Source organism: Copadichromis virginalis, linkage group LG12 (genome assembly GCF_057382275.1).
Source record: "Copadichromis virginalis isolate Kocher_CV1m ecotype Utaka linkage group LG12, C_Virginalis_male_GT1.1, whole genome shotgun sequence".
In the NCBI taxonomy this organism is placed as follows: Eukaryota; Metazoa; Chordata; class Actinopteri; order Cichliformes; family Cichlidae; genus Copadichromis; species Copadichromis virginalis.
The window spans coordinates 2681185-2752706 of NC_140629.1; the positions used below are offsets into that span (position 1 = coordinate 2681185).

General features: G+C 43.1%; 2 protein-coding genes and 5 long non-coding RNA genes across 7 annotated transcripts in view; 4 read left to right on the forward strand and 3 right to left on the reverse strand.

Annotated features, from left to right (window-relative positions):
* The first annotated feature begins 2212 nt into the window (after window positions 1-2212).
* On the forward strand, window positions 2213-4221 carry LOC146696260 (fatty acid synthase-like). Its single transcript, XM_085474353.1, has 4 exons — window positions 2213-2434; window positions 2565-2663; window positions 3104-3355; window positions 3483-4221. Exons 1-4 carry the CDS (start codon window positions 2345-2347, stop codon window positions 3618-3620), a joined length of 579 nt encoding a protein of 192 aa, XP_085330479.1. The 5' UTR covers window positions 2213-2344; the 3' UTR covers window positions 3621-4221.
* Window positions 4222-5763: 1542 nt separating this feature from the next.
* LOC146696261 (uncharacterized) lies at window positions 5764-11569 on the reverse strand. Its single transcript, XR_014923207.1, has 2 exons — window positions 9360-11569; window positions 5764-6089 (listed from the first exon to the last, which is right to left on the reverse strand). It is a non-coding gene; the product is annotated as an uncharacterized LOC146696261 (long non-coding RNA).
* Window positions 11570-19741: 8172 nt separating this feature from the next.
* Window positions 19742-21558, forward strand: LOC146696262 (uncharacterized). Its single transcript, XR_014923208.1, has 2 exons — window positions 19742-19916; window positions 21233-21558. It is a non-coding gene; the product is annotated as an uncharacterized LOC146696262 (long non-coding RNA).
* Window positions 21559-23100: 1542 nt separating this feature from the next.
* LOC146696263 (fatty acid synthase-like) lies at window positions 23101-25109 on the reverse strand. The gene is made up of 4 exons (XM_085474354.1): window positions 24888-25109; window positions 24659-24757; window positions 23967-24218; window positions 23101-23839 (listed from the first exon to the last, which is right to left on the reverse strand). Exons 1-4 carry the CDS (start codon window positions 24975-24977, stop codon window positions 23702-23704), a joined length of 579 nt encoding a protein of 192 aa, XP_085330480.1. The 5' UTR covers window positions 24978-25109; the 3' UTR covers window positions 23101-23701.
* Window positions 25110-37599: 12490 nt separating this feature from the next.
* LOC146696264 (uncharacterized) lies at window positions 37600-38840 on the forward strand. The gene is made up of 2 exons (XR_014923084.1): window positions 37600-37702; window positions 38085-38840. It is a non-coding gene; the product is annotated as an uncharacterized LOC146696264 (long non-coding RNA).
* A 29870-nt stretch (window positions 38841-68710) lies between these two features.
* The window catches only part of LOC146696265 (uncharacterized), a 13093-nt gene continuing 10281 nt past the window's right edge, over window positions 68711-71522 (reverse strand). The window contains exon 2 of the long non-coding RNA XR_014923210.1: window positions 68711-68892. This is a non-coding gene — a long non-coding RNA (uncharacterized LOC146696265). The remainder of the gene's footprint in view (window positions 68893-71522) is intronic.
* The window catches only part of LOC146696266 (uncharacterized), a 2461-nt gene continuing 2280 nt past the window's right edge, over window positions 71342-71522 (forward strand). The window contains exon 1 of the long non-coding RNA XR_014923209.1: window positions 71342-71522. This exon is cut by the window's right edge and continues 141 nt beyond it. This is a non-coding gene — a long non-coding RNA (uncharacterized LOC146696266).

Below are 71522 nucleotides of genomic sequence, written 5' to 3' on the forward strand. Positions count from 1 at the left end.
TATGCTGCTATTCATACTGTCATTATATTAATGCTGCTATCCTGTATATATTGTACAAACTATTGTTTGAGTACTTACGATTGTTTTTTTGTACTTTTTATATTTTACATTTATATTTATTATTGAAACTTGCACCAAGGGAGTGGCACTCCAATTTCGTTGTACTCTGTACAATGACAATAAAGGCTATTCTAACTTGTTTTGTTTTAGATAAATAAATATTGAAATATCTTTTGAATTAGTTAAATGTCAGAATATATATAGAGAGAGAGAGCTGTCTATTATTTATCACTTTCATCAAATTTAGGAGTACATATACACTAAGTTTATTGTTAATTAAGAAGAAAACTGCAGATGATTGCATTCTGATCTTAAGCAGCCTCTGATAGGTTAGTAGAGTCGGATTTTTTAGTAGAGTCCTCTGTCCTCTGCTGGATGTGTTGGAGAACACTTTCAGCCCTCTGAGGACTGCATACCACTGCCTGAGCCAAGCCAATGTGCCACTAAGCTCCAGCCAGTGTCCACACTGCCAGAGGTCTCCACACATGCTGGTTCGGTGTCTGTCTCCGCTGAAGGGTCAGAGGAACCCGTTTGAGCTGTCTGTCTCGGCTGGAGGGCCCAAGGAGCCCATTCAGCCACCTGTCTATGCTGAAGGGTCAGAGACCTGTTCGGCCTCCTGTCTCCTTTATAGTCGAAAAAGATGTGCTCCTGGTGCACTGGCCATTGCTGCTACTCAAATCGAGCGTGGACCTGGACCTCCAGCAGGCCCCGGGGACCTACGTCACACCTTGCTCTTGTCTCCCTTACAGCTGAAAAAGGTCCATGCTTGTGCCCTGGCCCTTCTGAAATTCCCTCTCCATTTAGCCGAGGCAGTGAGTCGGCCTCCTGTCTCCCTTACGGTCGAAAAAGATGTGCTCCTGGGCGCACTGGCCCTGCTGCTACTCACATCGGGCATGGCCCTTGCCCTCCAGCAGGCCCCGGGGACCCACATCCTCCCCTGCTCTACTCCCCCACTAGCTTCTTCTCCTGCAGTTACCCTCCACCACATATCCAGCACTGCCCTTGACCTCCAGCAGGCCTCGGGGACCCACATCCTCCCCTGCTCTACTCCCCCACTAGCTTCTTCTCCTGCAGTTACCCTCCACCACATATCCAGCACATATCCAGCTAACCCTAACCCACTACAATTCGTCCTGATTGTAGCACAAGTGGAACCAATAAGCAGGATTCATTGGCAAGCAGACAACCAGTTCCAACTACTGGGAAGAACCAGTGCGATGCATTTTGTGGTACGCGTCGTGGTAGCTCCTGCTAGGATTTAGGACAGACCTGAGGCTGATGAGAAGGATCTGGGTGTTGCAGGGCCGTCCTGGCTGACACGGCGCTGCGTGAAGCTCTGGGATGCTGCCTCTGGACTGGCACACTGGGGTGGTGGTTCCCCTGTTTAAAGACCTAGACCTGAGCGTGTGCTCCAACTGTCACACTCCTCAGCCTCCTCTATGCCAGGGTGTGTCTGTCAGTCAGGCCTCTGATTCAGGAGGAAGCAGTTTGTGTCCTGGTCATGATCACTGGAGCAGCTTGTTATCCTCTCGACTGCAGGGTCCGTGGGAGTTTGCACAACCAGTCTACATGTGGTTTGTGAGGCTTCTACTTTTGTAGGATCTTCATCTTACAGTACAAAGAGCCTTTGCTGCAGCTGTTGTTGTGTTTTGGCGCCTCATGGATAACTTTTCATGTCATTTGAGTTTCAGGCTTGTTGGTGTTGCTGAGCTGTGTGCATCGTCTGCGTGGGTTTGTCAGCATAATGGGGCTCATATTAAAATGACTTTACAGTCACAGAGAAAAACTTTAAAACACAAAATCAACACTTTGAACCATCGTGGAAACTACGTGTCCTTACTTGTCATCAAATGATGAGTGTGCGTCCTCACCAGGTGTCACAATCATGTGTATCAAAACGTGTGTAACTGTTAAACAGCAAAATGTGTTAAAGCTGAAAGTCTGACTGTTCAAAGGTGAAACTACAAACACTTGTACATATACAGCTCCCTCCATAATGGCCTGAGGAAAACCAAAGACCTGATGTGATTTCATGTTTTCTTTGTTTCACAGTTTAAAAGTTTGTGGTTCTGTTCTCAGACCTTTGTCACTCACATGTTGTGCATCAGCTGTTTATGTCACTGTGCAGCCAAACTAACTCCCCTCATGTGTTTCCTTTGCAGCTGCTCCTCTGGATAGCATTGAGTCCCTGGCTGCCTACTACGTGAGCTGCGTCAGGCAGGTGCAGCCGGACGGCCCGTACAGAGTCGCTGGATATTCTTCTGGTGCCTGTGTAGCATTTGAAATGTGCTCTCAGCTGCAGACCCAGAATCAGCCTGTGGAGTTCCTGTTTCTCTTTGATGGCTCACATTCATATGTGGCAGCGTACACACAGGTCAGAGAAACACTCGCGCATCTTTATTTCATGTATATGCTGTATAGCGTGTGTGATGTTGGTTTTGAAGGATGAGCTCTGGTCACATGATCTGCATGTGAACAGGTTTAACTGTGTTTTTGATTTGCAGAGCTACAGAGCCAAGCTAACACCCGGCAACGAGTCTGAGGCTGAGACTGAAGCCTTGTGTGCCTTCATCCAGCAGTTCACTGGCATTGAATACAACAAGGTATACTGTCTCTGACCCACAGGTTCACACACAAGTATTCCTTTATGTGGCATCAGCGTTAAAGGCCACACAACCTGAGCTTTTGCCTCACGGCGCCTGTAAGGTAAAGATGGTGACTGTAACACAGTCTGGAGCTGCTGTTCCAGCACAGTCTGTGTGTGGTGCAGGTTTGACTCAACAATGATGTGATGTTTGGAGCTGTTATGGAGACTAAAGTAAAACATGCGGTTAAATCAAACCTTCGTACAGTTTCTCACTGAAAGCTGACATTTGTAACTCCTGAATATCAAAACATCTTCATTTTGCATTTTCATATACATAAGATCTGTGATGTTCATTAATTATGTGTCACTTACTTTTCTGAAAACAACAATATCTCCGCGAGCACGCGGTAACGTTTGCTATGAACTTACAGTCGTCTCCATGGTTACATCCTACAGCTTTTGGAGACTCTGCTCCCGCTGTCAGACCTGAATGCACGCGTCAGTGTGGCCGTGGACCTAATCACCTCCGCTCACAAGGACATCGACCGAGACTCACTGCACTTTGCAGCCTCCGCCTTCTACTACAAGCTAAAGGCTGCTGATGCATATGTACCTACTGCAAAATACCACGGCAGCGTGAAGCTGCTGCGCGCCGAAACCAGCAGCGAATATGAGCAAAACCTGGGAGCTGACTATAAGCTCAGCGAGGTACCGATGCACATTTACATCAGTCTGTAGTACTTATCTTCACTGTGCGTGTGTGCGCTTGTGTGTGTTTCTATAAACTCTGTCTGAGCCTTCCAATGTTCAAACTGTGTACTGCGTCTTTCTTCAGGTCTGTGATGGCGAGGTGTCGGTCCACGTCATCAAGGGAGATCACCACACTTTCCTAGAAGGCGCGGGGGCGGAGTCTATCAAGAACATCATTCATAACTCGCTGGCTGAGCGAGCTGTCAAACCAAGGGAGGGTTAAACATCCACCGTCTCTTCACCCTAATTCCTCAGCTTTCCCCAAACTAGACTGTAAATGTGTCGTTATAGGAAGTGTTTGCACTGCTTATGTTTACACGCTACTGTTATCCTAATATCCCAAATGTTAATGGTTAGTGAACCAGTCGACATCCCATCATCTCACAGCTCCATCGATTCCAACTGCAAGTTTTGTTTTTTGTTGCCATATGTTGTTGTTTGCAGAAGTTCATCCCACAACAAAATAACGTGGTTAAAAAATTAATGTAACAAAGTAACAAACACTGACACATTGATTGAATCCTGAATTACATAACATCACTCAAATTGGTGTTTCTGCTCATGCAGACATCAGTAGACAGGCAAACGCGCTGCGACCAGCCTGATGAGCGACTGTGGAGGGAGGGCTGACCCTGCAGCCGTGTTTCTGCACACTAACTACTCGTAACACAAGTTGGAGGCATTTCTTTATTTTGTGATATTTGTTTACTTTTCAGTCATGTGACCACACAGTCATCAGTTACAGTGGCAACCAGCAAATGTTTACGTTGTCAATAAGTTCACAACAAATTAAGTGTTTCATAAACTGTGTTTTAACAATGACACTCGTGTTACTGTAATTTACAGACCAGTTATTTCACTAATTCAGAAGAAAAACTGCTTCTCTTCATGATGGACTGTGTCAAACACACGCTGTTGTTCTGACAGACGCCTGTGACAGAGGCGTCGCTAAGGACCAAATGTGTCTCTTCAGAGGTTAATCAGAGATGTGAATGATCACTGTAACAGTGAGATCATATTTACTGATGTAACCTCTGAGAAACTGTTTCCTTTTAAAGGCTTTGGTCCAGAGATCTAAAACCTCAGCAAATAATCCAAACCTGAGTACAACAGCTGGCCTGAGACCTGTGATTGGGTCAGTGAAGGAAGCTGCTGATTGGAGATGAATGTGCTGAGGAGTCACAGTACGATGGACGTGACAATAAAGGCCTCTGTGTTTTATTGTAACATTTCTGTTATGTTTTGTAGGACTAATAAGGGCCTCAACAGTCGCTCAGTGTTTTCCTTCATTGTAACGAGCCTGTCCCGTTGGATCTATGATTCCTGTGCTTTTGTTGTCGTTACTATTTCTGATCATTTATCTTGTAAATATAGTTTTTGGGTTTTGTTTTTTAGAGGATGGGTCAGTTTATCAGGGACTGAAACACAAATCCTGTTGGCCCAGAAAATTCTTAGTCGCTGTTGGCGCCACCCGACCGTTTAGTTCAGACCATTAAAGTAACGACTGGTTCTATATGACACTTTTCTACATGCAACAAAGGTGGTGATGGAAGGAGGAGAACAAACTTTTTTGTCTGTATTTAATAGCACAATAAAGACCAGACAGCAAAGCAGGGAGGGAGAAATAAAGGGCCTCAGGTCAGAGTTGAACCCGGCCGCAGCATTTACCCCATGACCAGGTGACGTGGTCACCCGCCCGACCCTTACGCACAGCAGTATTTCACTTCAGCTACCAGGAGTATGTGGGTCGAGCATGCAGACTGAACTTTAGCTGCATGTTAGAAAGCCGAGTTTATGAATGAAGGCTAGAACAAATGTCCCGGCTGAAGGAGGAGGGGCTGCAGAGGTGTATAAACACAGGTGGGCGGGGCAGGGCTAGTGTGCAGGATGACTCAGTGACCTACACTGACCCGTGTTGGTGAACATTTTGTTAAAGTTAAATGTTTTCAAGCTGACAAGTAAATTATCCAGCGAGCTAAGTTGAGCTGACCGACGTGCAGTAAGGTTTTCATGCTCTTCACTAACAGCTGATCGCTGAGAATATATCAACAGTAATAATGTCCTGTAATTCCCACGGCTCTGTATGTCACACCTGCGTATGCTTCCCCATCACATTCATCACCTGTTCCTCTGGTGTCTCTGATTGGAGCACGCAGGTGTGTGGAGCAGAGTGAAATCACACACCTAATGCTGTTTTATTCAACCTGGATCTTGGAAGTTTTGATTAACATCAGTGTCAAACATGAACTAACTCTTTGTCCCCTTCAACATTACATGTTGTTTTTTGAAGTAACAGGTTCAGTGATCTTAAAAGGCTGCGGTAACGTGTCGCTGATAAAACACTGAGTCATTTTCAAATTATTCACTTTAGTTCAATTCAGCTTTATTGTTTTATGTGAAAGTCTCCATCCTGTGTCCTTCACTTATCTTTATCCCAGGTGTGAATTGTTCACAGGACTTAAAAGAAGGACGTGTCTGTGGAAAAGGCTCCGGCCAACCTAAACTCCTCCCTCATCAGGACACAGAAGAGCCGCTGAGGCAGCGCCTTGGAGTACGCTGCTGGTCGCGGCACACAGGTGCGCAACAAGATCTCCCGGCCTGCTGGAGGAGGGAAGTCTGGTACTCTGCTGCTTCCCCCAGTTTGCTTCTTGTCAGATCCCAAGTCCTCATCGACGGGCGCCAGAAGGGCAGCCTAAAAGGGCAAAGGTCAAATGTTAGCAAACAGCAACCGATTCTGAAGAAATGTGCTGTGTGATATTCAGAAGTACTGTAACCCGAGTCTCCCACAGAGACCTGATCCAGACTACAGCTCACAAACACAGCTCCTCTACTAACACCTCACTGCAGCTGCACCCTGCTGATCCTGTCTGTGATTAGAAATGATTTCAATAAAGTAAAACAGAGGCTCGTTTTCTATGAGCGTAAACAGGGATCTCTTTTTCAGTCTCAGTGTAACAAACGTGTTTACTGAATAAGTCTTTCAGTAAAAATGTTTTTGTTAATTCAGTAAAATCTGCAAAGATGACTTGTACTGTTGGCAGCAACAAACAGAGACAACAGAGTGTGGGACAGACAGGAAGTCAGGACACGTCTATGTGCTTCACAGTGGGACTAGAACATGAACATTTCTACACACACCACAGGCAGCAACTGTGCAAACCTCCACGTCACCAAAAACACCCTGCAGGTCCCATCAGAGCAACGGCAGAGAAAACAGATGAAAGGTCTGTTAGAGAGAAAAACGCTTCGCTGCTTTCTTACCTGTATGACACCAAAAGGGTTTTGTTTTTTTAATAATAAAGGCTTCATGTTTTACAGTTAAAGGTAAAGCTCATGCAAACATGCAGGCTTATTTGTCTGATCAATGCAAAAGTTCAAACATGTCTCTTTCAAGCCTCATTATCAGCTGAGATCATAGTAAAGACACAGACAGGATCCTGATCCATCTGTTCTTTATATAATTACTGTTTTTACTGTAATGTAGAATATCATGGACATAATACACAGACTGCAGCCTAAATACTGCTAAAAACAGCCCTTTTTATTTTTAAGGTTTTACGTATTAACCTTTTATTATAAAAGTCACCTGATCCTTAGCAGGTGTGTATACAGAAATACACCAGGTCATTATTTAAGCAAAGCGAAGCCAAACTGCTCCTGTGTGACAGATGAAGTCCACCTTTAAACAGCATTTAGATGCTGCTAATGAAACTCGATTAGTGGCAGCACTGGTCTGTGGGCTGGGGACACTGGTGCCACCAGTACAGCGCGCACTTTTCACAGCGCCACCATGTGGACCAAACTGTATTCTGGGTCAAACCTGATGTTTTATCATTTACACTGAACAAAAATATAAACGCAACACTTTTGCTTTTGCTCCTGTTTTCCATGAGCTGAACTCAGAGATATGAAACATTTTCTACAAACACAAAAGACCCGACACTTGCAAGCAATGTTCCCTCTAAGCTGCGCGCGTACACAATTGCGCACTGCTGGCACGGTCTCTGCACAGAAAATCTGCGTTGCGCGCACAAAAAAAAAAAAAAAAAAAAAAAAAAAAAATTCACCTGAATTGAAATTAAAATGAAAACTTTAACAATCCTGTTTTGCAGTGTTAGTCAGTGACTGGCTGCTCCCGTATAGGATTAGAACGAGGCCACCTTATCCCGTAGTCCAGCCAATCACGCGATTCACATTCGTATATACGCAGCTAATCAACGTCGCTGTCAGGCTCTGACGCGTCCTTATGCGCCGACACCGGTGTTTTAGCAAAGCGGCTGATGTGGAGTGAAGCCACGTTAATGACAACGTGTACAACCATTGGAGATGTGAGCAGGACCGACGGAACAACTGACGGGAAAAGTGTGGACTTTATACCAGTTTTTAAATTGTGTTGATCGGCCGCGTACAACCAGAGTTATGATAAAAATATCTGCAATGTTTGGTTTTCTTCCTGAATACTGTCGTTGTTTATATTTACTGCGGGAAGAAACGGTGAAAACGGCGTTTTATAAGGAAAACGCTCGAAAGCCTGTGAGCAAAAACAACACCCCACCACCCTTTCCTATTGGTGGAAAAATGTACCATGTGGACCAATCAAAAATTATATGGCAAGGGTTAGTGTTAGGTATTTTAGTACCATGGGAGCATTTACTGGATATTGTTTTATAGTGACATTATACAGGAAAACTCTGTCATTCAACAAGGTTGAAATACCACAGAGATCACTCCCTCAGCTACATTAGTTTCTTAATCTTTTAGACGCCTGTTGAAGGCCAAATGGTTTGTTTCAGATTTCACTAATGAAAGAACTCTTCGTTTTGTGCCTTGAAAATATGTCGCTGAGATAATCACAATTGCAGCTGAACTAATAAACTACACAAAGGATGCTTCTTCACCCACGCTCCCTTATCTTGGTCTGTACTGGTTTAAACTGATAAATCTGCTGTCTCATGAATTTTACCCTCTATATAAACTGTTGTACTTGTGAATAAAGTTGAGTCACTTTGGGAAGACAATCTAAAGCAGTCTCTGTTTTCTTGTTCTCCCAAGCTGCTCCCGAGCTGCTCGTACTAACACGCTGAATGGCATGCTTGAATATTACTTGAGAATATATTTGACTGTGTTACAGACTAAGGTACATTCTCTGCTGATAGACGTCCACGCCTCGGAGGAAGCCGATCCACGGAGTAGGCCCTGGAAACAGTTTCCTTCAGTTAGAAACGGGAGGAAGTTTTAGGAGTGACGGCGGTGCTTGGAGATGTGAGAGATTTGCGACGTTTAGCGCAAATCTTATGTAGTGAGTGTGTAGTGTAGTCAGCAGTTTTGTTGTGTGTGTCAGAACAATGAGGCGACTGCTGAATGTTACAGGTGTTACAGCAGTGATACATCTGCTGTTGTCCTGCAGGTATCAGGCTGTTGTTCTCCTTCATCTCATAGTGGACACAAATTATTTTTTGGAGTGGCACAAATAATTTGTGTGGCATCAGATTTGATGCAGAACAGCTGATTGTTCTGTAAATAGTTTGAAATGTTTAATTAAAAAACGCCTTGGCTACATTTTTAGGTAAACCTGTGAGGTGTGGCATGTCAAGGTGCTGATTAGACAGCATGAATATTGCACAGGTGTGTCTGAGACTGCCCACAATAAAAGGCCACTCTGAAATATGCCGTACATGTGTAGCACAATGACACACATGTTGCAAAACCAGTCAGGATCCGGTTCAGCTCATGGAAACAAAAGTGTTGTGTTTATATTTGTGTTCAGTGTAACAAATACTGAGACGTCTAATAATGTGTGTTGTTCATCTGAGGACGCTGCAGAGAACCAGATTATTTTTATTATCCTGTTTGTCTGTTATGTGAACCTTTAGAGGATGTACCTGAGAGGATGACTGAGTGTGTTTATCGCACTATGTTAAATGTAACTGTGAGCGACACGAGGCTTACTGCTCATGGTTACCTCATCAGTGGTGAAGTCAGCCAGCTTGATGCAAGAAACAGGAAGAACAAAAGGATGAAAGAGCAACACACAGATGAAAAACAAAAACAGACTTTCTAACCGACAGAGCTGAAATCTGAACATGTCACCAGCTGCAGGAGGCAACGCTCTGAACCACGTCGTTCCTCCTCCAGATGGAGCTTTTACTGCCTATAGTCTCTTGACATACAATGGTTGGATTGTCCTATGATACTGTATCAGCTGAGCCTCAAATTCTTATGATCTCGAGCTTCAGTCTCAGTGAATCCTTAGTTGGCTCAGATGCATCATCTGGTGTTTGAGTGTAACAAGGTGGTTGTAACACAAAAGGTGTGTATGTGTTTGTGTAAACAGGTGAGTGTGGTTTGTAGTGTCCAACTAAAGCAGCGTGTCTAACCAACCACATCTCCAGGGCTGAATCAGGTGACCACGAGCCATCGCTCCACAGCTGCTGAGGGAGCTACAACCCTCATTCAGCCTTTCATAGACATACGGCAATGAACTGTATGAACAATAAACTTTATTCATACACACAAATCCCTTTAGGGTTGTGTCAGCGAGGGCAAACGTGCCACATCAAATACATGGAGCTACAAGCTGTGGTGACCCACTGTCAGTAAGGGAGCTTTATTACACACACACAGCATCAAATCATAACAACAGTTACCTCAAGCTACTTCTATGTTATAAGGCAAAGACCCTGCAGTTACACAGGGAAACATTAGGTGACCGTCTGTGAGCGACAGTGGGAACCAAAGCCTCTAACAAACATCCATCGATAGATGAGGGGCAGACGGGCTGAATGCAGAGAGGTCTACTAACACATGTTGAGTGAAGAAGAAACACCCAGTGCATTATGGGGAACTTAGACCTATAACTTAGACCTGTGTGCGCCTTAGCATATGCTACTTCCGGCGCATAGCGCTTAGTTTCCGGTGTGATATTCGCTCCTTGTTCACGGTCGGGTTTTTCAACCAAATGGACGAATCAAGTGGCAATTTACATTTTTCGAGATGTCGAATGTATCTGTAGATGATGTTGATCGACTTGTCGATATTTCCCCCCTGCGCCTCAGAGCAAACGAGAGAAAGGATTCAGATTTTATACTTCTCAGTATCTGTAAACAGCGCTCCCTCGTTTATCGCGGGAGTTACGTTCTAAAAATAACCTGCGATTGGTGAAATCTGAAGTAGCCAACTTTATTTTTCACAGTTATTATCAATGTTTTAAGGCTGTAAAACCCGTCACTACACACTTTATACACTCAGACCGACATGAACATTTTCACACGTTTCTCTCCTGTTTAAGCTCTCAAAGCTCAAACCTTCGTAGACAAATAAGTCCAGTATTACAGAAACCAAAGATCAAACCGTGTTTTCAGGTCCAGCACATGAGAACAGAGCAGCTGAGAGATAATTCAACATCAATGAATCATTAATGAATCAATGAATCAGCGATTCTGTACTGCACAGGAGAGACGGCACGGAGGAGATCAACAATAGTCTGAAGCCAATCAGGACGCAGAACACAAAGCGCTGTGCGCAAAAAAAAAAAAAGCATGCAAACTTGCACAAAAAAAATGTGCGAAACAGCGAGGCCGCGTTATAGCGACAGACCAGACCAGCTGCACAACACAGACACTTCAAACCTGAGGACAAATCTAAGAGAACAGAAAAAGGAAAGGAAACTTAGCTTAGAACCATGCAGCGCTACAGGAGACGGCAGCACTGCAGAGGTGAGGACCGGCACCTGTTTGAAAGAGACAAATGCACACAAACACACACAACAACGAACGAGAAACAAACACAGAGAGAGGAAAAAGTGGTTATACAGAACTTGAGGACATTACCTACATGTAACTATCTAAATAATTATAAATTTGTTGTGTTTTCTTTAACAATGTCAGAAGGAGAGAGGCACTGAGGCACCGTCTTCCGCCCCCCCGACGCTCCAGCTGCGCCGCCTCCTTCTGACAGGAACTGCCTACAGAACAAGCATGAATGATGCCTGAGTGGACACACACAACTCACAAGTTCCTGGCTCTGTCAGCTCCTCTGCAGAGGGTTTCCCTAAGAAGGTGGACCTAGCAGGGTGACCGGGGACGGGGAGCTGTGCCTCACGGCCCTCACTTCGTCGGAGAAACCCTCATGCAGAGTTCAGAAACTTGTGTGTTGAGTATGTCGCTGTGAGCCTCCACCATTTAACTAGAACAACAGCCTGATACCTGCAGGACAACAGCAGATGTATCACTGCTGTAACACCTGTAACATTCAGCAGTCGCCTCATTGTTCTGACACACACAACAAAACTGCTGACTACACTACACACTCACTACATAAGATTTGCGCTAAACGTCGCAAATCTCTCACATCTCCAAGCACCGCCGTCACTCCTAAAACTTCCTCCCGTTTCTAACCCTTGCCATATAATTTTTGATTGGTCCACATGGTACATTTTTCCACCAATAGGAAAGGGTGGTGGGGTGTTGTTTTTGCTCACAGGCTTTCTTATAAAACGGCGTTTTCACCGTTTCTTCCCGCAGTAAATATAAACAACGACAGTATTCAGGAAGAAAACCAAACATTGCAGATATTTTTATCATAACTCTGGTTGTACGCGGCCGATCAACACAATTTAAAAACTGGTATAAAGTCCACACTTTTCCCGTCAGTTGTTCCGTCGGTCCTGCTCACATCTCCAATGGTTGTACACGTTGTCATTAACGTGGCTTCACTCCACATCAGCCGCTTTGCTAAAACACCGGTGTCGGCGCATAAGGACGCGTCAGAGCCTGACAGCGACGTTGATTAGCTGCGTATATACGAATGTGAATCGCGTGATTGGCTGGACTACGGGATAAGGTGGCCTCGTTCTAATCCTATACGGGAGCAGCCAGTCACTGACTAACACTGCAAAACAGGATTGTTAAAGTTTTCATTTTAATTTCAATTCAGGTGAATTTTTTTTTTTTTTTTTGTGCGCGCAACGCAGATTTTCTGTGCAGAGACCGTGCCAGCAGTGCGCAATTGTGTACGCGCGCAGCTTAGAGGGAACATTGCTTGCGAGTGTCGGGTCTTTTGTGTTTGTAGAAAATGTTTCATATCTCTGAGTTCAGCTCATGGAAAACAGGAGCAAAAGCAAAAGTGTTGCGTTTATATTTTTGTTCAGTGTAAATGATAAAACATCAGGTTTGACCCAGAATACAGTTTGGTCCACATGGTGGCGCTGTGAAAAGTGCGCGCTGTACTGGTGGCACCAGTGTCCCCAGCCCACATGTAACCGGTGTGATTCTGCGTTGTGTCTGATAAAAAAGGTAAAAGAAAGAAAGACCTCCAAGTAAATAATTTGCCCACTCCAGCTCCTCTCCCACAGGGGAATTGTAGAAAAAGGGCAGAGGCAAAAGGGGTACACTGTATTTATAGTATTGCACCAAAGAAGAAGAAAAGAATGAGGAGGGGCTCTAACTGATAATGAACACAACTACAGGCTTGGAGGTCCTAAAAGTCAGGTATAAAAGGAGAAGTTTGGGGGTTTAGAACACATTTTGTGTAATTATAACAATGTTATTTATGACTCTGTTACATTCACCCCCCAAGAATTACACAAAATCCTAAAGGGTACACCAAAAAAAAAAATATAAACCCACAATAACAGATACAGTGGCCTCAAACAAATTCACATCGCATATACAATGAATTAGATCAGCAACATAGCTTCCTCCAAGGAGGATAAGAGACCTGAGACCTGCTCGGCGCCTAGCAAGATCCCAGGACTTTCTATAGACAAAATGAGGTGCCATTTACACCACACAAAACAGGCCATAATATCTATGGGCGTCACTATCAGACTGCACAGACTGACAAAATACAATGAACTCTGTGCCTGTATTATTCTTTTCCAAAAACAATAGCAATGAAAAACATACAGAAATAAGCAAATTCACACATCAATAACCGCTGCTTGAACAGGTTCAACACCAAGGAGTGTTTCAAGTTGAGCCATTGATTCAATCAAGCGACGAACTGGTTTAATGATTCTACCAAAACGTGTGGTAAGTCCTTGATCCACGTCCACATTTTTGGGTTCAAGAGAATGAAAAGTGTGGGACGGGAAAGCAGCAGGGGAGCCTGGGGAGGCTCCATCACCAGCCAGCCCACCAAGATCAGAAACACCCATTATGGGAGGGGTCCCATGAACGCCATCTTCGACCGGGTCAGCGGCAGATTGCTGATGGATCCATGATAGTGTGCGGTCATCACACTCGCCAATGCTGGAGACGGAATCCACAGTCCAGGTGGCAGGAGGTACAGCTCCTGTGCCCCCAAAAGATGTCACAGACCCATCCAGGTCAGACTCAGCGGGGCCACTGACAACGCTCACAGCAGGATGTGCAGCATCGTCATTCAGTGTTGTGTCCAAGGGCAAAAAGTTAACTTGAAGGAGCAGGTTGCGATGCACCACACGCTCATGACCTTCTTTGTCTCTGATACGGCAGATGTGAAGAGCAGGATCCAAGTCAACTACCGTGTACACAACAGGTTCCCATTTGTCAGAGAGCTTCCTTTTTCCTCTGACTCCCTTGTTTGCCAACAACACCTGGTCCCCTAGTGAAAGAGGCAGACCCTTCACTTTTCTGTTGTACTGGTCAGACTGGTGTCTCTGCTCCATTGTGCTGTGTTCCTGGGCTCGGAGCATGGCAGAGCGCAGGTCATCCATCAGTGACTTGACATAGGTATCATAGTCACAAATGGTGTCATCATGAAGGACATCCCGAAACATGAGGTCAACTGGCAACCTTGGCACCCTCCCAAACATCAGGTAGAATGGCGCAAAGCCGGTGGTCTCGTGTGCCGTACAGTTATACACAAACGTCATGGACTGTATCATCTGCGGCCATTTCTGCTTACATCTGGGGGGGAGGGACCGTAACATGTTTCCAAGGGTGCGATTAAATCTCTCTGTGGTACCATTACCCATGGGGTGGTATGGTGAAGTGTGGGATTTGGCAACGCCACCCAAAACCAGAAGCTCTGCAAGCAGCTCACTCTCAAAACTAGCTCCCTGGTCAGAGTGAATGCGCTGAGGGAAGCCATACACACAGAAGAATCCATCCCAGAGCTTTTTAGCGACTCTCTTAGCTGTCTGATCCTGGCATTGGAATGCATGTGCTAATTTTGTGAAGTGGTCAGTAATCACAAGGACATCCACAGACTTGTTGTTGCTGTCCTCAGCTGACCAGAAGTCAATGCACACAAGTTCCAGTGGGGCACAGGTCTTAATGCTTTCCAACGGGGCCCTAGCTGCTGGCTCTGGGGTCTTGCTGAGAACACACCTGCGGCAATTTCTCACATGACCGCGCACATCCTTCTCCATATCATACCAGAAAAAACGCTGACGAGCCAAGGAGAGTGTGCGAGGTTGACCTTGATGACCAGCATTGTCGTGTATGCCAGACAGCACCACTTGTTTTAGGGAGTCAGGTACCACAAACTGGAATCTCTTGTGTTTGGTCAGTGGGTCCCTCACGACTCTGTAGAGGACACCATTGAGGAATGTGAGCTTATCCCATTGTTTCAGGAGCCGCAACGTATGTTGGTTCTCATGACAGCGCTCACGTCTGGAGGGTCTGCGCTTACGCTCAACATAGCGGGCTACTCTGGAGATCACAGGATCCCCTGTTTGATGAGACAGGAGATCAGCACGGAACAGCGCATGAGTAACATCACAGTCAGGTGGACTGATGGAGGTTAGGTGACCAACGAGGGATGTTGCACGCTGGCGAGAAGCAGACTCCCACTCACAGAGCGAAGACATGAGAGAAGACACGTCATCAGTTGACAGAGACACATCAAGCACAGCAGAGGGTGGAGCACTGCGTATCGATTGAGGTTGACAGGTCAAACGGAAGGCATCTTGGACACTGGCATCTTTCACACCACTGACTTGCTCTAGCAGCTCAAAGTAGGGCTCCGACAGGAGCCGCTGGGCCAACGGCCTCACAAACGGTTCCCTGCTCAGGGTGTCTGCCACAATGTTCAGCTTTCCAGGAACATATTTGATCTCAAAGCAGTATGGTGCAAGCTTAGAGACCCAACGCTGTTCACAGGCATCCAGCTTTGGCTTAGTCAGAATGTATGTGAGAGGATTGTTATCAGTCCAGACAGTGAACCGATGACCCTTGAGCCAGTGGCTGAACTTATCGCACACAGCCCACTTCAGAGCCAAAAATTCGAGCCGGTGTGCTGGGTATTTGGCCTGACTGCGGCTGAGAGACTTACTAGCAAAGGCTATAGGTCTTGCTCTCTCCTCACCAGCTGGCACCTGGGATAAGACAGCACCCAGCCCATCCATGGAAGCGTCAGTTGAAAGGATGAATGGCCTCTCAAAATCAGGATGTGCCAGCACCGCACAGCTGAGGAGTGCACCTTTGAGTCCCTCAAATGCTTTCTCACAAGCAGGAGTCCAATCTTGAGGGGTGAGCTTGCGAAAAGTTCCAGGTTTCCGACTCCCATGGCAGCCTTTAGTCCTCTTCTGACCGGCAGTTAGAGCAAAGAGTGGCTTCGCAATACGAGAGCACCCTGGAATAAAATGCTGGTAAAACATCACCATGCCAAGGAAGGATCTCACTTTCCTCTGAGAAGGGGTGCAACCGTCACCATCCATAAGGTCAGTCTTCTGAAAATTGGCGATAACCCTCACTTTATCCTGATCAACCGAGACACCACCAGCATCCACGACATGACCCAAAAACCTCACAGAGCGTCTGAGAAAGTGACATTTTTTCTGCGCCAGCTTCAGATTGCTGGTCCTCAGGCGAGAGAAAACAATCTCAAGACGTCTTAGGGCCTCCTCTTCTGAAGGCGCAAACACCAGCAGGTCATCAAGATAACACAGGAGGCTGGAAAAGTTCAAATCACCAAAGATGCTGAGCATCATCCGCATGAAAGATGCTGGGCTGTTGCATAGACCCTGGGGAAGTCTGTTGTACTCATACAGGCCAAGAGGTGTAGTGAAAGCAGTGTACCGTCTGTCAGACTCATGGAGGGGAACGTTGTAGAACCCAGATGTGAGGTCCATGGTGCTGAAGAAAGCATTCCCACCAAGGGCAGCAAGACAGTCAGCCTGATGGGGCAGTGGGTGAGCATCCTTAATGGTTTTGGCATTGAGCCAGCGGAAGTCAGTGCATATCCTCAAGTCACCTGACTTCTTCCAAACCATTACCAGTGGCGAGGCGTATTCGCTGGTGGACTTACTGATGATGCCTTTCATCTCCATGTCTGACAGCACCTCTCGCAACTTGTGATAGTGAGCCGGGGGTACTCTGCGATAGGGAAGCCTGAAAGGGCGGTCGTCAGTGAGGTGGATACGATGGACAAAGTCTTTCACCTCACCACAGTCCAGTTTGTCTCTAGAGAACACATCTTGGTAAGTCAACACAAGCTCCACCAATTTCCTCTTCCACCCATCTGACACTTCACAGCCCTCAATATCAATGTCAGCCAACCCAGCATCTTTGAGTAGCTGTGCAGAGTCAGGCACAGAGTCTGATGAGGGGGGAAAACTGGTATGCTGGTCAGTCAGAGTCTCGCAGAGACCTTGAGTGATGGGCAGGTCCTCCACAGCAATACAAGGAAAGACATCCGCAATCTTAGCATTGTGACGAAGTGTCACAGGGCTCTCTGTTGGGTTAAGGACTTTCATAGGGACCCAACGATCTCCCCACATGGGTGTTATAATGCGCCCCACCATTATGTTCTTTGGAGTGGAACGGGCTGACGTGGGTTCCACAACGACAGTACTTCCTGGAGACACGAGGGCAGAAGGTGGCAGCTTTCCCCAAACTACATATTCTTTTTGTGGCAGGAGAGTGATACTCTTCCGCAACCTGACTGTACCTACTTTATCTGGCAACACAGGAGCAGACCACCGTGAGATACAGCTCAGCAACTGCAGGAAGTCTTCACAATCAGTGCCAGTGTAATTGGAGTTAATAAGCTCCCAGTACTTTGTATCAGCCTTCATCTTCTGAATGATGGGCCGGATCACATTGCTCCCCACGATGAGCTCATCTTTTTGCCCAGGAACCACAAATGTTGGTACAAGAAACCTAGTCCCATATACTTCAATGTCCAAATCATAGATGCATTTCGGTTGTGTGAGAAGGCCACCGCAACCAACCAGCACCACATTTTCAGGGATATGCTGCGGAATCAGAGCAACACCAGCGGCTCTTAGCTTGCTATCAGCCTCTTCACTTAGTGTGCATGACATACTTCCTGAATCAAGCATGCTTGTCAGGGAACACCGGCCACTGACCGACACTGGAGTGTAAAACAACTCACTAGCCCTGCCAACTCTTTGTGAACCCATAATAACAGTCTTCTCATCAGAGAGGCTACTACAGCAGTTAACATATATGGCTTCTGGGTCTGTTGCATTTCTGAGGGTTTCATCAACACTGCCCATGCTACCCCTCTCGTTACATGGGCTGGCTAGTTTAAAGCAGCATCGGTGGGAGGAGGGACTGAAACGCTTGGTTTCTGGTGCAACTGTGGGCATTCACGCCTCATGTGTCCAGGGTCAAAGCAGCTGTGGCATAGCTTGTACAGCCTACAATGCACATGGGTTGTGTGTTCATGTGAGCCACACACTCTGCACGAAGCACGATGAGCATTGCGGTGCCCATGGGAATGACCTGTGGGTTGTGGGCACCTAGGACCAGTGGCTAGTGATGCAGTGCACATGGACAGAACCTTGTCAAACAGTGCTACCATCTGTTGAACACCTGGCTCAGCTGGAGGAGGGCCAGAAACTGGCAAAGATGGGGGCATGACATGTAGAGTCAAAGGAGGACAAGCAGAGGGCTGCTGCACACTTACCATGCCATCAGAAGAGAGAGGCTGACATGTGGCTGCAGAGGGAACAGAGGGCATAGGATACGAGGCTGGCTCATGTGTTACTGGGACTGCTTGAGCACCGCTGGAGTGGGGCTGGCTGTTAACAGCGACAGGGCTCTGATGCGGGATGGACAGACTTGCTGTATTATGAGACAAAACACTAGACTGTCTCATTTTCCTCACATAGTTGTCCAGACGGCTCTGAACCTCAGCTGCAGTCCACTCCTCAGGGGCCTTCAGTTGAAAAGACAACGTAAGACTGTGGTCAGGACAGTGATTAATGAACATCGAAACAACCTCACTACTGGGGTCCTCTACCATCTTGCCGCGCCTGCGGAGACACTCATCAGCAGCATCAATAGACTTGTTCAACCGGATCCAGTAATCCATGGCGTTCTCACCTGGACGTGGCACAGTACTGTAGAAATCTTTCATGGGCAGGCTGGAATATGTCAAGTCGCTGAAGTTAGACCTCAGTATGTCAAACACAGCAGTAATAGGATCATTCCGATTCAACTCAGGGCGGCAACGAAGTGACACCTTGACCACATCTCTGGCTTTGCCAGTTAGTCTAGACATTAATATGGCAAACATTTCTTCATCTGTGTCACAGCTGATTCTGTGCAGATAACATCTCATCATGTCCTCCCATTCACCGATGGGAAATAGATCTGTGTTGTCACCCTTGAAGTATGGTGGAGCTTTGGTGTCTGACTGAACAACAACCTTCAGCTGGGACTGGTCATTGCAGCTCGAGGGCACATTCTGGGGAGACTGTGGCTGGGTGGGGGCTGGCTGGTGCATAGAGTTAAGAGAGGATGTGATATTTTCCCCAATTTGCTTTGCTAAGTCAGTGATCAAGCTGCTCAACATGTCACTAGTGACAGCCTGGGTGTGTGTTTGGCGTTCGCAAGCAGCTGGTGTGGAGCTAGCTGCTGGCATTAATGGTGAGTGCATCACTGGCTGGTCTACAGTGTGGGCACCAATACCCGGGACTACTGGCCTACCCCTCCCAAAAAACTTTGGAGCAATCTGATGACCCCTCCCCAAACCAAAGGTCATATTACTCCCCGCAGAGAACAGATCAGGCAAAGCGCTATCCACAGTTTCCTCACTTAACATGTTGGCCCAAGTGAGATATCACTGTTCAACAGCAAAAAAAACGAGCCTAACCCCCACACACAATTATGCAAAACTTCACAAAACAATGAAATGTGGGGAGAAGAAAAAAAAACATCAAAGAATCAAAACACCATAGAAAATAAAATGTTGTTTTCTCCTCTCAATTAAAACAGGCTGTAAAAGCCAATATCAATAGAGAAAAAAAAATTACAATCCGTGCCTGTATAATTTGAGGCAACAATATGAAACAGTGACAGAAATGATCACCTACGTATTTGCCCTTTAAGTTCACACGTGACAGAGATGCCTGCAAGCCAAATTACGGGGCATCGATCACATATGCGATATAAAAACCTGTGAGTCAAAGCGCAGGGCACAGGATTCTGGCACACAGCTGCAGAGAGGAGGCGGGAAAACAGCGGCAGCAGAAGGAGGAGGGGTGGATCGCGGATTGGCGATGTGACGGGTCAGCGGCACCAAGTGTAACCGGTGTGATTCTGCGTTGTGTCTGATAAAAAAGGTAAAAGAAAGAAAGACCTCCAAGTAAATAATTTGCCCACTCCAGCTCCTCTCCCACAGGGGAATTGTAGAAAAAGGGCAGAGGCAAAAGGGGTACACTGTATTTATAGTATTGCACCAAAGAAGAAGAAAAGAATGAGGAGGGGCTCTAACTGATAATGAACACAACTACAGGCTTGGAGGTCCTAAAAGTCAGGTATAAAAGGAGAAGTTTGGGGGTTTAGAACACATTTTGTGTAATTATAACAATGTTATTTATGACTCTGTTACACACAGACCAGTGCTGCCACTAATCGAGTTTCATTAGCAGCATCTAAATGCTGTTTAAATTTGGACTTCATCTGTCACACAGGAGCAGTTTGGCTTCGCTTTGCTTAAATAATGACCTGGTGTATTTCTGTATACACACCTGCTAAGGATCAGGTGACTTTTATAATAAAAAGTTAATACGTAAAACCTTAAAAATAAAAAGGGCTGTTTTTAGCAGTATTTAGGCTGCAGTCTGTGTATTATGTCCATGATATTCTACATTACAGTAAAAACAGTAATTATATAAAGAACAGATGGATCAGGATCCTGTCTGTGTCTTTACTATGATCTCAGCTGATAATGAGGCTTGAAAGAGACATGTTTGAACTTTTGCATTGATCAGACAAATAAGCCTGCATGTTTGCATGAGCTTTACCTTTAACTGTAAAACATGAAGCCTTTATTATTAAAAAAACAAAACCCTTTTGGTGTCATACAGGTAAGAAAGCAGCGAAGCGTTTTTCTCTCTAACAGACCTTTCATCTGTTTTCTCTGCCGTTGCTCTGATGGGACCTGCAGGGTGTTTTTGGTGACGTGGAGGTTTGCACAGTTGCTGCCTGTGGTGTGTGTAGAAATGTTCATGTTCTAGTCCCACTGTGAAGCACATAGACGTGTCCTGACTTCCTGTCTGTCCCACACTCTGTTGTCTCTGTTTGTTGCTGCCAACAGTACAAGTCATCTTTGCAGATTTTACTGAATTAACAAAAACATTTTTACTGAAAGACTTATTCAGTAAACACGTTTGTTACACTGAGACTGAAAAAGAGATCCCTGTTTACGCTCATAGAAAACGAGCCTCTGTTTTACTTTATTGAAATCATTTCTAATCACAGACAGGATCAGCAGGGTGCAGCTGCAGTGAGGTGTTAGTAGAGGAGCTGTGTTTGTGAGCTGTAGTCTGGATCAGGTCTCTGTGGGAGACTCGGGTTACAGTACTTCTGAATATCACACAGCACATTTCTTCAGAATCGGTTGCTGTTTGCTAACATTTGACCTTTGCCCTTTTAGGCTGCCCTTCTGGCGCCCGTCGATGAGGACTTGGGATCTGACAAGAAGCAAACTGGGGGAAGCAGCAGAGTACCAGACTTCCCTCCTCCAGCAGGCCGGGAGATCTTGTTGCGCACCTGTGTGCCGCGACCAGCAGCGTACTCCAAGGCGCTGCCTCAGCGGCTCTTCTGTGTCCTGATGAGGGAGGAGTTTAGGTTGGCCGGAGCCTTTTCCACAGACACGTCCTTCTTTTAAGTCCTGTGAACAATTCACACCTGGGATAAAGATAAGTGAAGGACACAGGATGGAGACTTTCACATAAAACAATAAAGCTGAATTGAACTAAAGTGAATAATTTGAAAATGACTCAGTGTTTTATCAGCGACACGTTACCGCAGCCTTTTAAGATCACTGAACCTGTTACTTCAAAAAACAACATGTAATGTTGAAGGGGACAAAGAGTTAGTTCATGTTTGACACTGATGTTAATCAAAACTTCCAAGATCCAGGTTGAATAAAACAGCATTAGGTGTGTGATTTCACTCTGCTCCACACACCTGCGTGCTCCAATCAGAGACACCAGAGGAACAGGTGATGAATGTGATGGGGAAGCATACGCAGGTGTGACATACAGAGCCGTGGGAATTACAGGACATTATTACTGTTGATATATTCTCAGCGATCAGCTGTTAGTGAAGAGCATGAAAACCTTACTGCACGTCGGTCAGCTCAACTTAGCTCGCTGGATAATTTACTTGTCAGCTTGAAAACATTTAACTTTAACAAAATGTTCACCAACACGGGTCAGTGTAGGTCACTGAGTCATCCTGCACACTAGCCCTGCCCCGCCCACCTGTGTTTATACACCTCTGCAGCCCCTCCTCCTTCAGCCGGGACATTTGTTCTAGCCTTCATTCATAAACTCGGCTTTCTAACATGCAGCTAAAGTTCAGTCTGCATGCTCGACCCACATACTCCTGGTAGCTGAAGTGAAATACTGCTGTGCGTAAGGGTCGGGCGGGTGACCACGTCACCTGGTCATGGGGTAAATGCTGCGGCCGGGTTCAACTCTGACCTGAGGCCCTTTATTTCTCCCTCCCTGCTTTGCTGTCTGGTCTTCATTGTGCTATTAAATACAGACAAAAAAGTTTGTTCTCCTCCTTCCATCACCACCTTTGTTGCATGTAGAAAAGTGTCATATAGAACCAGTCGTTACTTTAATGGTCTGAACTAAACGGTCGGGTGGCGCCAACAGCGACTAAGAATTTTCTGGGCCAACAGGATTTGTGTTTCAGTCCCTGATAAACTGACCCATCCTCTAAAAAACAAAACCCAAAAACTATATTTACAAGATAAATGATCAGAAATAGTAACGACAACAAAAGCACAGGAATCATAGATCCAACGGGACAGGCTCGTTACAATGAAGGAAAACACTGAGCGACTGTTGAGGCCCTTATTAGTCCTACAAAACATAACAGAAATGTTACAATAAAACACAGAGGCCTTTATTGTCACGTCCATCGTACTGTGACTCCTCAGCACATTCATCTCCAATCAGCAGCTTCCTTCACTGACCCAATCACAGGTCTCAGGCCAGCTGTTGTACTCAGGTTTGGATTATTTGCTGAGGTTTTAGATCTCTGGACCAAAGCCTTTAAAAGGAAACAGTTTCTCAGAGGTTACATCAGTAAATATGATCTCACTGTTACAGTGATCATTCACATCTCTGATTAACCTCTGAAGAGACACATTTGGTCCTTAGCGACGCCTCTGTCACAGGCGTCTGTCAGAACAACAGCGTGTGTTTGACACAGTCCATCATGAAGAGAAGCAGTTTTTCTTCTGAATTAGTGAAATAACTGGTCTGTAAATTACAGTAACACGAGTGTCATTGTTAAAACACAGTTTATGAAACACTTAATTTGTTGTGAACTTATTGACAACGTAAACATTTGCTGGTTGCCACTGTAACTGATGACTGTGTGGTCACATGACTGAAAAGTAAACAAATATCACAAAATAAAGAAATGCCTCCAACTTGTGTTACGAGTAGTTAGTGTGCAGAAACACGGCTGCAGGGTCAGCCCTCCCTCCACAGTCGCTCATCAGGCTGGTCGCAGCGCGTTTGCCTGTCTACTGATGTCTGCATGAGCAGAAACACCAATTTGAGTGATGTTATGTAATTCAGGATTCAATCAATGTGTCAGTGTTTGTTACTTTGTTACATTAATTTTTTAACCACGTTATTTTGTTGTGGGATGAACTTCTGCAAACAACAACATATGGCAACAAAAAACAAAACTTGCAGTTGGAATCGATGGAGCTGTGAGATGATGGGATGTCGACTGGTTCACTAACCATTAACATTTGGGATATTAGGATAACAGTAGCGTGTAAACATAAGCAGTGCAAACACTTCCTATAATGACACATTTACAGTCTAGTTTGGGGAAAGCTGAGGAATTAGGGTGAAGAGACGGTGGATGTTTAACCCTCCCTTGGTTTGACAGCTCGCTCAGCCAGCGAGTTATGAATGATGTTCTTGATAGACTCCGCCCCCGCGCCTTCTAGGAAAGTGTGGTGATCTCCCTTGATGACGTGGACCGACACCTCGCCATCACAGACCTGAAGAAAGACGCAGTACACAGTTTGAACATTGGAAGGCTCAGACAGAGTTTATAGAAACACACACAAGCGCACACACGCACAGTGAAGATAAGTACTACAGACTGATGTAAATGTGCATCGGTACCTCGCTGAGCTTATAGTCAGCTCCCAGGTTTTGCTCATATTCGCTGCTGGTTTCGGCGCGCAGCAGCTTCACGCTGCCGTGGTATTTTGCAGTAGGTACATATGCATCAGCAGCCTTTAGCTTGTAGTAGAAGGCGGAGGCTGCAAAGTGCAGTGAGTCTCGGTCGATGTCCTTGTGAGCGGAGGTGATTAGGTCCACGGCCACACTGACGCGTGCATTCAGGTCTGACAGCGGGAGCAGAGTCTCCAAAAGCTGTAGGATGTAACCATGGAGACGACTGTAAGTTCATAGCAAACGTTACCGCGTGCTCGCGGAGATATTGTTGTTTTCAGAAAAGTAAGTGACACATAATTAATGAACATCACAGATCTTATGTATATGAAAATGCAAAATGAAGATGTTTTGATATTCAGGAGTTACAAATGTCAGCTTTCAGTGAGAAACTGTACGAAGGTTTGATTTAACCGCATGTTTTACTTTAGTCTCCATAACAGCTCCAAACATCACATCATTGTTGAGTCAAACCTGCACCACACACAGACTGTGCTGGAACAGCAGCTCCAGACTGTGTTACAGTCACCATCTTTACCTTACAGGCGCCGTGAGGCAAAAGCTCAGGTTGTGTGGCCTTTAACGCTGATGCCACATAAAGGAATACTTGTGTGTGAACCTGTGGGTCAGAGACAGTATACCTTGTTGTATTCAATGCCAGTGAACTGCTGGATGAAGGCACACAAGGCTTCAGTCTCAGCCTCAGACTCGTTGCCGGGTGTTAGCTTGGCTCTGTAGCTCTGCAAATCAAAAACACAGTTAAACCTGTTCACATGCAGATCATGTGACCAGAGCTCATCCTTCAAAACCAACATCACACACGCTATACAGCATATACATGAAATAAAGATGCGCGAGTGTTTCTCTGACCTGTGTGTACGCTGCCACATATGAATGTGAGCCATCAAAGAGAAACAGGAACTCCACAGGCTGATTCTGGGTCTGCAGCTGAGAGCACATTTCAAATGCTACACAGGCACCAGAAGAATATCCAGCGACTCTGTACGGGCCGTCCGGCTGCACCTGCCTGACGCAGCTCACGTAGTAGGCAGCCAGGGACTCAATGCTATCCAGAGGAGCAGCTGCAAAGGAAACACATGAGGGGAGTTAGTTTGGCTGCACAGTGACATAAACAGCTGATGCACAACATGTGAGTGACAAAGGTCTGAGAACAGAACCACAAACTTTTAAACTGTGAAACAAAGAAAACATGAAATCACATCAGGTCTTTGGTTTTCCTCAGGCCATTATGGAGGGAGCTGTATATGTACAAGTGTTTGTAGTTTCACCTTTGAACAGTCAGACTTTCAGCTTTAACACATTTTGCTGTTTAACAGTTACACACGTTTTGATACACATGATTGTGACACCTGGTGAGGACGCACACTCATCATTTGATGACAAGTAAGGACACGTAGTTTCCACGATGGTTCAAAGTGTTGATTTTGTGTTTTAAAGTTTTTCTCTGTGACTGTAAAGTCATTTTAATATGAGCCCCATTATGCTGACAAACCCACGCAGACGATGCACACAGCTCAGCAACACCAACAAGCCTGAAACTCAAATGACATGAAAAGTTATCCATGAGGCGCCAAAACACAACAACAGCTGCAGCAAAGGCTCTTTGTACTGTAAGATGAAGATCCTACAAAAGTAGAAGCCTCACAAACCACATGTAGACTGGTTGTGCAAACTCCCACGGACCCTGCAGTCGAGAGGATAACAAGCTGCTCCAGTGATCATGACCAGGACACAAACTGCTTCCTCCTGAATCAGAGGCCTGACTGACAGACACACCCTGGCATAGAGGAGGCTGAGGAGTGTGACAGTTGGAGCACACGCTCAGGTCTAGGTCTTTAAACAGGGGAACCACCACCCCAGTGTGCCAGTCCAGAGGCAGCATCCCAGAGCTTCACGCAGCGCCGTGTCAGCCAGGACGGCCCTGCAACACCCAGATCCTTCTCATCAGCCTCAGGTCTGTCCTAAATCCTAGCAGGAGCTACCACGACGCGTACCACAAAATGCATCGCACTGGTTCTTCCCAGTAGTTGGAACTGGTTGTCTGCTTGCCAATGAATCCTGCTTATTGGTTCCACTTGTGCTACAATCAGGACGAATTGTAGTGGGTTAGGGTTAGCTGGATATGTGCTGGATATGTGGTGGAGGGTAACTGCAGGAGAAGAAGCTAGTGGGGGAGTAGAGCAGGGGAGGATGTGCGTCCCCGAGGCCTGCTGGAGGTCAAGGGCCATGCTGGATATGTGGTGGAGGGTAACTGCAGGAGAAGAAGCTAGTGTGGGAGTAGAGCAGGGGAGGATGTGCGTCCCCGAGGCCTGCTGGAGGTCAAGGGCCATGCTGGATATGTGGTGGAGGGTAACTGCAGGAGAAGAAGCTAGTGGGGGAGTAGAGCAGGGGAGGATGTGGGTCCCCGGGGCCTGCTGGAGGGCAAGGGCCATGCCCGATGTGAGTAGCAGCAGGGCCAGTGCGCCCAGGAGCACATCTTTTTCGACCGTAAGGGAGACAGGAGGCCGACTCACTGCCTCGGCTAAATGGAGAGGGAATTTCAGAAGGGCCAGGGCACAAGCATGGACCTTTTTCAGCTGTAAGGGAGACAAGAGCAAGGTGTGACGTAGGTCCCCGGGGCCTGCTGGAGGTCCAGGTCCACGCTCGATTTGAGTAGCAGCAATGGCCAGTGCACCAGGAGCACATCTTTTTCGACTATAAAGGAGACAGGAGGCCGAACAGGTCTCTGACCCTTCAGCATAGACAGGTGGCTGAATGGGCCCCTTGGGCCCTCCAGCCGAGACAGACAGCTCAAACGGGTTCCTCTGACCCTTCAGCGGAGACAGACACCGAACCAGCATGTGTGGAGACCTCTGGCAGTGTGGACACTGGCTGGAGCTTAGTGGCACATTGGCTTGGCTCAGGCAGTGGTATGCAGTCCTCAGAGGGCTGAAAGTGTTCTCCAACACATCCAGCAGAGGACAGAGGACTCTACTAAAAAATCCGACTCTACTAACCTATCAGAGGCTGCTTAAGATCAGAATGCAATCATCTGCAGTTTTCTTCTTAATTAACAATAAACTTAGTGTATATGTACTCCTAAATTTGATGAAAGTGATAAATAATAGACAGCTCTCTCTCTATATATATATTCTGACATTTAACTAATTCAAAAGATATTTCAATATTTATTTATCTAAAACAAAACAAGTTAGAATAGCCTTTATTGTCATTGTACAGAGTACAACGAAATTGGAGTGCCACTCCCTTGGTGCAAGTTTCAATAATAAATATAAATGTAAAATATAAAAAGTACAAAAAAACAATCGTAAGTACTCAAACAATAGTTTGTACAATATATACAGGATAGCAGCATTAATATAATGACAGTATGAATAGCAGCATAATATAATGACAGTGACGGTATGGAATAGGTTCAATTGTATTTGTTCTTATTTACTACGGTGATAGCTCTGGGAAAGAAGCTATCCCTGAATCTGTTTGTCCTGGTTTTATGTGACCTGTACCGTCGGCCTGACGGTAATAGTTCAAACAGTTGGTTGCTGGGGTGAGAGTAGTCCTTGATGATATTGCCAGCTCTGCTGAGGTACCGAGAGTTTGCAGTGACCTCCATGCTGGGCAGAGAGCAGCCAGTGATCTTCTAGTTGCAAGTTCACTCTAAATTGATGTTTAACAGAAAAAAAAAATGTTTTTATGTTTTTTCCCTAAAGTGTATGTAAATATCTGGTTTCAGCTGTGAATATACTGCTGTGTATTGAAATTCCTCTTGTTTTGCATAGAAATATACTGAACAACATACAAAGCATAATATATAAAATAAAATCTACCTGAGTTTTTTCTTTGAAAGAAGCCACTTGTGTCAATTGTTGTGTTCATCAGTACATAACTGAAACCGATTACAGTGCTTTGTTTAGCCGTGGAGGGAAACAACTGAAAATATGAAATAAACACACATGTAAGCTAAGACTCTCTAAAAAAACATCATTGTTGTTGTTCGGATTTTCATTTCCCCATTTGTTGATTCACTCCAAGAGCAAGTAACGTAATATGGGTCAAGTGATCAGTTTGATATCAATCTTTTGTGATACACCGTCATATTTACATTATTTGTACAGTATGAATGATTTGCTTTGGTACCTGGTCAAACTTAAGCTCTCCTCTGTCTGCCTGTCTACGCTTCTCCTGCAGCAGTTTCTCCCCCCTCGCTCACATGCGTAAGTGCTATGCTCAGTCACCCAGTGCCTGAGCTCAGATCATACCAAAATTAGGGTGAATTTACGACTGTGCGCTATGTGCTTCGAATATTGTGTGTAGTTTTTTGTTTTATACAGTTGGCAGTCAGGCATCAGTAACAAAATCACCAGGCTCACAGTAGACAGATTCACAAGAAATTCATTTGGGCTTAGAAGGAATAAAACAAACAGAATCCTTAATTAAGCTTGCGTTAGATTGCAAAATGGTCCCAGATGAAACAGTCTTAACAACACGAAATGCACAGTTCTTTTGTAAAGGTTCTTTTTATTTGGAAGGAAAAATAAGCACAGACAGAGTCCCCAGAAGTGTCCAAAAAGTGATTTATTAAACACACACAGTTATACAGTGTGGGAAGCCGGTCTTCGATCTTCTCTGCTCGTTACAGAAAGCTTTATAGCCTAATATGACGTCAGAACATTTCCTAGAACTCAGCTTCTCAGAAACCTAACACTTTCTCAGGCTTTATGTTCCCAGATATGGATGAGGGAAAACATCTGGTCTAAACAATTGTGTGTCCGAGTGTGCAGTTTGTGAGATTGTCTGTCCAGGCCAACAAAAGGTCGCTGTCCTCATCTGACTTTACTTTGGGCCGCCTGGAGCCACAGAGATGCTGGTGGTTTTTGCATAATAGAATATTACAGAGGAATGTGTCTTATTCTGCGTGCTCTGGAATACAAGATTAAGCAGATTTACTAAATGATAAATGATACATGATAATGGTGATGATCAACTGATACTAAGTGATGCAGACTAATGAAATAATAATGAAATAATGGCAGTGAAATTACATGTTTTTCTTGACACTTTGAACCCAGAGGAAACAATTACTCTCAAAACAAACACTCCTTTGATTCTCAGGGACAGGAGCTCTGGGGTTCATAATACTAGCTTTAGCAGTCTTGGTGAAAACATTCTGTGTATTCCCTGACACGAAAGGCGGAGGAACGAAGTCTTTCTCACTCATCCCAGCTGGGCGTCCACAAGGGAAGTTGGACTCCTGTTGGAGCCGGGGGCGCCGATCGCACTTACGTCGCGTCTCAGTGGAGGAGGGAGCGGAGGTGCTGGACCGCGATGGGGAAAAACTCTGGCGTGGCTGCTCCGGCTGTGGTGTGGACACACTGGGAGAGCCGGGTGGTAAGATGATAATCCCCAACATCCTGTAGAACGCCTGTGCAGGCATGAGCTGGCTGCCTGTGGGCTCATAGTAATCATAGTAATGGGGCCGACCGACTGCAGTCCCAGGAAAACCAGTCTCATTTACAGCAGTCATTCCCTCACTTGCTGCACAGAAAACAGAACCAGAAAAAATAGTCCTTGTGTCAGAGTCAGTGTTCTTTTCACTCACCACAGCCAGCAGTTCTAAAGTCCCAATATCCGGCTGTGGGGTGATGCACCGGTGGCACAAACGTCGCTTCCTTCTCGGAGACGGCTCTGACAGGCCAGGTAATTCCACATCTGGCAGTTCGGACAACACGTCCTCCGTTGAGGTGAGCAGGCGAGCGGTAGTGGCGAGGGGGTGAAGTTGGAGCATGAAATCTCGTACGAGCAGGTGCAGTGAGTCCAATAGCCAGGGGTGACCGGAAATAAGCTGCTGTAGCCTGCCTTCCAGAGTGCAGAGAAACCCCTCTCCCTCATGCTCCAGCCATAGGTTGACTAACCTGGATACAGAGTCAATTATAACCTCCCGAAGCTCCTTGGGAGGGGCGAATGCCACTGGATCCATAATCTGGCTGGTCCGTACTGTCACGGCGAGTGAGAAGAGCTGTGAGGAAAAATAAAGGAGGATCCAAGTGCAGGCACTCACTGAGATGATTGAAAATAAAGCACACAGTGAAAAATGGCAAAACCGAATAAAAGCTAAACTAAACTGGGACAAAACTAAAACTACAAAGCAGCAAACCAGAACATGAAGGTATGTAGACAAAAGGTACACGATAGTGTGACCGCCAGTGGGCTGGCCTTGTGTTTTGCTTTTTCTTTTACCTGTTTCTTGCAGGTGGGTGGAGCTGACCCAATTATTGATGCAGCACACCTGAGAGGCCAGTCCCAGTGTATATAAAGACACCTTGACTGAACCAGCAGGGCGCTGGCTTTGGGCTCTGGCTCTCTCTGTCTGGCACCCATCATGTTCATTTGGAAGTTTCAGATATGGCTGTTATGTCCTTTAAATTGTCTTTAAGTTGCTTTACCTTATTTTCATTAAATATGTCTTAAAGCCTTTAAAAGCCTGTGTGTGGTCTCCCACTTGATTGTCACTTCCTATGAGCCGGGTTGTGACAATAGTGACAGCAGGGAAAACACACATTAGATACACAGTAGATTCACAGATGGACCAGCGACTACAACAAAAGAAGACTTAAATACACACAGAAGAACACAGGGAGATAACACACAGGTGGGGAACACAGCTGGAAGTATTAAGGGCTAACAAGACGGGGGAGAAGTAAAACTGAACACGCTGACATCACACATAAACATGAACCTTCAAAGTAAAACAGGAAACAGGACACACTTTACTAAGACACGGACTAGACAGAGAGACAGACTAGACACTGAACAAAACCTACACTAAACATGAGACACAACCCTAAGAACTAATCCCTCACCAGAATAACTAAAACATAGATTTATCATAATAATCAAAGCACCAGAGAAACCAAAAACAATTCATAATGCCAATATAAACCAAAACATAAGAACTCAAAATACTGGGTCAAAACTGACCCAGAACCGTGACAGCAAGTAGGGGTGGGGCTGGGAGCCGCTTCCTCTGCTTTGGCCTGCCTCGTATTCCAAGCCAGCTGCCTCCTCTGACTACTTGGCCAGGTGAATCCTCTGCCAATATCTCTTTATATCTCTGTTCATTGTTGCACTGTCATTATGACTGTGTGAACTTTAGCTCTGCATCTCCCTTCTCCAGGTCCCCCAGCAAATTTGTATCTCATGGAGATTTGTACTTTTTGTGATTTCCTTGTTCTTTTCGGTTTTTGTTGCTGTGTATTTTGAACTTTCAGACATAAATGCTAAATGAGATTGACTCCTGCCCCCCATAGTCCCAGACTTTCTTTAAAACTTCTCCACAACAAACATCAGAGCAAAGCCAACATTGCATCTGTAGAGCTCTTTCTCAGCATGAAGCCATACTATTGCTCACTGTTCATCACCTTTTGTCTTAACCTAGCTTCAACAACTTTCCCATATCTTCACTTATTAGTCCTTTATTAATCCAGGTAAAAATCTCATTTACATTAAAATCTCATTACCAAGAGAGACCTGGCATCAAGGCAGCAAAAGTCAAAAACACGTGCATCAGAATAACAATTAAAAAAACAACATTCTGTACAAACATGAAACATATACAATAACAGATCAGGAAGGCTGGCTCTGTGGTCAGCATAAAGCTAGACACTGATGACAATGTCAGAGAAGAGGACACTACAAAAACGGCTAGACATTATGGACAATGTTGGGTATCCTCTGCATATAGTCATAAACAACCAGAGGAGTCTCCTCAGCGAACGATTGGATCTCCCATAATCTGACCAACTGTCATGGTCCTGAGTCCGTGGACTCAGTAATTTTGTGTTTGGTGTATTTATTGTTGTTGTTATTATTATTATTATTATTATTATTATTATTATTATTATTATGTGGGCTTTTTTGGGATGGTTTGTGTTTTGGGGTTTTGGATACTGGGTTTCTGAGTTTGTGCTCCCTCTGTTGGTCCCTGCTGTTAGTGTTCCCCTGTCTCGTCAGGTTAATCAGGTCCAGCTGTGTCTCCCACCTGTGTGTGATTTCCCAGTGTCCCTCTGTGTATTTAAAGTGTGTGTCTGCCTCTGTTCCTCGTCGCGTTGTCTGTATTAATCCTCTGTGTTCATTCCCTGTGTTTTTCTGCATTACTCCGTCATCTCGGTGAATCCACTGCATGTTCTCCCTGCTGTCCTCCCTTTGTGTTCAGGTTTGTTGTTCTATGGTTTAGTTTCTCACAGTTTAGTTTATCCTTAGTTCTGTTTTGCCATCCCCACTGTATTCTGTTTTCATAATAAACTACGCTCACATCTCAGTAAGTGCTGCCTTCAAGTCCTCTTTTCCACACAACACACGGCTGCTGCCCCAGTCGTGACACCAACAGACTCCTTTGTCCCACTCTGCACTCATGTGTAATTGTCCTCAGCTGTGCTCCTCGCGTGTTCCCACGTCCCTCATTGCCTTCTGTGTATTTATGTCATCCCTCATGCTGTTCCCTAGGGTGCCTCTCTGTGAAGTTTATATTTTCCCAGTCTAGTTTAGTATCTCTCCTTTGAGTTAATAAATAAATCAATCCTTACGTTGGGTGAGTGCTGAGTGTTTGTACATGTGTGCATGAGGGTGGGAATGCATGTTTGTGTCTGTGTATGCCTGTTTGTCTGTGTCTATATGTCAGGTCGGGTCTTAGACTCCACCTCTCTGGGAACTCCCAGGCCCTCCAAGGCCTATCTCCCCTCACCACACTCCCTGCCGGTGACTGATGCCCTCAGGGGTCGGTGCGTTGGTGGTTCAATTCAATTCAATTCAATTTTATTTATATAGCGCCAAATCACAACAAAAGTCGCCTCAAGGCGCTTCATAGATACAGAGAAAAACCCAACAATCATATGACCCCCTATGAGCAAGCACTTTGGCGAAAGTGGGAAGGAAAAACTCCCTTTTAACAGGAAGAAACCTCCGGCAGAACCAGGCTCAGGGAGGGGCGGCCATCTGCTGCGACCGGTTGGGGTGAGAGAAGGAAGACAGGATAAAGACATGCTGTGTGTCAAAATATTTTTGCTTTTAAAGGTTTTATTATTCATATAATAATCAGCTAACAGTGTTTATATTTCTGTCTAGTACTCAAACAGATACATATTCTTGTACTCAACCAGCTGCATGTTTTAATTGCTGGCTCCCTACTCTATAACGGAAACTGTTTGCCTTCACATTATCAGTTTTTGCCTTCACATTGTCACTGTTTGCCTTCACACTAGCAGGAAACCGCCACCCAAGAGTAAGAAACAACCTTGTAGAGAACACGAAGTTTTTTGATAAACCACACCTGTTTTCTTGACAAGATAAGCATGATATTTCCTTTTTTGTATGCTTCCTGTTGTGTATAAATAAAGGCAGCGAGCTGCTCCATGGTGTGTGAGTCTCTCCCTGAGTCTCTCACCCGTGCACGTTAAACTGCTAAGTGTCTGAGTACTTGTTAAAAGAATATCTCTAACACTGTGGAAGAGAGACAGAGGTTAATAACAGATATGATTCAATGCAGAGAGGTCTATTAATACATAGTGAGTGAGAAAGGTGACTGGAAAGGAAAAACTCAATGCATCATGGGAATCCCCCGGCAGCCTACATCTATTGCAGCATAACTAAGGGAGGATTCAGGGTCACCTGGTCCAGCCCTAACTATATGCTTTAGCAAAAAGGAAAGTTTTAAGCCTAATCTTAAAAGTAGAGATAGTGTCTGTCTCCCGAATCCAAACTGGAAGCTGGTTCCACAGAAGAGGGGCCTGAAAACTGAAGACTCTGCCTCCCATTCTACTTTTAAATACTCTAGGAACAACAAGTAGGCCTGCAGAGCGAGAGCGAAGTGCTCTAATAGGGTGATATGGTACTACAAGGTCATTAAGATAAGATGGGGCCTGATTATTTAAGACCTTGTATGTGAGGAGCAGGATTTTGAATTCTGGATTTAACAGGAAGCCAAAACAGGAGAAATCTGCTCTCTCTTTCTAGTCCCTGTCAGGACTCTTGCTGCAGCATTTTGGATTAGCTGAAGGCTTTTCAGTGAGTTTTTTGGACATCCTGATAATAATGAATTACAGTAGTCCAGCCTTTAAGTAATAAATGCATGAACTAGTTTTTCAGCGTCACTCTGAGACAGGATATTTCTAATTTTAGAGATGTTGCGCAAATGGAAGAAAGCAGTCTTACATATTTGTTTAATATGTGCATTGAAGGACATGTCCTGGTCAAAAATGACTCCAAGGTTCCTCACAGCGTTACTGGAGGCCAAGGTAATGCCATCTAGAGTAAGAATCTGGTTAGATACCATATTTCTAGGCTTTTCAGGGCCGAGTACAATAACCTCAGTTTTATCTGAATTAAGAAGCAGAAAGTTAGCGGCCATCCAGGTCTTTATGTCTTTAAGACATTCCTGCAGTTTAACTCATTGGTGTGTGTTATCTGGCTTCATGGACAGATAGAACTGGGTGTCATCTGCATAGCAGTGAAAATGTATGCTATGTCTTTTAATGATACTGCCTAAGGGAAGCATGTATAATGTAAACAGAATTGGTCCTAGCACTGAACCCTGTGGAACTCCATAATTAACCTCAGTGTGTGAAGAGGACTCTCCATTTACATGCACAAACTGGAGTCTATTAGATAGATATGATACAAACCACTGCAGTGCAGTACCTGTAATACCTACAGCATGTTCTAATCGCTCTAATAGGATATTATGGTCAACAGTATCGAATGCTGCGCTAAGGTCTAGCACAGGGGTGGGCAATCTCAGTCCACGAGGGCCGGTGTCCCTGCAGGTTTTAGATGTGTCCTCGAACCAACACAGCTGATTTAAAGGGCTAAATTACCTCCTCAACATGTCCTGAAGTTCTCCAGAGGCCTGGTAACAAACTAATCATGCGATTCAGGTGTGTTGACCCAAGGTGAGATCGAAAACCTGCAGGGACACCGGCCCTCGTGGACTGAGATTGCCCACCCCTGGTCTAGCAGGACAAGCACAGAGATGAGTCCACTGTCAGAGGCCATAAGAAGATCATTTGTAACCTTCACTAAAGCTGTTTCTGTGCTGTGATGAGCTCGGAAACCTGACTGAAACTCTTCAAATAAACCATTCCTCTGCAGATGATCTGTTAGCTGTTTGACAACTACTCTTTCAAGGATTTTTGATATGAAAGGAAGGTTGGAGATTGGCCTATAATTAGCTAAGACTGCTGGGTCTAGAGATGGCTTTTTGAGTAAAGGTTTAACTACAGCCAGCTTGAAGGCCTGTGGTACATAGCCGATTATTAGAGATAGGTTGATCATATTTAAGATCGAAGAATTAATTAATGGCAGGACTTCTTTGAGCAGTTTTGTAGGAATGGGATCTAAAAGACACGTTGATGGTTTGGAGGAAGTAATTATTGAAGTTAACTCAGAAAGATCAATTGGAGAAAAAGAGTCTAACTTGGTACTAAGAGTAGCTGTAGATAATATTACATCTGTGGGATGATTATTGGTAATTTTTTCTCTAATGATAAAAATTTTATTTATGAAGAAGTTCATGATGTCATTACTAGTTAACGTTAAAGGGATGGTTGGCTCAAAAGAGCTCCGACTTTTTGTCAGCCTGGCTACAGAGCTGAAGAGAAACCTGGGGTTGTTCTTATTTTCTTCAATCAGTGATGAATAGTAAGATGTTCTGGCTTTGCGGAGGGCTTTCTTATAAAGCAGCAAACTATTTCTCCAGGCTAAATGATGATCCTCTAAATTTGTGACACACCATTTCCTCTCCAGATTACGAGTCATCTGCTTTAGGCTACGTGTTTGAGAATTATACCACGGAAGAGAGTGATATTATACCCCTTTCGTCAAACTGAGTGATTTATGACCCCCCTAATTGATTTATGACCCCTAATAAATTATTCATGAGCTCCGGAAGTAATTAAATTATTCATGAGCTCCGGAAGTAGGAAGTAATTAAGTAATAAAAATATGATATTCATAAAAATATGATATTCATAAAAATATGATATTCATAAAAATATGATATTCATAAAAATATAATTGATTATTTAGAAAGTTTCTTATATATCAAAAAATAGCATTCTTTTATTTCTTTAAGCAATTAAATTTTTTTTTCAATTTTTTTATGCTCAAAAAACGCCATCTGGTGGCGGGTCAGTGTGTGTGTGCGCGCGCCCCCGCGCGCCCGAGGCTGTGTGTCTGGGCGCGCGGGGGCGCGCCCGTGTCTCCGGACCGTGCTCTCTCGGGCTCTGTGCTCATGTGTTTAAAAATGTATTAAACCATATTAAAATTGTTTAGTTAAACTTGTGCTTTTGTAACGTTCAGTATGGCCACAAACACATGCTGCATGCCTTGGGGGAAAACTTTATTTCGATTTATATGCATTTGTAGATTTAGAATAAAACTCATACTCAGAAAAAACTCGCGATCCCCTAACCCTAACCCTCCTTAGAAACATAAGCAGGGAAAACTCCTTAAAAAACCCTCCGCGTTTTCTCCAAAACCCTACAATAACTTGTTAGGGTATCCCCTCTATTCCCAAAACCTTATATTCCATAACAGGGGAAATCCTGAAAAAATCCTTAGTCTTTTTTCTCAAATTCAGCGCCCCGCGGCTCCCTTCATGCTCAGCCAAACAAAGCCAAAACTCCTTTGAAAAAAAAATTCTCCGCGATTTCTCCAAATCCCTAGAATAACTTGTTAGCTACCCCTCTATTCCCAAAACCTTATATTCGATAACAGGGAAAATCCTTAGTCTTTTTTCTTCAAAAACTTCCCTCTTACTAGCAACCTCTAAAATTCAACGCACACTCTAAGTTCTACCTCGCTCTTAATCTCCGATCCACAACTTCTTGCAGAGCACAATTTTTTCCTGCTTGTTCGCTCCCCGCTCTGCTCCCGAATGCGCTGCTTACCTCGTTCGAAATTTGCGCCGGAGACCAACTCCCCCCCCCTTACTGTCAGGGTTTCTGGGTCTTTGACCCAGTATTCTTAGTTCATGTTCACTGTTTATCTACTGCCTGTTCCACTTCCTGTTTTATTGTGTTAGCCTTGGTCTGTGTGCATTATGTTCAGTCCTCTTCCCATTATCATTAGTTCATTATGTTCAGCTGTGTACTCACCGGTCTCTCATTATCATCATTATCACCAGTCTGTGTATTTAAGCCCTCTGTTCTACCCATTCAATGTCGGGTCATTAATGATGTATGTCTGATGTCAATGTCGTCTGTATGTCCAGTCAGTCAGTCCTTTGTTCATTCAGTCAGCCAGCCATTTCCTCCCTCTGTACTGTTTGCTCACTCCTTCGGCAATAAACATCCACCTTCACCTACCTGCCTGTGAGTCCAGCGTTTGGGTCCTCCTTCTCTCATCCACGACACTACCCTTGACACTTACTTCGCCCCGCTGCCAATCACATAACTATTGCACCGCTCCCTTCGCACCCCGGTTAGCCAATCCGCTCCAGGTCCGATTTTTATGATCTCCCGCTCAGGTTAAGACTACCCCCGAGCTCCCAGAACACATCTGCCTTCAGCCATATCAACAACTGGAACCGCTCAGACTGCTTGCGAGTTCGCATAGGGAGCGGCCGATTTCAACAGCAACTTGCGTCTCTTTCCTTATCCGCATATCATTCGGTAAGTGTTAATCTTCCTCTCTAACTACATTTTTGCATTTTCCTTTTTACCATTCTGTCAATCCTTTCATTTAAAAAAATAAATAAATATCACAATGGTTTGTAACAGGTACAATACACCATCCATCCATCCATTCGCCTCCACTTATCCTTTTCTCAGGCTCGCGCGGTGCGCTGGAGCCTATCCCACTTACAATACACTTTAAAATATATATAAGCTCCACTTTTAACTCCCGTAAAAGTTTATACATTACATGTCTACATCACCTATCATGGCCTCATCGGGTATCTCATATCATCTTGTTATTGTTATGTTATGCTCCTTTGATGTTTTGCTAGTTTGCGTGTTTTAAAACTCTTTTTGTTTTTCTTTATATTTTTAGACCCAGATGTGTTAACCTGATCCCTGCGAAACACCAGCTCTGCGTGGATTTTGACCGCGAGTGACCGGATGTTGTTTCCAGCCTGAGGTTGCCTGAAATGCCTTGAGGCTCGTTTGAAAGATTGCGCCCGAGACCAACTCCGCCTCCAAGGCATGCCTACCTTTAGCTGCCACCAGTGAGATATCAGAGCCGGGCTCCACATATCCAATCAGGAGCACGAGCAAGACAGCTTTTGCAGACTCTCCAGAAATATACAAGTCCTTACCAACTGCTCTGCAACCCAGTGTTTCTGGTCCCCTCACTAACATCGCTTTTTGAGATATTTTTTATGAACCACCAAAAAAGCAATTTTACCCCACAGACTGGGTCTGAGGGCAGCAGCGGGGACAAATGATTGTAATGAAGCGACGGCTGGTCTTGCATAATCGTGAGTTATTATGTCATATGGTGATAAGTACATAGTTTTGCAAGAGGCATACAAGCACTGTGGAAAAAGTAATCATAAAACTGTTTTTGTGAACACCCTACGTTATGCTTTAAAAAATGTGATACATGTAATGTGATCATCAAAGAACATGATTTTTTAAAAAAAAACTTTTATTCTTATGCTTTTAAAGTATGTCAGATTATCTTAAAACACTTATTTGTATGTTATAATGTTTTTCTTACACCATGTGTAATTTTTATAGACACCTTATTCATTGTATCAATGTGTAATTATGTATCTTTGATAAATAAATAAAATATTTAATCTTGTATTTGTGTACTTTCTGGTGATTCAATAAAAAATTAGTCACATATCGCTCTGATAAACACAGATGGCTGAAAGAAATGTTTGATGGAACAAAGGAAACAAGTGTCTTGCTGCTAAACTTTTAAGTCACCATGGTTTAAATGAGAAAGTCTGTATGTAAAACATGAAAAACTCCAAACCCGGTTTAACTACAAAGGTGTACTCATTTCTTTGTAATGGTACTTTACTGTTCCAATGAAACAAAAAGAAAATCTCATTTTTAAAGTACATTTTTCGGCCACCCTGACCTATTTTCAGGGGGAAGAATGTTGATGTTAGACTGTGTTTTAAATCAGGTTGTGATCTTAAACTATCACAGCACTGATTTCAGTTGTAATCTCAATTAGAATCCCAATTTGGCTTTTCTCCAGTCAGTGTTATGGTGAAATTTAACTTGTTCTTTTGTGTAATTGCACATGGCCCAGCAAAGGACCCCTTAGTAAACTGTACAGCATAAGTTTTCAATTCACTTTTGTCAGAAAACTTCACAGTATGAGAAGTTACAGCACAGTTTCTCCAAACGTGTGGTTCTTTTTCAGCCAGCGTGCTTTTAGAGCATCTACATTAGCTCATGTAGTAAAAGTACAATCAGTAAGTGTACTTTAACATTTGAGATTCCGAGTCACTCTTGCTTAGATCATGTGAACTATATCATGAACCTTTTTTTGTATAATGCATCAAACATGTTCAAATCAGTTTAGTTAAAATAAATTGAAAATAATCTAGAGACAAGCAACTCCTTTTTAGCTTCTGTTATGTATTTACCTCTCACACCTTAATCTAGATGTTAGTGTTCTCAGAGTTAACATGTCTCATGTTGCCATGTTGTATTTCTAATACCCAGCCTCAGTGTTCGCCCTGTTGACCCTCAAATCCAAACACCAATGATCTAGATATTCACAAAATTCATAAGGAGATTCTTAAGGTCTTAAGTTTTGTTGTTTTTATGTTTTACAAAAAAAAAACTTCACATTTTTTATATTTTTAAATGAAAGTGACATGCAAGGATATTTTTCTTTAGTGATATTGCTTCAGCAATCTCAAATACTAATTATTCTGGGAATTTTTATGGTCAAACTATGTGATTTTCCAAATGTGTGTGTGTGGAGTAAAATGACCTTGTTCTTATGATGTTGTCCCCGTGAATCATTTAGGATTAACAACACAAATTGTATCGATAGCAGAAACAGTCTTATAACTTATAATTCTCACACGTTACCGCTAGTTTTACAAACGCAGTCTTCTTCAGCTCTGTTTATGTAGCTTTTATGAAACTGATTTTCCATAGTACAAGTAGAATTTAATTTTTCTTTGCTCTCCAGTATAAATGCAATAATTTGCAGGCTTTTTACTGAAACTCTCACAATGCAACACTCAATGCTCAGAGCTTCATATATCAACAGCTCTGAAAATATCTTCTTTTTTAAAGTAATGTAGGACAGGATCTCTCACTCTCTGTGTCTCAAAAAAAACCCAACTAAACTGGCAATCACCACTAAACAAATGAAAGTAGTTTATGGCTTTTTTATCAGCTGCATTTCTTTCATTTATGTATTGATCCCATTGTTTATTGGTAATGCTTTTAGGTCACTGTTTTAGCATGTCTGCCTCACACTCCATTTAAACAGTTTAACAGATAGTGGGGTCTGGTAAGGAAGTTGGGGGGAAGCAGACAACTCCACAGGAAGAGTCTTTTTGTCTTTTCTCCACTGTAAAAGATAGCAAGGCAGTGTGAAACCTTTGCGGGAAAGACAAAACTGAGAGCCATGCTAGGCTCAGTGAGAGACTCTGCTCACCCCTCTGCCCCAGCGATGGCAGTCCCTCACCAAGCTTGATTTCTGTTCTTTGTCTTGATTAAAGAATGTTAGCTACCGCCCATCGCTTGTCTGCAGGCTTTATTAAACGGAAAACTTCCACAACAACCTCTAAACAGTGGTTTATGGCTTTTTGTCACCTGCAACACCATGTAACACTTGGATGTTAGATTCTTTTACCAGTCAGTGTTGTTAGCCCCAACCCCCAGGCTCCAGGTGTCTGAGCTCTAACCCTGGCTGCCAAATGTCCCCCTGAGGCCTTTGTGCCTTTTACCACCAGACTAAGTTTGTAGTCCTATCTACTAATATTATTTTATTTTTTTATTATAGCACAAGTTTCAGTTAGGTTACTACTTTGACTTCCTCAATTTGAGCACATTTCTGACCCGATACTTTATCAAGCTTTTACTCGAGTGTTTTTGACACTAGCAGCTGTACTTCTACTTAAGTGAAAATTGCCTGCAATTTTGCCACCTCAGTTGCCACTTTTCTGGAGTTTGTACACTTTTTATATTGAAACGTTCAACGTTTTACGTGTTATCCTTGATCACAGTTCTAAACAAGTTAACTTTCTTCACTTCAAAGTAACCCAAAAAAGAAACTATATGTCCAGTTCTCTTTACTCCAAACCTGGTTTAAGGCTATGCTGTTGTTGTGATATGGCCATACAAATAATATTAAGTTTAATTAATCTTAAAAAAAAATGGCTGCTTCATGGCTACCTGTTCAGAGAATTTGCAGACTTTTATGGAAACTGTCACAATGTAACACTCTCACTGTCAAAACATGGTTGATCCATGTTTCTATGAACACTGATTAATATATCAACAGCTCTGAAAATCCTTTTTTTTAAAGTAAAGCAGAGCAGGATCTCTGTATCTCTAAAAATCCCAACAAAACTGGCAATCACCTCTAAACAAATGGAAGTAGTTTATGGATCTTTATCACCTGCAACACCATGTAACACCTAGATGTTAGACTCTTTTACCATCACATTTGCAAGGGTTTATGTGTTATCCTTGATCACAGTTCTAAATAAGTTAACTTTGCTTGACATAAAAGTAGCCCAAAGAAGACAAATATATGTCCAGTTCTTTTTTACTCCAAACCTACTGATCGGAAAACATTATGTGATGCTGGAAGTTTTCATCCTATCCATCTGCAAAACAAGTTTACCTGTAAGCCAACACATTAGACGTAAGCAAATTTGTGAAATTCCTGAACAATGTGCTTTGTGGAGTAGCAGTAGTACTAGAACTAGTACTAGTAGTCCTAGTATTCTGCAGCAACCAGGCTTCAAGAGTGATCACTCTTCTGGCTTTCAAATGGTGAAAACATGTCACAGTCTTAACCGCAAATCAGAAATGTTGGTAAATTTAAAAAGGAATTTAAACGTCAGCTTTGACATAGACACAGACTTTATTAATGCCACACTCGGGAAATTCACATGTTACACATGATTTAGCTCACCTGCTAAATCCCCAGAGCAATAACCCCATCAGCATCATTAGCCTGAGTGTTGATCCTCCAGGTGAGTGAGTGGAGTTGAGAGTGTGTGTGTGTGTGTGTGTGTGTGTGTGTGTGTGTGTGTGTGTGTGATCAGAGGTGAAGCTGCTTTCTGCAAAGTCTCATCAACAACATCTTTAGAAACAAACATCAACAACCAGGAAGAGTCTAAAAGCACTAAATATGAAACAGACCATTTACCATACCCAACACTGAGCTCCTGCACAGTCAGATGGAGTGAAACATAATGTCCCAGTGGTGTTCTGTTGGATTTAGCAGGTGAGCGTTGTTGCCAGTCAAAACCTTTTTGGAAACTCTTTACAAGAATCAATGTAATTATTTGTTTTACTTGAATCAAATGTATTGGTTTATATACCTGAAATAAAACTTTTTTTTGGAAACCCGTTACATCAAATAAAACTTTCTTGGAAAAGCATTGCAAGAATCAATCGAGTTATTTGTTTTACCCCATTCAAATCTATTGGTTTCATTACATCAAATTAAATAATTTTGGAAACCCGTTACATCAAATAAAACTTTCTTGGAAAAACTTTACAAGAATCAATGTAATTATTTGTTTTACTTGAATCAAATGTAATGGTTTATATACCTGAAATAAAACTTTTTTGGAAACCCTGTACATGAAGTAAAAGGTTTTTGATCTTGTAAGTTCTGGCTTTAATATTTTCAGCTGATAAAGTGAACTTCATACAAACTCTGTGTTAGAAAAATCAAACTGTGTCTCGTGCGGGTGTATTGTGACTGCTCCATCACAATGTATAATTTGACTTGTGAGGTACACACAACAAGGCCAACAAGAAAAAGTGAATTAGAGCTTCACCTCTGATCACACACACACACACACACACACACACACACACACACACACACACACACACACACACACACACACACACACTCTCTCAACTCCACTCACTCACCTGGAGGATCAACACTCAGGCTAATGATGCTTGCTTACGTCTAATGTGTTGGCTTACAGGTAAACTTGTTTTGCAGATGGATAGGATGAAAACTTCCAGCATCACATAATGTTTTCCGATCAGTAGGTTTGGAGTAAAAAAGAACTGGACATATATTTGTCTTCTTTGGGCTACTTTTATGTCAAGCAAAGTTAACTTATTTAGAACTGTGATCAAGGATAACACATAAACCCTTGCAAATGTGATGGTAAAAGAGTCTAACATCTAGGTGTTACATGGTGTTGCAGGTGATAAAGATCCATAAACTACTTCCATTTGTTTAGAGGTGATTGCCAGTTTTGTTGGGATTTTTAAAGATACAGAGATCCTGTTCTGCTTTACTTTAAAAAAAAGGATTTTCAGAGCTGTTGATATATTAATCAGTGTTCATAGAAACATGGATCAACCATGTTTTGACAGTGAGAGTGTTACATTGTGACAGTTTCCATAAAAGTCTGCAAATTCTCTGAACAGGTAGCCATGAAGCAGCCATTTTTTTTTAAGATTAATTAAACTTAATATTATTTGTATGGCCATATCACAACAACAGCATAGCCTTAAACCAGGTTTGGAGTAAAGAGAACTGGACATATAGTTTCTTTTTTGGGTTACTTTGAAGTGAAGAAAGTTAACTTGTTTAGAACTGTGATCAAGGATAACACGTAAAACGTTGAACGTTTCAATATAAAAAGTGTACAAACTCCAGAAAAGTGGCAACTGAGGTGGCAAAATTGCAGGCAATTTTCACTTAAGTAGAAGTACAGCTGCTAGTGTCAAAAACACTCGAGTAAAAGCTTGATAAAGTATCGGGTCAGAAATGTGCTCAAATTGAGGAAGTCAAAGTAGTAACCTAACTGAAACTTGTGCTATAATAAAAAAATAAAATAATATTAGTAGATAGGACTACAAACTTAGTCTGGTGGTAAAAGGCACAAAGGCCTCAGGGGGACATTTGGCAGCCAGGGTTAGAGCTCAGACACCTGGAGCCTGGGGGTTGGGGCTAACAACACTGACTGGTAAAAGAATCTAACATCCAAGTGTTACATGGTGTTGCAGGTGACAAAAAGCCATAAACCACTGTTTAGAGGTTGTTGTGGAAGTTTTCCGTTTAATAAAGCCTGCAGACAAGCGATGGGCGGTAGCTAACATTCTTTAATCAAGACAAAGAACAGAAATCAAGCTTGGTGAGGGACTGCCATCGCTGGGGCAGAGGGGTGAGCAGAGTCTCTCACTGAGCCTAGCATGGCTCTCAGTTTTGTCTTTCCCGCAAAGGTTTCACACTGCCTTGCTATCTTTTACAGTGGAGAAAAGACAAAAAGACTCTTCCTGTGGAGTTGTCTGCTTCCCCCCAACTTCCTTACCAGACCCCACTATCTGTTAAACTGTTTAAATGGAGTGTGAGGCAGACATGCTAAAACAGTGACCTAAAAGCATTACCAATAAACAATGGGATCAATACATAAATGAAAGAAATGCAGCTGATAAAAAAGCCATAAACTACTTTCATTTGTTTAGTGGTGATTGCCAGTTTAGTTGGGTTTTTTTTGAGACACAGAGAGTGAGAGATCCTGTCCTACATTACTTTAAAAAAGAAGATATTTTCAGAGCTGTTGATATATGAAGCTCTGAGCATTGAGTGTTGCATTGTGAGAGTTTCAGTAAAAAGCCTGCAAATTATTGCATTTATACTGGAGAGCAAAGAAAAATTAAATTCTACTTGTACTATGGAAAATCAGTTTCATAAAAGCTACATAAACAGAGCTGAAGAAGACTGCGTTTGTAAAACTAGCGGTAACGTGTGAGAATTATAAGTTATAAGACTGTTTCTGCTATCGATACAATTTGTGTTGTTAATCCTAAATGATTCACGGGGACAACATCATAAGAACAAGGTCATTTTACTCCACACACACACATTTGGAAAATCACATAGTTTGACCATAAAAATTCCCAGAATAATTAGTATTTGAGATTGCTGAAGCAACATCACTAAAGAAAAATATCCTTGCATGTCACTTTCGTTTAAAAATATAAAAAATGTGAAGTTTTTTTTTTGTAAAACATAAAAACAACAAAACTTAAGACCTTAAGAATCTCCTTATGAATTTTGTGAATATCTAGATCATTGGTGTTTGGATTTGAGGGTCAACAGGGCGAACACTGAGGCTGGGTATTAGAAATACAACATGGCAACATGAGACATGTTAACTCTGAGAACACTAACATCTAGATTAAGGTGTGAGAGGTAAATACATAACAGAAGCTAAAAAGGAGTTGCTTGTCTCTAGATTATTTTCAATTTATTTTAACTAAACTGATTTGAACATGTTTGATGCATTATACAAAAAAAGGTTCATGATGTAGTTCACATGATCTAAGCAAGAGTGACTCGGAATCTCAAATGTTAAAGTACACTTACTGATTGTACTTTTACTACATGAGCTAATGTAGATGCTCTAAAAGCACGCTGGCTGAAAAAGAACCACACGTTTGGAGAAACTGTGCTGTAACTTCTCATACTGTGAAGTTTTCTGACAAAAGTGAATTGAAAACTTATGCTGTACAGCTTACTAAGGGGTCCTTTGCTGGGCCATGTGCAATTACACAAAAGAACAAGTAAAATTTCACCATAACACTGACTGGAGAAAAGCCAAATTGGGATTCTAATTGAGATTACAACTGAAATCAGTGCTGTGATAGTTAGTTTAAGATCACAACCTGATTTAAAACACAGTCTAACATCAACATTCTTGCCCCTGAAAATAGGTCAGGGTGGCCGAAAAATGTACTTTAAAAATGAGATTTTCTTTTTGTTTCATTGGAACAGTAAAGTACCATTACAAAGAAATGAGTACACCTTTGTAGATATCACTGATATGGAGTTTTTCATGTTTTACATACAGACTTTCTCATTTAAACCATGGTGACTTAAAAGTTTAGCAGCAAGACACTTGTTTCCTTTGTTCCATCAAACATTTCTTTCAGCCATCTGTGTTTATCAGAGCGATATGTGACTAATTTTTTATTGAATCACCAGAAAGTACACAAATACAAGATTAAATATTTTATTTATTTATCAAAGATACATAATTACACATTGATACAATGAATAAGGTGTCTATAAAAATTACACATGGTGTAAGAAAAACATTATAACATACAAATAAGTGTTTCCGTTTTTTGAGCATAAAAAAATAAAAAAAATTTTTAATTGCTTAAAGAAATAAAAGAATGCTATTTTTTGATATATAAGAAACTTTCTAAATAATCAATTATATTTTTATGAATATCATATTTTTATGAATATCATATTTTTATGAATATCATATTTTTATTACTTAACTAGAAAGTGCATTTTCTGAAGAAACTGCAGTGTGAATGCTTGAATCTGAATGTATGCACTGAAATGAATTAATTGCTGAATTTTGAGTTAAAAATATTGAATGAGATAAAAAAAAAGTCCGAATTTAACCTGAAAACAAAAGTGCTGAACTGCTAAAAGCTGAAGGTTACACAGAAGAAGAAGTTGGAAAAAAGCTGAAAATGTTTTAATTGTAAATTAGAAAAACCTAAGAAATGAGAAAAGAACATTTAGAGTCAGAAAACATCTGAAAGAATATTAAAAGGTCATATTCTTTGAATCACTGAATGACTAAAATGTGATCCCTCCACTTGGACCCACACAGTTTAAAAAGTTTACATCTCTGAGCTTTGAAAGACAAGATGTTGGAAAGAGAACAATAATGGCGACAATTTGAGGGTAAAATGATGGCTTTAACACTGTGGACACAGCAGCAGTTGAAAGAGAAGTGTTTAAGATGAATCTTGGTACAGTGGCAGGCAGAGCTCGTTAAGCAGGCAGGTGTGAGCCTGGTTGCTATAGTGACCGCACCCAATGGCTCCATACACACGTACACAGACATGCGCCTCACTTTTGCTGCTTAAAATGAACAGAAAAGTCAGGCCGAAACAAATCGTTCCCAAATGAAAAGTAAAAGTCGTATTGACAAAATTCTTTCACCGTGAGCGACAGCAGCTTCTAGTCTACTGAATTCTCAGTTTTCATGCCTGTGGAGTTTATTATATGGACGTGGTGACAGTGGAAAGACACCATGCTCTTCTGATTTTCAAACGAACCTTCTGAGCCATTTTAACATTAGAGTCTATGGAAGAGTTGGAGGGAGGAGGCTGTGCATTGGTGACATTTATGAAAGAACCATAACACCTAGGACAATAGTAAACACATTGGATGAAAGAGGACAGCCATGGCTACGTTTTGAGGGTAAAATCATACCTGTAGAGCAAACGCTGCGGACACAGCAGCAGTTTTAAAAAAGATTTTAAGATTAATTTTTTTGCTCCTCTCACTCTAGCAGTTGAGCTGTCTCACTCTAGCCCCAACATTCCGTCCCATACACACCCATTATAAATTTTGAAACGGGTGAAAAAACATCATGAAACTTAAACTGGAACTGAAGAAAAAGTATAATAGATATTGAAAAGATAAATACAAGTTGAATAGTTGAATGTCTTGTCTTCGTTTTAAAGTTTGAATGGTGGCTCTATGTCAATGTATGTGGAAGTAGTAAGAGTTTAAAAATGAGTAAGTTGAATGAGAATTTGAAGGGTCTCCCCATTGAAACACATGGGAAATTTTTGTTGAATAAAGTTGAATAAAATTAAAAATATAAATGTTAAAAATGAGAAAAGTAGAAGCAGTCATGTCCAAAAGAATAGGAATCTAACGGTGTTTGAATGGTTTTTCTAAGTTGAACGGTTTTGAAGGAGTTAGATGCCAAAAAACGTACGGAATATATAATAATAAAGATTTGAAGAACAATACTGTGAATGCTTTTCAAGCATTCACACTAATAAAGATTTGAAGAACAATACTGTTAATGCTTTTCAAGCATTCACACTAATTACTTCCTACTTCCGGAGCTCATGAGTAATTCAATTACTTCCGGAGCTCATGAATAATTTATTAGGGGTCATAAATCAATTAGGGGGGTCATAAATCACTCAGTTTGACGAAAGGGGTATAATATCACTCTCTCACGGAGTCAGGTACTTCTGATTAGAGACCTTAGTTTTCACAGGAGCTACAGTATCCAGAGTCGTACGTAGTGAGGAGGTGAAATTATTAACAAGATAAACGACCTCTGTTGGAGCAGCGTTCAGATAGCTGCTCTGCTCTGTGTTGGTACAGGGCATTGAAGATGATAACAGTGGGTGGATTATATTCTTAAACTTAGTTACAGCGTTTTCTTAAAGACATCTACTGTGATAAAGTCTACTCTCCACCGCTGTGTAATCAATTATTGTAAATGTAAATGTTATCAGGAAATGATCAGACAGGAGAGGGTTTTCAGGAAATACTGTTAAATGTTCAGTTTCTATGCCATATGTTAAAACAAACAGGAACCTGTTTTGTAAATTGGAATAACTTGAACAACTTTCATTGTTTGAGGAAAAAAACTTTTTTGAAAAGACAAGTTGAAAATGTATTTTAACGCTTTTCCAATACCATAAATAATCAGCAACTCTCTTACTGTTACAACATCAATGTCATTCCAATCTGTACTGGTTTTGTTCTTAAGTCCTCTAACGATGTCATATATTTCATTCTCTTCCACTGCTCTTAGAAACACTGAACTTCTATTCCTTTCAATATTTTCACCAGTGTCCCTTTCTATTCCATCGACCTTTATTTATTTATTTATTTATTTTCTATTTTATTTAGGACAGTGCATGTTAATGAACATAAATGTAAAAAAAAATTACATGAATGTAAACATACCGGATTATAGCCAAGGGCTAATTTCCATCTGTTGTCCTTAAGCATAAAAAATAGACATAATAATTCATAAAAATTCATCATTCATTCATAATAAAAACTCCATCACCAAACTTACACATACACACCATTCTGTTCCCAAATAAAACATTAAAACTGTACAACTCATACATGATCACACACTTGATTTCCTCTGCCAGTTTTGGCCCCATATTTACGAAGAATTCATTAAAACCATTTGCTTTCTCTTTCATTTTGTTAATGCTTTTTGTCCCTTCTATAAAGTACCCAGGGTAATCATTGTTCCTTGATTCATTTTTGATTGTACTGTTTATGACATTTCATATACCTTGTGTTTTCTTTATTGTGTTCTAACCTTTTAATAAAATATTATATATATATATATAAGATATAGGGTGTTCTTTTTTTTGTTGGCATTTTGCAGTCCTTTAGTCATCCATGGTCTTCCTGCATAGTTGTGTTTCCTGTTGATTTCAATCACCTGGCAGTTTTTACCAAGTAATGTGTTACTAATGTGTGTTTAATGTGTTCTTAAAAATGCTTCATAAGGTTTATTAACTTCTTCGTGTTCATAAACATGAACATGAAGAAGTTTCTTGCTTTAAAAGTTCATTTTTAAGACAGTTAAATGTCTTCTCTGTTCGAATTCTTTTGTAAATAATCTTGTGTTCATCTCTGTTAATTTTATAATGGCAATTATAAGATGCAAAGACTGGTAAATGGTCACTTATATCATTGATTATCATTGATTGATTATCATCTCCTTACAGGAAATAAAACTTACTTCCTAGCTTTCAGAAAAAAACATCTCCGATTGGCTTAGAGCAGGCATGGGCAAACTACGGCCCGGGGGCCACGTGCAGCCCGTTAAACATTTTGATCCGGCCCGCCAAACTTGAAAAAAATGTAATAAATTAACCTTGTTAATGTTTTATTTCCCCTGCAATTCTGATGTTTCCTCACTAGATGGCGCACTCTAGATATATAGGCTTTGTTGAGGTGAAGCGTAGGCCTATTAGTCCACGTTTGCACTTTACCCTGTGACCTACCGCCCCTCTGTGAAGATGAGCGGACCCAAGAAAAGGAAAGTGGCCAGAGAATGTCGAGTGTTCAAAAAGGAGTGGACAACTAAATATTTTTTCACTGAACACCGATCATCTGCTGTTTGCCTGATATGCCAAGAAACTGTGGCGGTTTTTAAAGAGTATAATATTAGCCGTCACTTTGCCACAAAGCACGCTAATTATGCTAGCAAGCTCTCAACAAAAGAACGGGAAGCAGCTGCTGAGAAGTTGGCAGCTAATTTGAAGGCTCAGCAAAGTTTTTTTTCACCGTCAAACGGCCATTCAAGAGTCAAGTACCAAGGCCGGTTTTATGCTTTCATTCAAAATAGCAAAGGCCAGCAAACCACTGTCAGAGGGTGAGTTTTTAAAAGAATGTATGGTAGAGACAGCAGGTATTTTGTGCCCGAAGACCACAGACAAATTTGAGAAAATCAGTTTATCACGGCGGACAGTGACTCGCCGTGTAGGACTAATAGATGAAGATATCACCAGCATATTAAACAAAAAGGCGAAGTCATTCACTTTTTATTCTTTAGCACTGGATGAAAGCAACGATGTCAAAGACACTGCTCAGCTCCTCATTTTTATCTGAGGACTCAACGAAACCTTTGAAATAACGGAGGAGTTTTTGAAAATGGAGTCTCTGAAAGGACAAACACGGGGAGAGGACTTGTTTGAACGGGTGTCTGCTGCCATCGAAAACATGAAGCTTCCCTGGAGTAAGCTTGTTAACGTCACCACAGATGGATCTCCCAATTTAACGGGAAAAAACGTTGGCCTGCTGAGGAGAATCCAGAATAAAGTGAAAGATGAAAACCCTGACCAGGATGTCATTTTCCTCCACTGCATCCTCCACCAGGAATCTCTATGTAAATCGGTGTTACAGCTGAATCATGTTGTGAATCCTGTGGTGAAACTTGTCAACTTCATACGCGCACGGGGACTTCAGCACCGTCAGTTCATTGCATTCCTGGAGGAAACTGATGCGGATCACCAGGACCTGCTTTATCACTCCCGTGTCCGCTGGTTGACTTTGGGCAAAGTGTTTCAACGAGTGTGGGAGCTCAAAGAGGAGATTGCCGTGTTTTTGGAGCGGCAGGGGAAGACTGATGAATTTCCTAAGCTGAGCAACAAGAGCTGGATGTGTGACTTCGCGTTTGCTACAGACGTATTTTCACACTTGAATGAGCTCAATGTGAAACTGCAGGGGAAGGAGCAGTTTGTGCATGACATGCACACAAATGTGAAAGCCTTCAAATCCAAGCTGGCTTTATTCTCCAGGCAGATTTTGAACAAGTCATTCACTCATTTTCCTACACTAGCCACGCTGAAAGAGGCCGGAGCAAAAGTAAAGAAATACAGTAAGTCACTGGATGCACTGCACAGAGAATTCTGCCGTCAGTTTTTGGATTTCGATAAAATTGACAAGTCACTTCAATTGGTGGCCTTTCCTCTGTCACAAGACCCCGAAACAGCTCCAGAGGAGCTTCAGCTCGAACTCATCGACCCATTAAAATGTGTGTCTCGCCGTGATACGCACGTTGTTAAAATGAACAGTGCGCGCAGATCAAATATAACGCTTCACAGACTGACTTGCTGCAACTGTTTCATTCTTGCACTGGTCGTTGTTGACTTTTGGCACCGGGGAAACAAATTGAATAAAAGGAACAGGACAAGTTCCGTCCATTCTATCTCCCTCGGGAATTTTCTGCCGTTTACATCTGCGCTGTTTACATTCCACCAGATGCTAATGCTAAGCTAGCGTTAGCACAATTGAGCAGCAGCATCAATAACAGCCTGGTAGCACACCCGGACAGTGTCTTTATTGCGGCTGGGGATTTTAACCACGCGGACCTGAAATCTGTACTTCACAATTTCCACCGTAATGTGAAGTGTGCTACCAGAGGAGATAGAACGTTGGACCAGGTGTACACCAACATGGCGAATGCGTACAGAGCCCAGGCTTATCCCCACCTGGGTCTGTCAGACCATCTCTCCCTTCTGCTACACCCAATATACACACAAAAGATCAAGAGCACTGGGATTACAACCAAAACCGTGAGAACATGGCCGCAGGATGCTATTCCGATGCTTCAGGACTGTTTCCACTGCACAGACTGGGATGTATTCAAGGTGCAGGACACTGACAATCGTGTCGCATTGGACAGTTACACCTCCACTGTCTTGGACTACATCTGTTTCTGTGTGGACAATGTAACAACTTGGAAACGATTCCGTGTGTTCCCTAATAATCCACCCTGGATGACACACGGAGTTCAACAACTTATTCGAACAAGGAACAACGCTTTCAAATCCGGGGACCAGGAGGCATACAGTGCTGCCAGGGCCAACCTGAGAAGAGGCATCAAGACTGCCAAGCAGCAGCACAGGAGGCGTATCGAGGCCAGGTTTGAGAACAACACAAACCCAAGGCAGGTCTGGGAGGGCATCAGGGCTATCACGGACTACAAAAGAAGAACACCATCACCCTCAGCCGACAGTTCTACTCTGGCTGAGGATCTAAATCTCTTTTATGCCCGTTTTGACAGGGAGAACACCGACCCTGTCCTGTCCCCTCTCCCCTCAACCGACCCTGCTCCGGTCCTGAGCACTCATGAGCTGAGGCGTGTGTTCCGGAGCATTAACACCAGGAAGGCGGCCGGGCCGGATGGAGTGCTGGGCCGGGTGCTAAAAGACTGTGCTGCGGACCTGGCGGACGTCTTCACCTCTATATATAACACCTCGTTGTCCTGTTCACTGGTACCATCCTGTTTCAAAGCAGCAACCATCGTTCCCATCCCAAAACAGTCAAATGTCACATGTCTGAACGATTTCAGACCTGTGGCACTCACCCCCATTCCCGCCAAATGCCTGGAGAGACTGGTCATTAAACACATCAGAGCTGCTTTTCCACCATCCCTGGACTCGCACCAGTTTGCATACAGGGAGAACCGGTCAACCGAGGATGCGATCGCCACAGTGCTGCACACATTACTGAAGCACTTGGAACACAGGAACACCTATGCACGGCTCCTCTTTGTAGACTACAGCTTTTAATACCATCCGGCCATACAAACTCCGTCCCAAACTCCACCAACTGGGACTTAACTCCTCTCTGTGCAACTGGATTGTGGACTTCCTCACTAACCGTAGACAGAGTGTCAGAGTGGGTAAGAACACCTCTTCCACCCTTGTGGTCAACACCGGTGCCCCTCAGGGGTGTGTTCTGAGCCCTCTGCTATACACTCTCTTCACCCATGACTGTATTTCCTCCTGCGCGTCCAATCTCATTGTTAAGTTTGCAGATGACACCACAGTGCTCGGACTTATATCCAACAATGATGAGACAAACTATAGGACAGAGGTGCAACAACTAGAGTCATGGTGCCACGACAATAACTTGGTCTTAAACACCAAAAAGACCAAGGAGATCATTGTAGATTTCCGGAAGAGGGGTCATAACAACCATCTGCCTCTCTTCATTGGCAGTGAGGCGGTGGAGAGGGTGAGCAGTTTTAAATTCTTGGGGGTAACTGTGACCGAGGACCTGTCCTGGGGCAACCATATCACCTCAGTTGTACGGAAGGCCCAACAGCGCCTCTACTACCTGAGGAGACTGCGGAGCGCACACATTCCCAGATCTCTGATGTTGAACTTCTACAACTGTGCCATCAGCAGCGTTCTGACGTATGGATTTCTAGTGCGGTTCCCCAGCTGCACCAAGGCCGATCAGCAAGCACTCCAGCGGGTGGTGAAAGAAGCTGGCAGAATTATTGGAACAAGTCTGCCAGAGATCAGTAATATCTTCCCCACTCGCTGTCTGAGGAGGGTGCACAGTATCCTGCGGGACCAACATCACCCTGCGCGCCACCTTTTCCATCTGCTGCCCTCAGGGAGAAGGTACAGGTCTATACAGGCCAGAACATCCAGACTGGCCAACAGCCTGTATCCACAGGCTGTGAGGCTCCTGAACTCTCTGCCCCCCTCTCCCGGACAATAACCATATCCAACTTCTTAATAGCAATGAACTGGTCTGCATTGGTGCATCATATCTTTATTCTCTTCCCCCTCCTGCCCCCCCCCCCTCTTTCTTAAATAGATAACTATCATATCTGATATCATATCTCACAGTACAATAATATTGAATGGGTTGCATTGTTGTATTTTGTCATGTTTCTCAGGTCTTTGTCTGAATTTCTACGAACATTATTGCTAAGGATTGTCTTATTGCATTGGAGTCACACTGGGTTAAATATGTACACTTGGATTTTAAGGGGTATTTATTATTTTCTTCTTTTTTTTGGGTTGTATGGAAGCCCCAAACGCAATTTCATTGTTCTTGACAATGACAATAAATAAGTAAATAAATAAATAAATAAATAAATAAATTAATTAAAATAAATAAATAAATAAATAAGTACATCTGCATCTCCTACCGTTTTTGGGAAAAAAAAAAAAAAAGAGTTAGGAGGAGAGTGATGTGATATCCTAAAGGATAACGGGACTTTCAGTGCTTTAAAATAAAATGTTCATTTATTTGATTTTCAGTGTTTAAAGACTCATTTCGAAGTCAGAGATTTTATTGTAATTCTTTTCTTCATTTTTGTTGGAGCCAAGTCCAGGCCAATATTTTACTCAGTTACATCATGCCATATTTAAGTATTTGTCATGATCTTTAAGTTTTTATTATAATCTTGATCATTTTATGTTATAATGTAATATGCTGTGCTCCATAAATTAATCCTGCTTTATTAGTCTGTTGTTGTTGTAAAGTGTTGGTAGATGTCGTAAAGGGGTGTGTATTTGGCCCGCATGCGGAGGGGTGTGGGTTAAAGGTTAGGTAAGCAAGCAGGACGTGGAGCAACAGTTTTCTGACCGTCGCCGTTTTAATGTTATTTTTTGTTGTAACATAAAGGGAATATAAACGGAGCTCCCACCAGAGGCATTTGTTTTGTACCTTTCGATTTGTATGGAAAATAAATGTTTTGCCCCTTTTTTTCCTTCGCCTCGTTTTTTGCTACCGGAAGGCATCCAAGCGACTTAACAAGAGCACGAGTCAGAAACTTTACGAAGGTTGCCGCTGTAATAGTCAGAAAACTGCTCCGAAAGTGAGAGGATTACGCACGCGTCACCGGCGCTCAGAGGTAATCGGCCCGCTGCGCGGCAAGGGAAAACTGGAAAACGGGACGTGAAAGAGGATGCGCTTCAGTCTTCCCGTGTTTTCCGGATCCTTTCGGCAGTAAGAAAACCCTGCATCTGAAAAGTAAGAGGCTGTGCCTGCTTTACGGTTTGTGAAAATTCCTGTATGGTTAAGTGGTACATGTGTAAAGGATTAATTGCATTGAAAGGTTTATGGCAGCGCAATTAATATGGAGCAGCAGGAAAAAAGAGTTTCCAAGCCAACCTTTAAAGCACAAGAGGAAAAGCTTCAGCATCTTAAAGTGACAAGGAAAACCAAGTTGGGTTATCTTACTAGAAAGATAAAAGAGATTGAGGAGCTTATGGAAGATGATGGCAATTTTGAGGAAGTGTCTGTTAAATTAGCCACTGACTTCTCAAAAATATATATCGAGTTTTGTGAAAACAACGATGCAGTTAAAAATCACTTGACTGAGTCGGAACTTCTTCATGATCAGACACAGTGGTATGAGCCAAAGGCTAGCTATTTGAAAAGTTTTGTGGAGAAAGTTGAGAGATGGTTAAAAGGAGTGGAAATGCAAGCAGATGAAGCAAGAATGGTTGATGCTGAAGTTGAGCCTGCAGACAGTGCTTCAGCAATATCGTCCAGACACAGTAAAGCACATCGAAGCAGTCGAACCTCTTCTGTTGTGTCTTTGACCACATATTCTGCCAGGCTAAAGATTGAGGCAGAGAGGGCTGCTCTGGTAGCGCGTGCTGAGGCATTAAAGAAAAAGATGAAGATTGACAGACAAGAAGCTGTTCTTAAGGCAAAAAGGGAGGAATGGGAGTTGCAAACAGCTATTGCTGCAGCTAACGCAAAGCTTGAGGTGCTGACTGTGAAGGAGCCAGCCCATAACACTTCTGCTGACTTGGTCAACAAAATGGCTACCTGCCAAAGAGCTCCGGGCCAAAGTATTGGGGCCAGTTTTGGTTTGGTTCAGCCAGAACATGGAGATGTCGGTCGAGAATGTGAGTCGGAGGTAATGCAGGGCTCAGAAAGGAGTAGCAGGCTTCCTCATCCATTGAATAAGAAGGATAATAGCCAGTCTATTACTAGTCAAGGCAGGATGGCTGATGTTAAAGACTTGTTGGATGTCATGAAGCGACAAAACGAGATTACAGAGCTCCTAGTAAAACAACAGAAAGCATCCACTCTCCCTCCTTTGGATGTTCCAGTATTCAGTGGGGATCCACTGGAGTTTGGGTTTTTCATGAAAGCGTTCGAGCATGGGATTGAGGAAAGGACGGACAGCAATAGAGATAGGTTGCGCTTCCTGGAGCAGTTCACCCAAGGGAGACCCAGAGAATGCTCTGAAATTCAAGGAGAGGGAAAGCATCTTTGCTACTAATACAGCACCTATGTCAAACAGTGCAGAGCAGACAAAGAGGGAAAGGGAAAATGTAGGCTCTACAGGTGGAAGACGGTGTCTTTTCTGTCATAAGGGAGGGCATAACCTCAGTACCTGCAGACTCCTCAAGCAAAAGCCTCACAGAGAAAGGCTTGATTTCCTCAAATCAAAGAGCTTGTGTTTTGGTTGCCTGTCACAGGGGCATCTGAGCAAAGGCTGCCAGCAAAGACACACGTGTGAGACTTGTTCTCAGAAACATCCCATCATTCTGCATAAGGAGCAGTACTCTTCTCCTGATAGTGACAGTAAAAGTATCAGAGAACCAGCAGCAAGTTTTTCTCCAGCAGCAGGCAGTGAAACATGCGGTTGCACTGGGGCTGGCGAAGCAGTCTGTGCACTCTCAATTGTGCCTGTGAAGGTCAGATGTTCAAAGAGCAACACAACAGTTGAATCATACGCGTTCTTAGACCCAGGAAGCACTGGAACCTTTTGTACAAACGAGCTGATGAGGGATTTACAGGTCACAGGAAAAAAGTCCAACATTCTGCTCCGCACCATGGGAAAGGAAGCGACAATCAGTACTCATGTCGTTAAGGGTCTCGAGGTCAGTGGTTTGGATGAGGACAAATTTTTGAAGATTCCCCAGGTTTTCACACAGGCAGAGATTCCAGTAACAAAGGAGAACATTCCACAACAAAGCGATGTGGACAGATGGCCTTATTTGAAGGAGGTTCAGCTCAAGCAGATTGATGGAAAAATTGGAATGTTAATAGGGACGAATGTACCAAAGGCGCTTGAGCCCTGGAAGGTTATCAACAGTGAGGGCAACGGCCCATATGCTGTAAAAACTGCACTAGGCTGGACGATTAATGGACCTCTGCTAAGAGAAGAGGAGCTGTTGAGTGGTCACCGGTGATGGTGAACAGGATATCGGTGACAAAGCTAGAGGAGCTCTCGCAGCAGCAAATGAAGTATGACTTCCCTGAGCATGAGTTATCTGAAAAAATGGAAATGTCAGCCAGAGACAGACAATTTATGGAGTCTGTGTCACTGTCAGTGAAGCAGGTTCACGGTCACTACACCATTGGCCTTCCTTTAAAGAACAAGGGGGCTGCATTTCCAAACAACCGTGTTGTGGCGGTACAAAGAGCAGAAGGCCTGAAACGGAGGCTGTTAAGAGACAGTGAGTTTCATCAGGAGTACACAAAGTTTATGACAGAGACACTGGAAAGGGGCTATGCCGAAGAAGTTCCTGTGGCAGAAACTTGTAAAAGTGGTAGCAGAATATGGTATCTCCCGCATCATGGGGTCTACCACCCAACCAAGCACAAGTTGAGAGTGGTATTTGACTGTGCATCCACGTATCAAGGCATGTCACTGAACTCACAGCTGTTGCAGGGGCCAGACTTAACCAATTCCCTCATAGGTGTTTTGATGAGGTTCAGGCAGGAACCAGTTGCCTTCATGTCTGATATTGAAGGCATGTTTCATCAAGTCAGGGTTCCCGCTGAAGATGCTGATCTGTTGAGATTCTTGTGGTGGCCACAGGGAGATCTTGGTAAAGGCCTCAAGGAATACAGAATGGTAGTTCACTTGTTCGGTGCAACTTCTTCACCAAGCTGTGCATGCTACGCGCTGAAAAGGTGTGCTGAGGACAATCAGGAGAGGTTCAACCATATTGCAACGAACACTGTTCTAAGGAACTTTTATGTGGATGATTGCCTGAAGTCTGTCAGCACTGAAGAGCAGGCAATCTCATTGATTCGGGACCTCAGGACTTTGTGCGCTGCAGGAGGTTTCAAGCTCACTAAGTGGATTTCCAACAGCAGAGCGGTGCTTGCGTCTATACCTGAGGATGACAGGGCCAAAGAAGTCAAGGAGCTTGATCTTGAAAGGGACTGCCTCCCTATTGAAAGAGCTTTAGGGGTTCAGTGGTGCGTGGGATGATTTCATGCCAGAAGCTCTGTCTCTGCAGTGGCAACAATGGGTCGGCAGTTTGCACCACTTAGCTAGGTTTGAGGTAGACAGGTGTGTGAGACCAGTCAACCTTGGCAAGATCTCTTCAGCTCGACTTCATCACTTTGCCGATGCAAGTGAAAGGGGGTATGGCATAGCCACATACCTGGTTTCAAAAAAACAATCTGAACCAGCCACATAGTGCTTTCATTATTGGTAAAGCCAGGGTTACACCATTGAAGCCAGTTACCATACCACGACTCGAGCTTACTGCTGCAGTGGTGGCAGCAAAGATGGACAGGATGGTAAGAGCCGAACTGGAGTTGGAGTTGGAGGAGTCTGTCTTTTGGACGGACAGCACGTCGGTGATTAAGTACCTCAAGAATTAAACAGCAAGGTTTCGTACGTTTGTTGCCAATCAAGTTGCTGCCATTAAGGATAGATCAGCTGTCTCTCTCAGTGGAGATATGTGAACACCTCGGCCAATCCTGCAGACTTTGCTTCCAGAGGGCTCGGTGTTGGTGCCTTTCTCAAGGCAAAGACATGGATCATGGGTCCAGATTTCATTTTGAAACCAGAAATGGAGTGGCCAGAAATGCCAGACAGTGTATGCCAGCCAATCTGTAATGACCCAGAAGTCAAAGAAGCATCAGTATATGCTCTCGTGGTTGAAGAAGCTGCAGACGCCACCTCTCAGCTCATTCATCATTACTCAAGCTGGCGTCGGGTTAAAAGAGCCGTTGCATGGGTCCTGAGATTAAAAGGTGTGCTGAAGCATCTTGCTCGAAAGAGGAAAGATTTAAAAGCGAATCTCTATGATGGAAGGTTGGAGCAGGAGAAGCAAATGACACACTTCAAGGCTAACCTTCCCATCTTGCCACTTTGTGTGAGTGACATAGCTGAGGTGGAAGTGGAGATAGTGCGCTTCAGTCAAGGGCAGCGGTTTGGCAAAGAGATTGCCAAGCTGCAACAAGGAAAGAGTGTCTAAGGATAGCCCTCTTTGTCAGTTGTCGCCAGTTGTACAGGATGGCATTCTGAGAGTGGGTGGCAGATTGAGCAGATCTAGCATGCAAGAGGAGTTAAAACACCCTGCAATCTTGGCTAAGGATCAGCATATAGCCACTCTCATTCTCAGATCTACTCACGAGGATCTTGGGCATTGTGGCAGGAATCATGTCCTATCAAAGGTACGGCAGAAGTACTGGATACTAAGATCTCATGCCGCTGTCCGGAAGATTTTGTCCCGGTGCGTCGCCTGCAGACGGCATCCAATGGCGTGTCCAGCGGGGTGGCCTGGGGGGGCACAGGCCACCCCCCCAACCAGACTGGCCACCCCAGGTGCCACCCCAAAGGCAAAACAATAAAATTCAATCAAATATCAAATGTCCGATTATGTTTTCACGGTGAAGCTCAGATATCCGATTGTAAGTGAATGCAGCATCCTTCTGCGCTATGTGCATCACGTTAGCAAAGGTAGGAGAGCCAAGCGCGAAAGATGGCACTGCAGGAAACAATTTTTCGGTGAAAGAAAATGAGGACAGAATAAATGTCCCGGTAAGTAATATTAAGTTTGTTGAGTTTAGTAAACTTCGGCGAAATTAGAATACCAAGGAAAAAATAACACTTAAAGAATTATTGCAGCCGTGGAATATTTCAGACAGTATGCTACTGAGGGCAGCTAACATAAGAGTTATGAGTTATAAGATATAATCTAAGTCGTAACATTGCTGTATGGAGCTGCAGATTTGGTTGCAGGTTAACATCGCTGGACTGGCCATCGGGCTTATTTGACTTATTTTTTATTTTTTTTGTAACGGCATGAACAATGAGAGGTGGTGGATTGGCCAGATGCAGGTCGATGTGTAGAAATAACTCCGTTGTTTGGTGGTGGCTATGGCGGGGCTTCCACAGAGGCCAGCAGGTGGATGAGGGAAGGGGAGGCAGGAGGAGAGAGGCAGCCGCCAGTCCGAGTGTCAGGTGAACTGAACTTCAGGTAAGAAGTTATGACCTGCAGTCTCTCTGGGTCAGATATAAACCAAGTTTAGGTGGAGTTTATTTTAGTTGTGCTGACTTTTTACCGTCAGTTGCAATAACTCATACTGCGTTCTAGCCAGCTTGATGGAGTTTTTAGGTGGGTGGGTGCTATGATGTTACTGATAGTGAACTTTATTTTATTCATAAGGTTAGTTAGTAGAGTTGCCAACGGCTCCTTAAAAAAATGGAATGGTCCCTCATTCAGAGAAAATATTACACGTTTAGTATTGAGCTGAGAAGAGACACAGTTTGTCCCGAACTTCAGCTAGGATGGAAAAAGACACAAAGCTGGATTTATTCTGTCGTTATGCGGCACAGCTGCTTCTTCTCTCATTCTCTCCCCCTGCCTCTCCTGTTGCTACTTCAATCATGAAACTGATCAATGATCAGCTGATCAGCTTTTCTCTCTTGTTTGTTTATCGCCCACTTTGCGCCAGAAAGAGGAAACCAGCGGATGTCGCGCTAAACAACAGCAGCACGTTTAAGCTTGATCAGCTGTTGTTAGAATGTATTTAATATTAATTTCTATTATCAGCTGATGTTTGCTGGAGCCACAGCTGTAAAGCTGCTGGTCATGATGTCAGTTTGGATATGTGGTGAGAGGGAAACATGAAACCAGGAGATGTCCTTACTGAATCATCAGAGCTGAACAGGTGATGGAGAAACAGGTTTACCTTTTAGGTGACATGAATGAGTTGAAGTTATGAACTGTTTCTGAGAGACAAATAACACCAGGATCCTTTTTTATGTAGCTGACAGCTGGTAACTGTGCAGGGGCGGGTCTAGCAAAGTGTTGCCAGGGGGGCAGGTAGGGCATTAACAGGGAGAGGGGGGCACAAAGAAATACTTTTCTTTCTTATTCTCATTTAAAATATCTAGCTTTTATTAAATAATTATCTAAATCTTACAACCAAAGTTTTTATCTGACGTAAAATGTATAGAAATCATACATATACCAACAAGACTGTACATCACTGTCACCACAGCGTTTGTTTTCATTCAAAGGCTTTATGGCTTTAATACCTGGTGGGTCGGTCTGTAGTCAAAATGCCCGATTTTCTGTCCCAGTCCAGCCCTGCAGGTTATACTGGCAGTGTCACCATGCCAGCTGAATGTATTTCATCATCAGCCAGTGCTGTTCTTTATCAATATTACCAAAGTTTACCATAAGGCAGCATAGAAAGTATTTACTTGCTTTCAGGTTTCATTCAAATGTTAGTCTTTTCAGTTGTTTCCCCACTTTTTTCCTGTTTCAAAATCAAACACCAGTTTGTGAGAAGATTATCTTCTTTTTTTAACAGGCAGAGAAAGTTTTGCATTGGCATTGGCTAATTTGTCAATTGTTTGTTACAAATGTTCGTATTTTAATATTCAAAAATGTTTTTGCCCAAAACATATGTGCACTACATGTCAGTAAAAATGCTATGCAAATATTGCTGTCCTTGAATGCTGAGTAAACACTGACAAAGCACTGATTGTATCTCTTGTACTTTATCAACGCAGTATCTAAAAACTTTGCACCGTAGTGGTTAAAATCTCATTCTAATAAGAGTTAAAAGTGCATTTGGTTATTAGGTTTATAGGATTATTGAATTATGGTTAATGGTTGGTAGAATTTTTTTTTTTAAAACATTATCTGCCAATTAAATCTGCCACCCTTCTCCAAATCTGTGCCCCTACCTGGCCCCCCCAACAAAAATTTTCTAGACACGCCACTGACGGCATCATGGGAAAGCAGCAAGTCAGATCATGGCAGATCTTCCTACTGAAAGGCTCACGCTCGATGAGCCACCATTCACAAGTGTCGGTGTGGACTACTTTGGTCCCTTCGAAATCAAAAGGGGTAGGTCCATGATCAAACGGTATGGCGTAGTTTTTACCTGCTTGACAGTGAGGGCTGTGCATATTGAGCTGGCAAATTCGTTGGACACGGACTCTTGTATTCATGCATTGCGGAGGTTCGTTGCTAGGAGGGGACAGGTTCAGTTGATGCGTTCTGACAATGGAACAAACTTTGTAAGTGCAGAGAGGGAGCTGCGGGAAGCAGTGCGTGCTTTGGATAATGCAAAGATTCAAGAAGCCTTGTTGGTTAAAGGCATCACATGGATATTCAACCCCCCCAGCTGCCTCGCATTTTGGAGGAGTTTGGGAGCGGCAGATACGGTCCATACGCAAAGTGCTCAGCTCCGTTGTGGAGCAGGAGATCCTTGATGAGGAGGGTCTGCACACACTGCTGTGTGAGGTAGAGGCGATTATCAATAGCCGCCCTATCTCAAGAGTCTCTACCGATCCGAACGACCTGGAGGCCTTGACGCCAAACCATTTGCTTTTGATGAAAGCCAAAACTCCGCTACCTCCTGGAGTATTCAGCAGGAGCGACTTGTACTCGAGGCGTAGATGGCGTCAAGTCCAGTACTTGGCGGATTTGTTTTGGACACGGTGGATCAAGGAGTATCTGCCAGACTTGCAAAGGCGACAAAAGTGGGCCCAGCCACAAAGAAATATCAGTCAAGGTGATATTGTCCTCATCGTGGATGATTCCGGTCCAAGAAATTCATGGCTAATGGGTCGAGTGATTCAGACGTTTGAGGATGCCAAAGGTAGGGTTCGTCAAGCCAAGGTGAAAACCAGCAAAAACATTCTCCTACGACCTGTGGCGAAGCTTTGTGTGCTGCTAGAGTGTGATATGTAGCGCCCCTTCTACATATTACTGAAGAGACAGCGGTAAAGGCTGGTCTCCTACGGTGAATCATGTGCTTGAACCTCTGACTCCATTCCCTAATCTCCCCAACATACACACATACACGCATCCGCGAAGACATGTTCCAGCTTAAGAAGAGTTCCTGCTGTGTTGAAATCTCCCAATTCTTTGAATCTTTGGGCTGAAGGAGGGACAATACTCGGTGTATCAATGCTCAATCAACAATCATTTATTTCCATACAATTCAACAGTCAGAGCATTACAACGTCCGGACGGGAGAGATGCTACCAGAGGGTCAGGCACATGTCTCAAAATGGTGACGGGTTGCTCAGCTTTTTATAGTCTCTAGTGGCCCCCAGCTAGTCGTAAAAGCCAAAACATCACATTCTTTCTCTGTTACAGCGCCTAAGTTATGACCTCGGCAGTTGTTTCTCTGCTTTCTGTAAGGTGGGGGTATGGAATGTGGTCTGTCTATCTCCCCTGTCTTAGACACAGAGTCTCCTGCTTACAATCTTCTCTTCATGATTCAACAATTAAGCATGTCAAGAAAACATTGTAACACATTCCCAGCAGATCAAGGGGTTCTCTGTTAACTCAAAAGTATAACGAGAACTAAACTACATACAGCTCACACACTCTATATTAAAGAGTATAATGTGATCTACAGCAGTATTCTAATTCAACTATTTTGATTACATATATAAGGTAACATATAATAACAGAATAATCTAACAATTCCCCCTTTTGATCTCTGAAAGAGATCACTTATAACATACACTCCAGGGTCACAAGGTCCAGGTCTTCTTGATCCTGAGGCCCTCTGTCCCCTTTAACGGGTGGACCATATGTGGGATGACCTCTGTGTTCACGCAGTTCAGATGCAAGCAAAGTTAGATTTACAACCATAACAGCAGTTACAGATGACACTCCCATCATTCCCAATTTTCCCACAGCTTTATTTTGGTGCTCCAGTTTTCCACCCCCTTTTTAATGCCCCCTTATACCTTTCAAATGTACTTAGACTAGAACCTCTGTCTAAGGAGCTTTTAACCTTTATTTTTTATGGCTGCAGCTACCAGTGTCTTCCAGTTGGGTGATTCTCAGCTTCTTTCTTCGACCTCCGGGGTTAGACCACCCTTTAGTCATTGCACAGTTCTGGGGATTATTCGGCCCTGAGTTCAAACAAAGATCTGTGTGTTTTGGGTTCACTGGCGTGTCCCCCTTTTTGCCAAGAGCCTCTTGAACCTCGTTGGTCTGGTGTTCCTGGTTTTCGCCAACCCCTTCATGGTTATTGCTGTGTTTGTGGGATCCATGTTCTCCAGGAGCCCAAACGCCATGACACTTGACCCCAGTTGCTGTCTCGGCAGTCCCTACATCTGTCCCTGCTGTGAAGGGTCCTCATATCTCCGGGTCCCCGTCTGGTGTCTGTTCCTTTCTCTGCAAGAAAACCAAAACACCTCTCTCCCTAGCCTTGATAATCTAATATTGTTATCCATTGTTCTTCTAATGATTCAAATTTGGTTCAAAATATTATGTTCAGAACCTATTCTAATCATAATCTATGTGTGTGTAAAAGAAATCAAAAATTAATGAATCCTCTCTAAGTCTAACCCATTATATGCTTAAGTTTTACCATACCTAAATTATTAAACACAAAAATAAAGTCATCAGATGTTCATAAAACCATTGTTTGATATTTGGACTCAACCCCCCTTTTTGACACACTCCCATGTGTCAATTCATTGGAGCTAGACAATTAAAAGAGAAGGTTAGTGACATCATATCTCAGAAAGTATCAGAAATTCTTCTCTCGAGTACCGTTGCTCCAGCCTTGTCATCTCAGAGGATCTTCAATCCCGAAAATTTCCCTTCTCCTCATGTAATAAAGTCTGTCATCCTTGCATGCCCAGGTAACTGGTCTATCCAGAGCCATATGATCTCAAATATACATACAACAAGCCAAACCACACCCTGGTCACACCAACCCTTTTCCGCCCCGAAGATGTCCAATGCCATCCTAGTATGGACTGTCAAAAGTGGCTTTAACGCTGACTATCCTGACAATCCATTTTATAACGTTTCCTGGTCAGATTTGCCAATCTCTGCACCAGGGTTTTAAACTTTTCGCCATTTCCATTAGTTGTTATTTTTATTTAGTTTCGACTCCAGATTTTCAATTTTTACCAGTTGTAATTAGTTTTTACCAATTCTTTGCTAGTTTAGTTTAGTTTTTATTTTCTGAAAATCCTTAGTTTCAATTTAGTTTTATTTGTGTTTTGCAAAAATTAAGTGTAACAAAATCCCAGTTCCATCATATCAGTCATGCTCTTCTGGTTGTCCTTGGGTGTTGAGACTAATAACTATTAATTCTTGCCGCACCGAGTGGTCCTAATTTTGGTTGAAGTGAATTGATAACCTTTTGAAGGCGATTGTTTCACACCTTTATTTAGATGTCCCAGTCCTGTTGTCTCGGGATACATCACGCTGCCTTATCTGGGGTTAGCTGTTTTCTGGGGATGCGGGTTGAGTGGGTGAGCTCTTCAAGGAGGGGGAGTGTGCTCCCCCTGATGAGGTCTTCTAGGTAAGCTAGGTTAACCTTCTTGTGTGAGCTTTTCAAGTGCACTTTAAGGTTAGTGGGACTTTTAGTTTTATAAATGTCCCTCATGACCCCCTGATGACCCAGTATTTCATTTTTTGCACACTGTAGTACACATTTTAGTTTTTGCTTGTAGCTCGCATACTCTACTTGCCACTCCTCTAAGTCCTGATGTTTCTTAGAGAGGGCAACAGTACCTTTAAAATTATATCACATGTGTGGGGGTGTGGCCTTGCCAATTGTTTTGCCCACCTTTTCAAAATGGCTGGCGTGCCCACAAGCACATTTCATGGAAAAAGAAAGGTAAGCTTGATATTTACATTTAAAATGTTTTGTTAAACTCAGATTTTTATTTTATTCTTTTTGCAAGTACCCCTCCTCGGTGGCGAGAAACTGTTGGTGTGGTCAAGTGGGTGCTCTAGAAACAAACGCTCAGGACAGAACAGTTATCAGTCATGTACTTCCTACAAATTTTGCATATGTTTTATTCCATATTGATCCTCTGAGTGTAATGGTACATTTTAATTTGAATTTATCCAAACTAAACACAATATTTTCTTTATTTACTTTGCTCTTGTTCTTTTGCAGTACCACATCCTATCAAATGTCCCTGTCAATTATATTCTACATCTAATAACTTACTATTTCAAATGAGAACCTAAATCACGTGGACCAATGTTTGTTAGTGCATATCTCTATTCTGAATGTGGCAAGCCATTCATAGGTATTGTTAAGGTTTTGGCGATTTTCCTCTATAAAATTTAATTGACCTTTTACAGTGGCCTGCTGTGGTTAATAGTAACATATTCCAGTCATGAGTGATATCAATAGTTATCTCCACTGTAGCATTTGGCATTCCCAATAATATAACATGATACCTTAATCAAAACACAGCTAATATAGCACAGTTTTCTTAATGCAAACATCAGTAACTCAAAATCAGCAACCACAGTGTTAAGTCTGCAGTTCATACTTATGTGAAGCTAGAGTCTCCTCCTCCAGTCTCTCTTATCCTCCTGCTCCTGAAAAAACAAAACAAAACAAAGCGAAGCATCCACCCTTCTCTTGTCGGCTGGGTGAATTGTTTATGAATTGTTTATTGGCATTTACTAATCCTAAAGTTGGTGCAGTCATTGTCTCAGTATCAAGTCAGTCAAAACTTTTAGTCGTCAGTCCATCACAGTCCATTCACATGCATACCTCCATACACATTCATACCAGATGTTGCTGATAATGGAGTCTCACGCGCAACATATTCGAGCATCCATCACCAGCAAGATGACGTCATCATTTTAAAGGAAAACAATTCCTTGTTGTTTTTTGGGCCGGATTGACTCGGTGCAATCCTTTTAGACTCAGAACTTCTCAGTGTTCCCTATAAGTGAATTTCTCCCAAGCCAATTACAATCATGGAGAAGCACACTTTGCAACTGTTTACAGTAATAATATTTTATAGCGCTTTAAATTTCAATCTTTCAGGCCTGGTTTAAAGAGCTGATTGTTAAATCATGAACTCACAAAATATCAACATATCACCATATCACCATATCACCACCGGTGGATCACACCTCTCAGATTTTCTTATCTCAGTGCACTGTAACAAAAACGAAAACAGACATAACCAACAAAATACTACTAAAATAACACAAACTAGGGCCCGTTGCAGACATGTCCAAGCATAAAACTATCCCTCTCTCGCTTACGAGAAAGAACACAAGCCAAAGCTCACTGATAACATCAAACTAGCGCTAAACAAAACCAAACAATCAACCAGAAATTCACAGGAACATTTTGCTTCCTGCCGGGACAATATTGTGTGGGAATGAGAACCTCAGGTGCCGTAACACCTTTTGTTCCTCCTTGAATTAAAACTCAATCACAGAAAATGCCGTACTCCGACCTAAAACTTACACTATTAATTCATCATTTTCACTCTGTGCCACTGTTCCTCATCAGGGCTGTGTGAAGCACAGCAAAGAATTCAGTCAAGGCCTTGAGCCATAAACAGACATCACGCACAGACATTGTTTTCATAACCAAACTTTTTTAGACCTTATTCCTAAAATCTACATAAATGCCCTCTGGGTGACATATAACACATTCTAAGTAATCAATGGCTCCTCATAAAAATTATGCATTGGGATGTTTGTGTGCAGCATTTTGCATATCAGCATAAGCAAAGCATTCTTCATTGCATCAGCGTGTGTGTGTGTGTGTATGTGGATCACTTCTCAGTGAATCAGCATTCCAATGTGTGTGTGTGTGTATATGTGTGTGTGTGTCATTTCTCACTCACTCAACGAGTGCACGTGTTCATGTGTGTATTTCACTTCATTCTGAATCTGTGTGTTTGGAGACGTGTGTGTGTGTGTGTGTGTGTGTATGTGTGTGTGTGTGTTTGTTCATCACTTTCCTGTTCTGGTGTTCTGGGTAAACCACTGCCTGAAGCGTGCCCTGGGGTCCTGCCCCCCTCCTTTTCAGTTTGTTTGCGACCATTGCTGCTGCTGCTGCCCAAAGTTCTGTCCGTCCTGGTTCTGACCCCAATTGGGGCAGTCCTTTCTCCAGTGTCGATGTTCACCGCAGGTGAAACCTGCATCTTCTTCTGTGTTTTTTGTCCATTCTGAGGTGCCTTCTGACCTCAGTTACTCCTCCTGTCTCGGTCACGCCCTTTTTGCCGCCCGATCATCCGTGTTGGTCCATCACTGTCCTGCACAGTGTGAATGCAAAGTTATCAAGGTCAGCATTCTTTCGCTCGGCCTTACTTTTCATTCGGGCTTGGCGGGCGTCTCGTCACAGCTCTGTCAGCTGACGCAGTCTGGGAATTTTCCCCCGTGTAGTGAAACGGGCCTTAGGTTTAGTGCTCTCCGTCTCGGCTGCATGAGATCACATTCCTGCAGGTCTGTTGACATTCTCAGGTCGTTGTTGTGGGTCCAGCTGTTGCAGCATTTGGTCAGTGTCACGTATGGGGGAGAGCAGGAGTCCAGTCAGCCTCGGCTTTCAGGGCCGGCAAAGCAGCCTGTAATTAAATATATATAGAAAAAACAAAAACAAAACAAAAAAAACAAAAACAAAAACAAACGAACAGGAAAATGATGTTGTGTTGGCTGTGTTATTCAGAGGGGAGACAACGGGGCCAGGCCCTGTGTCAGCCTTCTCTCCCCCTTTTTTTGTTTTTTCTCTCCCGATATAATCAACTCCTAACCCACCAAGTTGACAGGACAACATGCACCTGTTAAAATTCTTAAGATCATGTTTAAAAGCCCAAAAGGAAATTTTCTTTCATTCAGTAATCACTTGTCTCAATCAATCAGCAGAAAACATGTCACAATTTGAATCTTTTAACCCCTAAATTTGTCATGTCTTCACTGGTTGGTCAGACCAGTGTCTTTTTTTTTTTAAGTTAAATTGTTGTCCTGCAACCCAGAGAGTTTATTTGTCAGTAATGTATTTATCCTTTAACACCAGATGTATGTTAAGTTTCGCTGCTGTAGCCTTGCTGGAAAATCTTCACGTGTTCATGAGTGTAAGCTGTTTCTTCATTGCGTGTATGTGCATTTGTATAAAAGCAGGTTAATTTTATCTTTTCTCAAACTAGGCGTTACCTTAAAAGGAGCCTTTCTCTCAGATTTCTCTGCTTGTGTGTTTTTGTTTCACCTTTTTGTTGTGATGCTCCGGACGCCTTCCCAACCTCCACAAGTCCGTTGGCCCCAATTTTATGTGTTAAAACTTCTCTTAATTTCTCCTCTAATTCTCTCCTCGCTGCTGTCTTTTTCACAGCTGCTGATTCGTGCTGGGTGTGGTTCCCATTACCTATAATTTTGCTTCGGCCGCTGTGCTTGTGGGGGCAGTTGGTCCAGGTCCGCAGCTTCCTGTATTAACACACTAAGAGATTTATTTTAATTTCATTTTCATCACTTTTAAACCGATAAGCAGGCAACCCGCCTACCTTGACAGCGTAAACTGTACGCCAGTCTCCCAACACATTCCTCTCTCTACTCCTCCATAATTCTCCACTGCACACCTCTTACTATCTCTCCTTTTTATTTTTATTACACCACAGAGTAATACACCCAATTATGCCCGTCTATCTCTATGTGGCTCCAAATTCCCTCTTTATTTTAATTTCACACTCGTCAGGGGACAGGCACACAACAATTTCAACCACTGAAACGAGGAATTCAACCTTTTCATATTTCTTTACTAATCTAGACTCAACCTTTGTTCGCAAAATGTGTCTTGTTCTAGTCCGGAATAAATGTGAACCCGCAATTACGCTGCGGTCCCAGTGTTATTCCGTAGCTATGCGGGGGCCCTCACCTCCCCAAGTCACCACCTCGGCACCCGGACGCCGCCGGTCCTGGCCGCGCGTCCACGAACAGGAGGGTCGCCACTCCTAGGGCAAAATTATTTCCACAGGTACACTAGGCATCAACCTTTGATCCTAAAATGTGTCTTTGCTCTAATGTCCTCCTAATCAAACACATCAACCGTCACTGTCACTGTGTTCAGACTTCACACACACACAAAAAGCACACTCAGAGCGCGCCTCACCCACGGCCAGAGCGCGCCTTACACACACAGCGCGTTACACCATCAGTGTGACACACAGAGAGCGCCTCTCATCAGCAGAAATTTGCACAGAAACCTCTGAGCTCAACTATTAGATCTTCTTAAAGCACACTGCACCATAGACCAAAATACCCCTTTCTCTGCGCTTATGACCGCCACAACGGGGCAAAGTCGCATCATAAAAGTGATGCTTGCATCCCCGAAGTTATACCTGACATCATAAACCAGGTGTTACTCTATGTACTTAAAATTTTACTTTGTATTATGACCGCAGCCCTTAAAACTCGACTGACGCCACAAACCACCGTCAAACCTCTATCCAATGTACTAAAACTAGCACCAACCACTACTGCACTTCATGGCCGCACCACCGGAACACGGCCGTATCATAAACCAAATCTACGGACGTGTTTCGCTCTCGCGTTGCCAGCGTTCAACTGCACCGTGAAGCCAGCATCTGCTTTTCCTTAAATCAACTTCTATTTCATAGCCGGCAAAAGCCAGGACGTCACTGACACCATAAACAAAATAAACAAACCTCGACTTCAATGTACTGGACTAATGGCCGCGTCTTCAGAAGAAATTCTAACGTATTATTGCTACAGAAGCCAGTATTAGACAAAATTAAATGTGGAAGGTAAAGTGGCTGCAACTAGTCCATCGTAGTATGTTATTAGTATCTCGGTAGAAGCAGTTTATTTAACACACTGGAATTCAGCCTCAACTTATGTTGTTAGTATCTTGCGCCAAAAACCAGACACCGACAAATTTACTGTGAAAATACATGTGACTCAGCGAACAGATTAATTTGGAAAGCCCAATATGCACATTTGGTATTTATAATACAACAGGCTGTGCTTATGTAACCCAGTTCCTAAAATCATCTCAAACAAAAAGAGAAGAAAAATTAAAACATTTAATGTTCATTGTTCTGTTCTTACTGTCCCTGTTAATGAAAGTGAAATGAGATCAAAATATTTATTTAAACATAGAAGGGATGCAGATTATATATGATATGCTCTGGTCAAACAAGGGTTAAGTTTTCTCAGAGGGTTGATGAGCTCTGATGAGAGCCAA

Excerpts from the sequence above, each read along its gene's own strand:
- LOC146696263 (XM_085474354.1), bottom strand. The coding sequence starts at position 24,977 with ATGTGCTCTCAGCTGCAGACCCAGAATCAGCCTGTGGAGTTCCTGTTT. Across the intron at positions 24,758-24,887 it reads ATGTGGCAGCGTACACACAG|AGCTACAGAGCCAAGCTAAC; the intron begins GTCAGAGAAACA and ends TTTGATTTGCAG. Across the intron at positions 24,219-24,658 it reads CTGGCATTGAATACAACAAG|CTTTTGGAGACTCTGCTCCC; the intron begins GTATACTGTCTC and ends TACATCCTACAG.
- LOC146696260 (XM_085474353.1), top strand. The coding sequence starts at position 2,345 with ATGTGCTCTCAGCTGCAGACCCAGAATCAGCCTGTGGAGTTCCTGTTT. Across the intron at positions 2,435-2,564 it reads ATGTGGCAGCGTACACACAG|AGCTACAGAGCCAAGCTAAC; the intron begins GTCAGAGAAACA and ends TTTGATTTGCAG. Across the intron at positions 2,664-3,103 it reads CTGGCATTGAATACAACAAG|CTTTTGGAGACTCTGCTCCC; the intron begins GTATACTGTCTC and ends TACATCCTACAG.